General features: G+C 42.0%; 2 protein-coding genes across 2 annotated transcripts; both read right to left on the bottom strand.

The window, feature by feature from the left end:
* Positions 17,553-23,500, bottom strand: LOC8076795 (acetolactate synthase small subunit 2, chloroplastic). Its single transcript, XM_002449182.2, has 12 exons — positions 23,185-23,500; positions 20,932-21,148; positions 20,704-20,787; positions 20,436-20,504; positions 20,276-20,359; positions 20,049-20,201; positions 19,409-19,495; positions 19,018-19,122; positions 18,804-18,926; positions 18,585-18,737; positions 18,122-18,187; positions 17,553-17,940 (listed from the first exon to the last, which is right to left on the bottom strand). The coding sequence occupies exons 1-12, from the start codon at positions 23,388-23,390 to the stop codon at positions 17,857-17,859; spliced, it is 1,431 nt and encodes a 476-aa protein (XP_002449227.1). The 5' UTR covers positions 23,391-23,500; the 3' UTR covers positions 17,553-17,856.
* LOC8057118 (pectinesterase) lies at positions 43,799-46,773 on the bottom strand. Its single transcript, XM_002449181.2, has 2 exons — positions 45,467-46,773; positions 43,799-44,642 (listed from the first exon to the last, which is right to left on the bottom strand). Exons 1-2 carry the CDS (start codon positions 46,575-46,577, stop codon positions 43,957-43,959), a joined length of 1,797 nt encoding a protein of 598 aa, XP_002449226.2. The 5' UTR covers positions 46,578-46,773; the 3' UTR covers positions 43,799-43,956.

Genomic DNA, 72,089 nt, shown 5'->3' with positions numbered 1-72,089 from the left:
TCGATAAGTGTGTCGTGTCAAGACACATTACTTTTATTGGTAAAGGTTATGATGGCGGAGGTCTATGCCGCTTATCTTTGCTTGATGTGTGTAATAAAGTTGCAAACAATGTTGATTTTTTGAATGAATTGGATTTATGGCATTCACGCTTATGTCATGTTAATGCAGGCCGTCTCATGTAGATAGCAAAGATGAATTTAATCCTGAATTTTAGTATGGTCAAAGGTTCTAAGTGCCATGTGTGTGTGCAATTGAAGTAACCCTGCAAGCCTCACAAGGCTACTAAGGCGAGGAACTTGGCACCTCTGGAACTCGTTTATTTTGATTTATGCATGATGAATGGCGAATTGACTAAGGGTGGAAGACGATACTTCATGACTTTTATAGATGATTGCAGTACATTTTGCTATGTGTATTTATTAAAATTAAAGGATCAAGAGTTGAATTATTTTAAGACATAAAAAAGCTGAAGTAGAGAACCAATTAGGAAGAAAAATTGAGCGATTAAGGTCTGATCGAGGTAGAGAATATTTCTCTAATGATTTTTCTAAATTCTGGGTGGAACATGGTATTATTCATGAGAGGACACTGCCATACTCACCACAATCTAATGGAATTGCTGAGAGGAAGAAAATACACTCTAACAGAGTTGGTGAACGCCATGTTAGATACTGTAGGATTAGGACTGGTGGGGTGAGGTGATTTTGACAACATGTCATGTCCTAAATAGAATTCCCATAAAGAATAAAGAGATCACACCATTTGAGGAATAGAAGAGGAGATTGAATCTCTATTACATGCACACATGGGGTTGTTTGCCCAAGTAAATGTGTCAATCAATAAAAAGTGCAAGCTTGGGTCTAAAACTATTGACTGTGTGTTCCTTGATTATGCTATTCACAGTGTTGGGTATAGATACTTAATTATAAATTCTGAAATACCTGACATGCATGTTGGTACAATAATGGAATCTAGAGATGCTATATTTTTTTATAATGGAATTCCTATGAAAACTACATCTAGCACATCTAGTCATAAAATTATAATTCCCCATGAGCATCAACATGAGAATTTTACACCCATAGAACAAATTGAGGAATCCCGTGAGCAAAATTCTGAGGAGGATGATATTGTAGTCACTAAAAAGAGCAAGCGATAGAGAGTTGCTAAGTATTTTGGGAATGACTATATTGTGTACCTTGTGGATAACACACCAACAACCATTGAATAGGCATATTCCTCTCTTCATGTTGACTTGTGCAAGGAAGCAGTATAGAGTCAGATGGATTCTATCATTTCTAATGGAACTTCAAAGATTGTCGATCCTCTATATGGGTGCAATCCAATTGGCTGCAAATGGGTGTTTAAGAAAAAGCTTAGGCCTGATGGTATAATTGAGAGGGGGACAAAGCTTGTGGCTAAGGGTTATACCCAAAAAGAGGGTGAAGACTACTTTGATACTTATTCACCGTTGCTCGATTGATTACAATATGAGTGCTTATTTCCTTGGCAGCCTCTTATGGTCTTACATTCATCAAATGAATGTTAAGACAACTTTCCTAAATGGAGAGTTTGAGGAGATCCATTGTAGCACCCGGTTTTAAGAATAAAACCATATGCACAGTATATGTGAGCCCAGGAAGTCAAATCTCACATATAGCTACAAATAAGGGTAATATAAATAAACAATGCTTAATATATAACAAAATTAATATAAAAGATATAACCTTAGATAGAAAACAGCGAAAAGGCACTTTGTTCTTTAGGAAAAAGCTCTAAATCCACACGGACAACTGACTGGTTGGGCACAAGCCTAAACTCTCCTCCAAACTAGCAATCTGGTACCCATCCGAGATTTTTATCTAAATAAAATGTAAAGGCAAGTGTAAGTACATCTCGTACTCAGCAAGGATAACATGGGGTTAAGGAGGCTCAAAGGCTAGACTCTGGTTAACTGCATATAGCTTTTAGTTGTCACAATTTTAGCATGTGAGTAGTATCAAGTGGTCAAGTCCCAAAGTAAACTCATGATCAAGTAAAGTGAATAAGAAATAGCATAAACAACATATTATCAAAAATAACACTAATGATTTGCCATTGGTAATCATTGATTTTGTATTGGTTCCAAGGCCATTCGTGACCATCATCATGGCTGATATATCAGTTTTACATTTTGCAGAGGTTGTACACTTTCACTGTGAGTCATGATTTACCCTTTCGCCCGAGGTAGCAAAACTCTTGACCCCCTTCCTAGGGAGGCCGACAGGATTCACTATGAAGCCTTTCAAAGATTCGTCTAACAAGTTAGGGCCACTTGGTTTCATTAGTTAGTCTGTGTGATTCTACCGCGCAGGGAATCCACGATCCGCTGTCCCCCATTTGCACCGCATGGGTAACCTCTAACAAGCTAGAAAGGTCCTCATACTGAGCTAAGCTAGAGCCATGTAGCCCTCACAGTTGTACTGTATGTCCCAGATGATCACATACAAATAAGTCTTTATGGAGAGAAACTAGAGCACCATGAGATAGGCCAATGATCTAGCCCTCTTTACCAAAGTTGCTAAAACGTCCTCTTTTAATGTTTATTGCATATTCCATTAATCAAATTACAAAATCATGGTTTAGTGGAGCACTAGCATAAGCTACCCAATGCAAAACCATAGGTGACAAGGTATAAGATCAAAACTAGGAAATCCTTATCAAGGGGACACATGCAATATGAACTATATGTGATTTTAGTTATTAGGAAAACAAGGATGATCCCATGCTATAATTGCCTTAAAGCTCAGATCCTTCTTTTAGTTCCAAACCTTCAATGATCTGCTTCTTGATCACCATGTAAAGCTCACCGTCTATATTCAACCATCACATCAACAACAATCATCCAGAGACAATCATACAAAGCAAACAAATCCATAATTAGAACAGTACACCAACAATAGTAAATGAAGATGACAAGTTTGTAAAACAGATCTACGTTGCACTATGATCACACAGACATAGAGATCACAAAAATCGGAGCTAAAACAAATAAGATATGAATTTTCTAAGATTTTATTTAGAAAAATAATTAATTAAATAGGGCCACAAATTAAAAAGTTGCAAACTGATAAAATAGTGAGACTAACATGTAGATCTCGTGAATACAAATCTAACGCAATTTGAATGGGTCAAATCGGAGTTAAAACGAATATTTATGACAAAAACAAATTTAGTGGGAGTTTTGTAAATCTTGAAAACGTATTTTTGAATCTGAGTAACAATGCTTATGCTTTCAAAAACAGAAAACGTATTTCATGAACACACTTTCGACTGTGGGTTGATTTAGAAAAACTTCAGGGGCTCTTTAACAAAATCTACCCCGAAGGGGTATCTTCTAATCCTATGCGTTGATCTTGAATCTAACGGCTAAGAGAAGTTGGGGGAATTCGACCGCCAGAACAGGACTCTCGCCGGTGGTCCTCCATGGCTGGTGGCGAGCTTCTCGCCGTAGTTCGGCAATTAGGCGATTTAGCGCATGATTTGATGATTCAAAAACACGGGAAGTAAGAGAGACACAAGGGGAGCTCACCCAAAGGATTCTCAGTGGCAGAAAATGCTAGAAAAGAGCTAGTGTCATGCTTTAGTGGCCGGCGAGCTCCTGCACGAGTTTGGTGATGGTTAACGCGACATAGAATGTGATAGAGAATGAAAGGAGTAGCTCAGAAGCTTCGTTACCACGTCACAGTGCTCGGCACGCGGTTGTTGGTGCCCTAGATGCAGTAGGGAACCAAGGTCACGGCGGTGGGCGAGGTTTAATCGACGACGAGATCCAAACGTGGCGGCGGTAGCAACTAGGGCAGCAGATTGCGCTAGGGTTGGGATTAAGGAGTTGGCGAGGCTGCGACTGCTATTTAAGGGGTTCTCCGCGTGCGGAGCAAGCAAGTCACGAGGATTCACACGGCCGGTGTCCGACTCAGTGAGGAGTCTGGCTTGGACACGAGGTAGGGGAAGGACCTGACATGTGGGCCCCACCTGTCTGTGCCTCAAGGGCGCGGGGCCTGCTTGTCAGCAACTGCAGCCATGAGAGCGGCGTGCGTGGCTTCATGGGCCGGATGCTGGGCCGAACTGAGAAGAGGAGGGGCAGCCACGCGATGGTTTGGGCCTGGGTAGAGAGGAGAGGATCCAGGCCTTCAGGCCGAATTCTAGGGAGAGGGAGGAAGAGAAAATAAATGCCTTTATATTTTTATTTTCAAACATTTGCTCAATTAGATTTCAAGGGAATTTTGAAAACCTTTTTGAAATCCAAAACAACCATCCAAACAAAATAGATGCAGCAGCATGAATGGTCAACATGTAGCTAAACCTTAGGTTAAATTTTAATTTGATGAAAAATATTATTTCCCTATATTTCATGAGCACAAAAATAACAAAATTAAATCAAATTCTCCTATTTTGAAAACTTGCAAATTTTTAGGGTGTTACATCTATATAGATCAGTCTGATGGATTTATAGAAGATGGTCAAGAGGGCAAGGTGTGCAAACTATTAAAGTCATTGTACGGCCTCAAACAAGCCCCTAAGGAGTTGTACGAGAAGTTTGACAAAACATTGACATCTGCTAGCTTTGTTGTGAATGAAGCTGATAAATATGTGTACTATCGGTATGGTGGGGTGATGGAGTCATCTTGTGCCTATATGTTGATGACTTATATTTGGATAAAGCCTCAATGTGATCGAGGAAGTAAAGAAGTTTTTATCAAGTAATTTTTGAGATGAAAGATTTGGGAGAGGCTGATGTCATTCTCAACCTCAAACTCTTGAGAGAAGGTAATGGTGGGGTAACTTTGTTACTGTCACACCTGGTTTTAAAGAACAAAACCAGGCTAGCCATATGTGTGCCTAGGAAGTCCACACATACAACAACAGAAGCAATAATATCAGAAACAATGTTATATAGCGGAAATATACTTATAATTGACACTTACATCAGAGTATCGCGGAACGGTAACTAATCTTCAGGCTCAATCTTCACAGGGACGGTTGACTGGGGGTAACATATGCCTAGCACTTCTTGTATCCTGAGAACATCCTTCATGACTCCATCCTTCTAATCAACTCTTTCTAGTGGACTGGAGTGGTGGGAAATAGCAAGAGTGAGCACATATCGTACTCAACAAGTATAACCAGGGGTTCATGAGGCTCAAATAGCTGACACTGGTTTGACTGCATTTAGCTTTTAATAGTGGATAACATGTTCATAATTAATAGCAAATGTCAAGGTAGCATAAATAATTCAATAATCACATGATCAAGTGTAAACATAATTAACTCTTAGCATAAACGATAATCAAATGAACATAATAACATAATAAGCTCATTATCTTAATGTAGATGTCCCTAAGGCCGCTCCTGCGTGAGCTCGGCTAGTATACCAGTTTTACACTCTGCAGAGGTTGTACATCTTTATCCATGAGTCATGATTTACCCTTTCGCCCGAGGTAGCTAGTCTCTTAACCCCCTTCCTAGGGAGGTCGGCAGGGATCACTATGAAGCCTTTCAAAAGTTCGTCTAACATGTTAGGGCCGCAAGGTTTCCTTTGCGAGCAGATATAGATACCCCCTTCTGAATGGCACAATGACGCGCAGCCTATACATATAGGGACAGGGGCTCGCACTATACCCGTGTCGGTTCAGCCCCTCCGCCCTTTCGGGTAACCTCTAACAAGCTAGAAAAGGTCTCCATACTGAGCTAAAGCCAGAGCCATTATAGCCCTCATGGTTGCACTATTATCCCAGGTGATCACGTACAGACAAGATCTCATACAGTTATGTGTCATTCTTTTATGTTCATTGCATAGCTATTAATCATCTTACAAGATCTTGGATTATATCAAGCACTAGCACATCTACACCAAATGCATATCAAGTAGGTAGCAAGGAATCCAGGTAACAATCATCTATGATTTTGCTAAGGTCGACAAGGTAAAAGCATGCATATGATATATATGTGTATTTATAAGTGAATAGGTAACAAGGATGATCCCACGTTATACTTGCCTTGATCCAACTGCTCAATCCTTACACAATCAACTTTTGGTCATCACCTTCTTATCTTCAGCGCTCACAAGCAGTTCTTGTCTACTCGTAGCAAGCACCACACATAGGCAAACATACAAGCAACAAGTAGAAGCAACTAAGACAATACACCACACAAGAGAAAAGAGCGTACTAAAAGAGAATCAATGCTACGAGATCGCAAGAAGCACTGTAACGGAACCTATCGTTAAATTAAATAATTAACAATAGTTTTATATTATAAAAGAGAAGCCTATATATTTGATTTATTTAAGTAAGCAAAATAATATAAAATTTATTAATTAAAATTAAGGTTAACATATTTATTTTCAAAAGTTGAGTTAAAACTAATCATATTTTATTTATAAATATTTAGATACCATTTATGCCAATTCAACACTTATATGTAAATACAAACTAATATATAAGAGCATGTAAAATATAATCGAATTTAACATACATGTTTGGACTAAATAAATTATAATTTAAAAACATGATTATGTATAGCATTTAATCATGTTAACATGTATACATAAAAAATATATAAGCATAAAGTCTATATTGATTTTTAATCATGAAACTAAATGCAAGTATATTAATTAATTCAATAATTATCTATATGTAGAAAAACATGTGATAACTAATTTAAAGTACTTATGTTTCAAGGTTGAACTAAGCATAATATAATTTAAAAGGCATTAAGGTTGACATTAATTAGATTAATGTTAATTTCTAAAAGACCGAAGTACAAACCCGTGTTGCTTTTAATTTGAGACTTAATTGTATAAGCATAAATTAAATTAATAATTATAAAATTCGATAATGTGAGACATATTAAACGCTCCTACAAACATGTAGCTTGCGGTCGGTACAGTCATAATGCAACCAAAAAAAATGAGTTAACCTTATATTGCCTTTATTTGGAAAGCTAGTAAATAAATATTAATCTAGTTAATATTTAAACTAATAAATTTATAATTAAGTGCTATGATAAACTCTAGGACTACTATGTAGAGCATGTCGATACGAATCTAACGCAACTGGAATAACTCGAAACAAAGCTAAAAGAGTTAAACTATTACTATTTTCGCGTAGTGGCAAAATCGTAATTAAGAGCATCTTCTACCTTGGTTTGGTCGTGGTCTTCATCTGGACAGCAACCATGGCCGTGGAGGTTGTCTACTGCTGCCCACGTGAAGGGAGAGCAGGGGCTCAGCCAGGGCTTGGTCGGCTGCTGCTTATGGCGATGCGGTGCTCCAAGCTGCGGGGCTCGCATGACGAGGTCCACTGGCTCGCCTCGAGGAGGCACCGAGCGGCGGCGGCTGGTCTGCTCGCACAGGGACGCGAGGCAGGGCCTCCATGGATCTGCCCACATCCGCGCGGGATGGCTCCAAGGGCAGCAGCGGGAGTAGACCGGGATAACCGAAGAAGAGACCCCAAGCTACGAAGACTGCAGAGAATTGAAGTTAGCGTTGCCGGCAATGGAGTTTCGTCGCCGGAGAAGAGAGAGGAGATGGGGACCCAGATAAACAAGATATAGATTCGTAAAAGCAATAGCGTGCCGGTGTAGAGAACAGCGAGATGAACCTCGGGGTGGAAGCGGAATTCGCCGGAGACGAGAAACGTGACCGGAAAAGCTCGCCGAAGGTTCGCCGGAGCTCTAGATTTCGAAACTTCGGCTTTAGATCATACGAGTGGCGGCTCGCGAAACGGGCCGTACTTTAGGATTCAGCGTGTAGAGGGCTACGCCGGCATATATATAGTGTTAGGGTTTTGGGTTGATGGAAAAACGACATATTTTATTATTTTCGGAATTAATTAATTCCGAGATTAAAATAATCTTAGAAAAGTCCAGAATTGATTTTTAAGTCTCGAAAAATATTCAGAAGGCTCCAAAAATTATAAGAAAATTTTTAGAGATATTTTAGAACATGAGGAACCCAAATAAAGTATTCGAACCTCATGATAATTTAATATAGAACATCTAAAAATTAGATTATGCTGGTAGAAAATGAGAAGAATTCTAGAAAAAGATGGAAAATTTCCAAAGAAGGTTCAATAGGTCGGTTGATGGAAGATGAACTCAAAGGAATGATTAGGATCCGGAGCAACTCCATATGAAAAGATTAAGACTGGGAACGTAGGGATTTGATTGATGACAGACACGTCGTAAAAAGATAAACGACTTACTAAAGGCACTCTAAAACTTTACCCACTTAAAACACAGAGTCAAGCAACAAGTAAGCATCACATCACATCACAAAAACCTATCAAATAAAATTAGAAAAAAATTATAGATTCACATATTTCCTATAACTAATTGATGCTATTTTCAACTAACTTTGGAAATTTTATCCAATTATCAAAACATTTATTTAAATTAGTGTTTTCTATGCACAACCCAAAATTAAAATTTTGGGGTGTGACAGTTACAATCTCACTATGTGGTTTTGTGTCGCTTTGGGTTTAGTGACTGCAAGCCTGTTTCTACACCTTATGACCCTAGTGTGCTATTGAAGAAAAATAAGAGAATAGCAAGTGATCAATTGAGATTGTCCCATATCATTGGTTCGCTCATGTATCTTGCTAGTGCAACAAGGCCTGATATTTCATATGTTGTGTGCAAACTAAGCCAATTTGTGTCTAACCCGGGAGACGCACATTGGCAAGCACTTGAGAGTGTTGCGTTATCTCAAAGGTACTTCAAGCTTTGACATTCATTATACTAGGTGCCCTAGGGTACTATAGGGCTACATTGATGCTAATTGGATATCTAATGCTAATGAGTTAAAAGTCATGAGCGCTTATGTGTTCTTACTTGAAAGTGGTGCTATTTTCTAGAAGAATTGCAAGTAGACTATCTATACAAAGTCTATAATGGAAGTAGAACTCACGGCGTTAGATACCGCTAGTGCAAAGGTCGAGTGGCTTTATGAATTCTTGATAGATTTACCGGTGGTTGAAAAACATGTGCCGGTTAATTTCATGAATTGTGATAACCAAACAGTTATAATCAAGGTGAATAGTTCAAGGGATAACATGAAGTCCACTAGACATGTCAAAAAGCGGTTAAAGTCTAACAGAAGAACAAGAAACTCTGTAGTAATAGCGTTGAACTATGTTCATACATCTAACAATCTGGCAAATCAATTCAAAGAGCTTGTCACATAATGTGAGAGAGAGTGCATCGAGAGAAATGGGTATGAGACCCGGTTGAAATCTACTATAGTGGTAACCTATCCTATGTGATCGGAGTCCCGTGAAGTAGGATGGTGAAACAAACTAGTATTAGATTGTGAGGAAAGATCCCTTTTTATTAAAGGCTCATTTCTCATGCACATATTTCCTTCCGTAAGGCAGGTTGGTTTTTACCTTCATGTGTTTCAAGTGTCTTGATATAAGAAGAGATATCCTACGGAACATCTTTTGAGGAAACTATATGGGTTAGGCTACTAGTCATAGTCAATGAGATTTGGGTACTCTCTAAATACTCATGAAAGACAATAAAGTATGACTTATACACTTCAAACCAAGGGGATGCCTGTTGCAGCCTAGTATCAGTTATGGACCCTAGTGAATCTTGCCTCACACAAAACTGTCAATTTAAGGCATAGCCCATTATTCAGTTGTGACTGAGTGAAACTATTGTTCTAGATGGATGTTCAACTTAATAGTCTCTATCGAAACACTCGTATATCAAAGAGTTGTGGTTCTGGAAAACCTTTGTGTTACAAACCATAGAGTGTCGTGGGGATTGTTGGATTTTTTATGGGCTTAGCCCATATAAATTTAATAAATCAATAAATTGTATGGTCCATAACATAACGCGGTGTATAATTAATATTGTACGGGATTTTGATAAAGCATTAACTCGACTTATATGGCTGGATTTTATCCGTCTATATTAAAAAATTGAGAAAAATACAAAGGTTCAATTTTCAATTTTTAGTTAATATATTTATATAAAATTTGTTAAAAGTTTCTAACTTGTTAAAAGAATTACGCAAAGTGCTAAATAAAAAAAATTGTAGGAGCGGCTCACTCACCGGCCGCCCCTACAAATGCCTAGGTCGTATAAATTGGTCAGGGCCAGACAACCGGCTATGTCTGGGCATTTTTCTTCTAGTTCGACACCGGCAGGCTGCTGAATTTTTTTGGCACCAGCTCTTCGCCGGACCCCGTCGCGTCCTCTGCGCCTCCTCCATGGCTCCTCCTCTGCGCCACCTCCAACCGCGCATCCTCCTCTGCACTCCGGCCCCGACCGACCATGCCCTCAATCTAGGGTTTCGGGATGGTCAAACCATCGCTGCCTCCTCAACGCGTCCACCACGGCGCCTCCTCCTCCGCCTCCTTTGCGCCACCTCCAACCGCGCCTCCTCCACCATGCCCCGGCCTCGGCCAGCCGTGCCCTCAATCTAGGGTTTCAGCGTGGTCAGACCACTGCCGCCTCTTCTGTGGTGCCTCCTCTACCTCCTCTGCGCGTTGTTGTCATCAGGTTCGACCCGCCGAGCTGGTGAACTAGGGCGTGAGCCGCCTATGTGCACTTGCTCAAGGAGGAGACCATCCCCATCCCTCACCAGAATGCCATCACCAAGGTAATAGTATCTGCATCCCCTAGTTCGGCTTTGCCTATGCGGTCTCCATACATATATAATTTTCTATATGGGTTTCAGGATTTCCAGTTTGCTGATTTGGTTAGTGTAGTAGATAGAATCGAACTGTGAAGCCTAAATACTAAAATTTCAGTTTCCAATCTTATTTTACAGGCATTAGTTGACACTGTAGGTCTCTCTTCAATACCTGACTTATCTCTGCAACATATGATGCTGCCATTTTATAAATCCCTGGACAATAATAGTTAGGTTATATGACCATTTGCAAAGCAAAGCTCAAGCTCTTTTCACATGATGATTCAATGTCGACTTGAATCTAGAAATTCATTATAATGTCTTGGACAATAGATGAAGATTGACACTGTTCTATTTCTTTTGTGTTGCTTCTGTGCTGAGAATCCTAGGGAAGTCAGGGTACCAAAAGAATCCTAGTACATAAACTTAAAAAAGAATCCTAGTACAAGACAATGGCCAAAGCATTCCCAGTGCTTTGTTTCCAAACATTAGAAAAACTATGCACTATAATTTTCTTAGATGGAGTAATTTGGTTCCACCTTCCATGAGGTTGTACAGTTGATATTGTCAACACACATATAGTGTCCCCTTGTATCACAAATTGACAATGTAAGGCATAGAATTCCTGCTCCAAAATATATGATTAACTTGAGATTGTTCAATATAAGCTTGACCCTATACTTACATATTGTTCAATATATCTTTGATTCATGCAAAACAGCTATATGTTTAGTTCTATGATTAAATTTATGCAGCAACCATTGGATTGTTTTAGGCGTCAATGTCAACAGGAGCATGGCATGGGTCTATGATTCTCCAGATTTTGACCTACACACATACAAAGACTTCATAGAGATTCTCAAGATGTATACATATCATCAATCATCATTAGCTTATATGTTTGTATATATACTTTAACGTTCATTTTTGCATACTAACAAGTTGCATTTGCTAAAATCAATCGAACAGGGCATTCAGGCACTATGTCAAGGAACATCACAAAAGGCATTGTCCAAAAAGGAAGCACGATTTAGGTATTAAAACACTATGTTAGGTAAGTGTAACTTACTTTGGCACTATATTATGTGGTTGTCAATAGCATTAACATTTCCATGTGCAAAACACACACAGGTCTAGGAGTCAACATTGTGGATATTACATATGTGGTATGATGAGTAACACCAGTACCTACAGGAGACACCCGAATTTGGTAAGTTTAAATTTCTTTGCTCATAGTATAAAAACTTAGTTTAAGTTATGAAAGCTTAGACCTAAACTTGTTATCTTGCAGTGAATGGAAGAGAACAATTAGAAAAGGTATAGTACAAGGATGATCAACTGAGCTCGTCGTGACCTTTGCGGCTTCATATTGGATGAGATTATGTAGGTCAAAGGCTCTTACCATGACCGAGACTCCGACTTAGGTAGCAATCCTAGATACCAACACCTTCGTGAGCTTGAAAGGCTATCTCTAGGTTGTTGATAACAATTTGATGGACCTTTGGACTTGGACTTGTATAATTTGGCTTGTGATTTGTGGATATATATATATATATATATATATATATATATATATATATATATATATATATATATATATATGGAGAGTATATTCAGTAGCTAACTACAAAATAATTTATTCTGTAGCCACCTCTATTTACGATAATTTTATATACTAATTTACGATAATATGTATACATATTTACGATAGTTTGATACTATAACACATGAGGATATTTACCATAATGTTATAGTAAACCACTTAGTAAAGAGTTACTATAATCTTATAAATTAATATAATAATTATCGTAACTCAAAGTGGCTACAAAATAAGTTATTTTGTAGCTACAGAGTAATAGTTATATAGTTAGTGTGTGTGGGGTGGGTTCAGATTTTATATGCATATAATTATTTTTTCTAAAAATTCATTGTAGGGGTGGCTGGTACTAGAACCGCCCCTACAAATAACATTTGTAAGGGTGGCCGGTGTTAAATCCACCCCAATAAATAGCATTTACAAGAGCAGCTGGTGTTTCTAGGCACCCCTAGAAATGTATTTGTAGGGGCGGCTTGAAAAACCAGCCGCTGAGCGCTTGGACAAGGGCAGGTGGCCTAGTCGCCCTTACAGAGGGTTTTGACCCGCCCTTAAAAATGCTGAGCGAGTAGTGAAGGCTGCAGGCTTTGTCAGTTAAAGCTGCATGTTAGATATATCTGGTAGTCTTGAGTTGAAACGAAGGAGCCTATCTGGTAGTCTTGAGTTGAAACGAAGGAGCCTCAGCTTCTCTTACCAGGTATTGATCCAGTACACGGATGCAGCCAATGCTTCAGCTGCCGTCGAAGCTTAGATGGAAGGAGCATCTCCCAGTGTCATGTTCCGTTTTTAAATTACTTTCATGTTTTCTCGGCATTTCAAAAGGCTGCGAGCTCTTAGGTCGGTTCAAGTTGCATGTTTCATATGATCTGGTACTTTTGAGATGAGAGTGAAGAGCCTCATGCATCTTATTCTCTTGGCAGGCATTGATCCATCAGTACACTCATGCAGCCACTGCCAGCTGCCAGAGAAGCTGACGTGGAAGCAGCGCATCCCAGTGTGACGTTCAGTGTTCTTTCCTGGAGTTATCCATTTTTTTTTTCTGTTTGTTGTACTTTCTCATGCTTCTTATAAACTGAATTTCCCTATGTTGGAGGTTTATCCTAATTTGCCTGATACTGATCCTATTCATTTGTGCAGCTCTGTGCAATTGGATTTTGGTTGCGGGATAAGGTGAGTGAGATACTAATTTGCCTGATACTGATTTGGTATAGTTTTGGATTTATGGTAAATTTTGGGTTCATTTTCAGCCAGTCCTCTCATTCTCTGCTACTGTGCAGCTTTTCTCACATGCTTCTTCGCCATTTGCTTTATTCTTGCTGAGGAGGTTGGCCTCATACCTTGTTGCCTTTTATGTTTCTCTATGCAAGCTGTGCTCAACAGTGAAATGATAGAGTGTTGTGCCATTCCTGGTTATACACCATGAATCAGTGGCCAGCAAAGATTTACAGATTGCTAGATGGAAATATTCATTCTTTCATTTAATTGAAAAGCAAAAAATATAGGTAGGGGATTCCCCTACTGATTCAGTCAAAAAAAAAAAAGATGGAAGTGCTCTTTTGTGTTACCTGAATGTTAGCTAATGAAGATTTATTCCACTGCTTTCCTGCTGGCCTCAGCGGTTTTCTGCTATGAATAAATGTGATTTGCTAACTTATTCTAGATATGTATAACGAAAAACAACAACCTCTGCGTGCGCAACACCGGGTTCCATCGCCAGTTAGGTCTCCTAATTTTACTTTTGATGTCAAGCTACAATTGCCTTTCATGCTTAGATTTATTTATTTATTTTCCCATTTTTTGCATCTGTTTAGATGTGATCCAATCCTCTTATTAGCGCTGTAATCTCATATGTGTAAGCTGTAATTTCAACAACATAGCTCTGCTGTTCATTTTATATCAGGTTCATTTTTTTTAGTTTTCACTGTACCCTCCTGTTATCCCCTTGATCTGGCAGTTATTTAAGAGATCTTGCGATTTCACCTTTCTTGGCTCACTGTTGATTTTATAGTATTAAACCTTCCCGCGTTTCTATTCTATACAGATTATATTACCCTGTTCGTTCGAAGCATGGTTCATTTTTTTAGTATAAAGAAACGTTCTCTTATATTCAAATCTATTATTTCCAAATTGCAACAGAGAAATGTTATGTATGCTGAAATTCCTAAAACAGCTCGAGGCACAGGACAAAGCCCGCTCTTAAACGCTGAGAAAGTCTATACTGTCACTAGGTTCAAAGTTAGAAGTGCTCAATCCTCTTACCTGCCTGTTACTGGACGACACATAATTGAATTCACCTGCTACACAAGAATAGTGTTCACAAAGAATCCACAAGATACATTCCCAGCATATATGTACATGGTTGTCCCTTTTGATAGGATACGAAGTAAGAAAAAGGAAAAGGAAGACCGAGACTTTATCGGTAAGATTCTTACAGATCAGGTAAATTTCGCTGATCATATGCCATGTTCACTTGCACCATATGGATATAGTGTGAGTTCTATGTTTTTAAGAATTTTTAGACACGAGGTCGAGAAGGAAATAAATGGTGTTCAATGGCACTTCACAGAAAGAAGCAAGTGAGAGAAACATATAAGCAAGGGCAGATTTCTTGAGTTTGCCCGTGTTCATGGAAATGTATATGGCACAGGTAATGAAGGAGTCGAATCTGTTATTGATGAGGGAAATGTAAGACTACTACAACTTTTAATATAAATTTCTGAAAGGTGAGCTACTTCATCTTTTCATTGTTTTTTCGTTCGAGAGGTGTATTCTCGACATTAATGCACAACGAACTCGATCCGTGAGGGCTTCTTCTCTTCAAGCAATATTCATCTTTGTACCCTCTGCCCCTCTATCATTCGAGGAAGTAGAGAAGCGCCTTTGGCCACGGTATATTTGTGGTTCATGAAATATAAGTCTTTGGATAACCTCATGTGATGGGTTATCTCATTCTTAATCATAAACTACATCACATGCTTGATTTATTCTCTGCTCAATTGGATATACAGAGTTACTGAAACACAAAAGCACAACCAGAAACGACTCAGAAATGCTCGAGCTGAACTTCATCAGTCCAATGAACCAGATCTCTTCAATAATCTTTTGGTCAATGGTGACTTTGAGACATGCTATATATGAGAATTTGAAGGTAATTCACCTAGAACATTGGCTACCTTGCCTGGAATTTTGTTTTCGATGCAAGACTCCAATTATGACATTAATCTTTTCTAAGTAATTGTTATTGTAACCCGCAGAGGTTGCTATCTCTGGATGATACCAAGAAGATTCAGATGATTTATCTAACTTTGATGAAGTACTTTTTCTTTCCACTGTGCACTGATGCTTCAGTGTGTATTTTTGATGGCCAATCCCATTATCCTTTAGTTATCAAGGAGGGTAAAGAAACTGCAAGTTACTCTATCATGTCGAAAACCAGATGTAATATATACCTATGCACCAATATATATGTGTAATATACACGTTTTGAACGTATGTTTTAACTCTTATTACTCATCATTCTATCTATATATCCAACATGTTTTGCCCATCTTCAAAAACTTCCCTGTGCCCATAGACGCATGCGAGGGCACGCGCCTCGTACTAATATCTTGAAATATATGCACATTGAGACTCATCAGATATGTCGCATTCCAATAAAAAAATGCACCAACGCTATAGGTTCATTACGTATGGATGGGCATGGGCATGTTTGTTAGATCAAATTGTAAGTTATAATTTCTAGTTTTGCTATTGTATAAACTCCTCTTGCCTCGAACGAGATGAGATAATGTTTGCTCATATCCGTCTCCATGTGTTCCACTCTCCTAAATATTGGCATTTCTTTTTTAAAAAGAAACAAAAGTAGGAGCTCTACCGCTAAATTACGACGAAAAAATAATAAAATATAGGCAACCGAGTTATCAAAATGGCACCCGAGGGGCTAACAACCCCACGCAACACAGTTGAGCACAAACATGATACATTACTGTAGGTCAGCGTTGCGGAGCATGGAAGCCAAGGTAACAGCAGCACTGACTTTCAATGGCAGCACACTAGTCACCCTGACGGGGTAGGTAATGGCCGCCACAGGTCATCGTTGTAAGCTCAAACACCAAAGCACAGCTCCAACTTCCAATCACAAACCCACACCTCACATTGAAGCTATGGCGATAAACTTGATGTGACGTCTTTAGGAAGGGAGCAATGCCGGTGGCGCCACCGTCAGGTCTAAAGTGGACCGGGTTTTCACCCTTGGATGAGAGGAGAAACACGACGCCAAGGCTTTCGCCCAAAAACCCTCTAGCATGAAATAAAATAGACAGTGTGTCAAGGGGTTCACAGCGCAATGGCAAAAGCCATTGGTTGGGGGGCTCCCACCCAGAGTTCAAATTCTGGGTGCGGCACTTTATTCTAGATTTATTCCGACTTCGTGAACTTTAAGATCTGCCGGCTTAGTCCTTCGAAAGTGCTCATAGAAGTAGGATTTGCGTACGTGTGTTCATAGGGGTGATTGTGCGTACATGTTGACTGTCTGCGTTGTACGGTGTAATCTCAACAAAAAAAAAAAACCTAGACAGTGTAACAAAAGCTAGAAAAGCCAAAACGCTATTGACATGGATGGGACGTCCCCAAGGCCCAGGGAGTCGCGGCTGTTCAAGGGCAGCGGTCTGTGCACTCTGCGAGGAATTGGACCTGACATCGTCGAGTGAGGGAGTGGTATTCAAGATTAAATGGGCCAGTATCCATTCACGGTAATCATCGACTGCAGACCAGCCCAACTAAGGCCTTGTTTAGTTGCAAAATATAAATAGTACCAACTTCGTTTGTATTTGACAAATATTGTCCAACCATAGACTAACTAGGCTTAAAAAATATGTATATTTAATACTTAATACATACGTCTAAAGATTCGATGTGACGGAAAATCTGAAAAATTTTGCAAATTTTTTTTAAAACTAAACAAGGCCTAAACCCAAGCAAGGGAATCTAGGCCTTGTTTAGTTCCAAAATTTTTTCACAAAATAAACACTATAGCACTTTTATTTATATTTGACAAATATTGTCAAATCATGGATTAAGTACGCTCAAAAGATTCGTCTCGTAAATTACAGTATAATTAATTATTTCTTTTATCCGTATTTAATGCTCCATGCATGTGCTGCAAAATTTGATGTGATGGGCTGAAAAAGTTTGCAAATTTTTTTAGGAACTAAACAAGTCCCTATTCATGGTGCCAACTGATCGCGGCCCAGAAACCCCAAACCAATCAGCACATTAGTTTGAGCAATATGGTTTTTCTGAATATATACTGCCTTTAAGTTCAAAAAGAATATATACTGCCTTTCCTTCAACTAGGATACTATACTACCTGTGCAATGAAAATATTGGACCGAATATGGTTTCTGCCCAGGTGCTGCGTGATATATACTTGCATACTCAAGAAACTTAATAACATAGAACGTAGCAACCCCCACAATATATTGTGTCTACAGTTCTCACCCTAGGATGTTTGAATGATTCCTCAAAATGGCCGTGCGACCTGAATCGGGGAGTGCTATCTCGATCTGCAGATGGTGAATTACAGAGGGAGGGAAAACCCACGGAGGTATTTGGAGTCAACTCCAGACTCACGGAGCAGAGCAACCCGTCCTGTTCGTGCAACCTGCACAAGGGACGGGCAAAGAGTACGGGTAGTTATTGCAATATATTTTCAAGCATCAAATCACATCACACTTTAGCATAGGATAAACTCCTCCAGACATAGAAAACTTGGACAAATTTGCTCATGGATCATGCATGTAATGGGCTAATGGTAGACATAAATGTGAGTTAGAAATACAAACCTCACAGATACCATATTGCTCCAGCATCTTTTGCAATCTAACCATTCTGTCAATGTCTCCGGTGAGCTGCATATGCCAACAAGGTTATTGCTCACTAATCATGGCACCAAGGAAATATTTTTTTATTAAAGAAATTAGTACAAGTATGAATGCATACTATTAATCAAAAACAAAGGGGAAAATCATTGGCCAAGCCAAAGAAAAAAACTATAAATTTTGAAGCAGTCTTCTACAATGGAAATTTACTAAAAATTTTAGAAGATAACCTTATTTTACTTTTTAACATCAATATACTATGTTACTTAATGGTAGGATCATAACGGCATGATGAAGTCAATGGTGAACGTGTTTCTACTGTCCCAAGGATTTTATACAAGTAGATGAAATTATCATAATTTTAGAAGAATATTAGAGTGCTACATGAGGTAAGTGCTCAAGTAAACATTCTTTCAATGATAGTTACCAGTAGTGTAATTGTGTGATCAGATATGTCAACTTTCTGTGCCTCAAAAATCTGAGCAATATCTAAGACATCCCTTCGGGCTGTAGCATTTGCAGCAACCTTTATGATCATTAACTCTCTACCAACAAATGGTAAGTGAGTAAAATCCTGGACCTGAGAAAACCAAAATGACTTTCAGCACTTCTATAACAATCATGCAAACTGCATGTTAATTTTTACCTCATGAACATCAATGAGCTTGTACAGTTGATGTACTAGCTTGGCAATGGATTCATCATTTCCAGGAACAACAGTAGTGATGCGAGAAGTTCCTTCTTTTGCAGCTGGACCAACAGCAAGACTCTGCAAAAGTGATGGTTACTGTTTAGCAAGGATTGGATTATGCAATTACCGAAATAAAGGGAGCATAAAATACAAAATTGGTTTGAACAACCTGAATATTGTAGCCCCTTCTGGAGAAAACACCTGTTACAACATTGAGAACTCCAGGGACATCATTCACAAGAATTGATAGAGTATGTGAACAAAACCCTGTTGGCTGAAGCAACAAGAAATTGCTAGTTTAGTTTATAAATAGGTACATTTAGTTGCAGTCATGTCTCGAATTTAGTTATGTCTTATAAATAGGTACAAAACCCTCTTCACTATGAACCACAATTTAGTTATATATAATCTAGTCTCGAATTTGGATTCTGGCTACTCATGCGGTCATGTCTTTTAACTTCTAACAACACAATAGCTTCTAGTGAAATGAGTACAACTAGATGTGGTTCATCTCTAGCTAGCACCAAACAGTTCAAAGTCATTAGAACACAAGACCGTACATCACCATCAGTCATAACACCCCAATGAGCATCCAGAATTTGACTTGATGAGAAGCTTTCATAAGATTCCACTGGATAAACATCACCCTGGGTAGAAGCAGAGAAACACATATAAATAAACTCATTCAAACTCAAACTAACAGTGTGAGGATGATAAAAGGTATTTTCAGAAAACATTACACCAATAAGAAAAAGAATGTGCGAGTATTTTCTTACTTTAGTAATTAATGATACTGCCAAAATACTTAAAAGAGTCCAAAAAACAAATTAAGTAATGCATTCATGCTATTTGACTGCAATGTCAGATATGTGCAAATAGGAAAATATATAAATGACAACATGTGCATGTACACACATACAGGGTTCACATTGGAAGGACTAATGTAACTAAACTATCAATAGCAGTAAGAAGTATCCTCAGAAAGACAAATGGAGTTGTACTTACTACTTAGTACCCAATTCAACAGAATGAGCACCAACTAAAACCAATTCAAGGAGATGAACCAATTGACCACATGAAGCTAATCAATAGGAAGCATAGAACTAGGGAAATATCAGTTGAAAAACATCGTAACAGTGAGAGAAGCTAAAGCAAACATCATTCATAAATCATTGTCAGATCACAATTGTGGTTGCTTACCCCTGAAGATCCTTCTGTATTCTGATCGATTGCCCTCGCACCAGTGTTTTGCTGGAAATTTGAAGGTATTGCCATTTCGAGATCAGGATAAGAAGCTGCAGAGAACCTCCAAAATGGAGCAGTTTCTCCCATTCTTTCACGGCGTAAAGCTATCTATAAGACAAATGTTAGGTCTAGTAAAGAACAAGATCAGGATATATTTTCACTATTTTCTGAACAAGAATGACCTTGCCAGTTCTAGCAATTTCTCTGATCCCATATTTGCTCAGAGTCTTCTGTATTGCAACCATCTTTCCAGGATCTCCAGTTACCTTTAACATAACCACAAAGAACCATAAGAAAGACAACATCAGTAATCTTCGAGCGAAGACACACCACAGATATTACCTCAATAGTTAGTGTATGGTCTGAAAGATCAACCACTTCTGCTTTGAAAATGCGAACCAAACCCATTATCTGTATTCACAACTAGAGATGTCAGCCAAGCAACAAAGTTTAGTAGTGCCAGGTCCACAGACCTGATCTGTAATGTCCCTGTTGTTAATTTCCATATTTCCTATGGCTCTATACAAAAAAATGATCCACATTTAATGTTCATTTTGAGTTACAGGCCAAGAAGGTGCAGATACATTTTGAAAGATGAGTATGTCTGTACCTCAGGTAGCTTTTCCCGCTCTGCATTTACTTTTATAAGCATAAGTTCTCTTTCAACTTGTGGTTCCATTGATAAGTCATCAACCTGTTTATTAATCGAAATATTAAGCTATGAGTACAAGATACACCATTGAACAGAATAATAAGAACAAAACAACAAGCAATGAGTTTCACAGCATATTAGTTATCAATCATTCTATAAGTCAAATGGCACAGGAAAATGACTAACCTTTATTACATTAACAAGTTTGTTTAGTTGCTCTACAACCTGGTTCAATATTTTGTCTGTTCCTGACACAACTATTGTAAATAATGCTTTATCCTTGTTCAACCCAACAGCCAATGACTCGATGTTATATCCTCTTCTAGCAAAAACCCCAGCAATTCGATTGATCATCCCACTTTCATCACCAACAAAAACTGATAGTGTGTGACGCTTTATGACCCTACAAATTAAGGAAAATTCATGAGGCACATCAGTGAGAAAGTGCAGTAAACGCTGTTAATAACAAATAATTAGTTGCATATGCTTAATAGCATAGCATTTTGCCTTTGCCACAGGATCGAACTATTTACAACACTTATAAGCATGCAACTTCGCTGTTTTTCATGGACATGCATTAGTTATTCCCTAGGTTCCTGGAAGGAAAGGACTAAAATAGCATATAACAGAGAATAGTTTTTTCAATTGATATTGATAGAACTGAACTTGAGAAGAAAAATAAAGGTTTAAGTTGTATTAAAGTTTACATCACTTTAGTAAAAATTCAATAGACATGGAAGATTACTCTTTGTTTATTTGAGTGAAAATAAACATGTTTTATCTGTTGACTATTGATCCTGAAAGCTTCTCCATTTGTATGAGTGAAAATATTACACTTTTAGCATGTTTTTCCAATAGGACCATTTTTGGTGCCAATTGGTAAAACATATCAACAATAAAGGGTAGAAAGTATAAGAATTAGTTATTTTAGCAGATTATCCATATTTTTTCCTAAGGTATAAAAATGTGCCATGCCATAATGTATCTTACCAACCATTTGAATTAGCATTTTTGTATTATACATGCCTTTACTTTGCACTATTGATCCTGCTACAACATTCTAGAGTTTCACATCACAATTGAGTTTTTTTTCACAATCAGTGAGGAGGTAAACTATATCAACAATAAAGGGTAGAAAGTACAAGCATTCGTTATTTTGGCAGATTATCCATATTTTTTCCTAAGGTATAAAAATGTGCCACGCCATAATGTATCTTACCAACCATTTGAATTAGCATTTTTGCCTTTACTTTGCACTATTGATCCCACTACAACATCCTAGAGTTTTACATCAACAATTGAGTTTTTTTTTTCAGTCAGTGAGGAGAGATGCGGGGCATTTCATTAAAGAACAGTGATAAGTTAAAAAAAATAGAAAACAAAAGAAACAATCATGACTCAAACCCATATTTACAATATAACTAAGAATGTGGAAAGAGAATAAAAAAACATACATCCCACAGCATAAGCTCATGCTTTACTCTCACAAAATGCAATCATCCATCTATTCCATTTTTCATGTGAATAAAAATCTAGCTTTTCCTGGGTTATATTATCTAAAACCTGATGCATTTCTTTAGTGTTTCAACATACTCTGTTAAAAAAAAAGACTTACCCTGTGAATCCAAATCATATACTAGTAGCAAGACCATTAAATCACATTACATGCCATATGGCGCAAAAACGAAATTGGTAGCATATTAATTGTTTAGTTTCTTAAACAATACCATAGCAAAGGTACAATGATTTTTAATTTTCACATTAATATGATCACAATAATGCAACCGATAACTTTGATACCCCCACTGCACTAATGATCAACATCAAAATGTGTAGCTACTTCCAGAATTACTAAAAGATTATGTTCTCTGAAACTATTGTCCTTTACAATTCATGCGCCCTGTATATAATCATGTAAAGCACTACCAATACCAAATTTCCATTTTTGTTAGGGTCGGCAATGCAAGATTTCGACATGACAACCTGGTCAGCATCAGCACAATCCAACTAGCAAATCTCGCCCAGATCCACAATAATTTGGCTTCTGCCAGTTCGAGACAGTCCCATCCGCGCAGCACTACGACACATAATAACAACTGAAAGGCCCCAGTCGGAGAGGGCACCGGCGTCCTACCTTTAGGCCTTGTTTAGTTCCCAAAAAATTTTGCAAAATTTTTCAGATTCCCCGTCACATCGAATCTTTAGACGTATGCATGAAGTAATAAATATAGACGAAAATAAAAACTAATTACACAGTTTGGTCGGAATTGACGAGACGAATCTTTTGAGCCTAGTTAGTCTATGATTGGACAATATTTGTCAAATACAAACGAAATTGGTACTATTCACATTTTGCAAAATATTTTGGAACTAAACAAGGCCTTAGTCCCGCGAACAAGATCCCACAGGAAGTCCAAAGAGATAATATGGAGATCTTACGAGTGATTGGAGCGGGGTGGCACCGGCGCCACGCCACCGGTCGCCGGAGAAGAGGAGGAGGCGGCGGCGACGACGGCAACTGGGCGCGCTCTCGGCCCCGCCGTGAAACCCACCGCCGGCGTCGGCGGCCGGCAGTCCGCGTGGGACCCGGCCCCAGACCCTGAGGTGGCGAGGCCAAGTCGGGAGATGATTGCAGCAGCGTTCATGGCGAGCGGATGGATACCGGAGATGCCGAGGGGGAATGGAACGCCGCGGCGAGGGTTTTCGGAGGGAGAGAGGGACTTTTGTGTCAACGCGACAACGCGCACGCGCGGACGGATGAGGTGGTTGATTTCCCAATCTAGGACTGGCGGCTCCGCAAACCAAAAACTTTTTTAACCGTCACAAAACTTTTTAAGATTCTTCGTCACATCAAATCTTAGAGCATATGCATAAAACATTAGATATAGACGAAAATAAAAACTAATTGCACAGTTTGTCCGTAAATCACGAGATGAATCTTTTAAACCTAATTAGTCCATGATCGATAATATTTGTCAAATAAAAATAAAAATGCTACAGTGCCGAAATCCGAAAGAATTTCAGACCTTGGTTTTTTTATTACTAGCAAAACATGTCTATATGCGTTGTAATAGAAGAAATAAGTTATAAGAAAATATGTATATTAATAGGATTTTATTTTATTTTATATAAACTAATATTTGCGAATAATATGTCAATGCTCTATTAAATTCATATAAAAATAAAATAATAAAATTAGATTTGTATTATGGAAAGAACCAAAGTTTAGTAAAATAGCATCCAGAAGATTCAACTTTAGAAATTTGCCATTAAAATATTTCTCTCATGTTGCCTTCTACCATTTCCATTAATTTGACGTTAACTTGAATGTTGTCTGTTATGTAACTGTTGGTGCAAAAGCTGGTCTGCAAACACAAAGGGCTAATATCCGATTTCAAACGTTAAGGCGTGCCAGCCGATTTGACCTTACTATCGGCAAAGGTGATAACTCGAATACTTTAGTCCTGACAACAGCGATGCGTCCGGATGTCACGGCTAAGAGGTACTCACGCGGAACTCGAGAACACGCCGAGCTTAAGTCGACGAATTCCTAAGAACTCGTAATAAAAGGAAAAAAGTATGACGAAGTCGTCGAAAAGTAGATGCTGAAATATGAGTAAAAACGTGTGTTTGATTGATTGATAGATAGATCATTACAAGGTCCTAGGGTCTATATTTATACCCTGCTCAAAGAGCTACAGCCAGACACGATTAGAATTCGAATTCCAAATTACACGGAATCCGTATACAAAACGATTTAAATAATTAAGGAAATAACAAAACTATCCCCCGTGACAAACTGAAACTCTTCCTTCGTATTATCGGCAGACTCCCTTGCCATAGTCATCGGCAGACTTCCTCATCATAGCCATCGGCACAGATACATCACCGTCTACAAGCCTATAGACTTAGTCACGTTCAACCTCTCCTTCATCGGCAACCATCCTCATCGGCAACTCATCCTGTAAACAAAACACTGTCGTCTTATCCTGCCGGCCTGGACACGTGCCCAAAAACGGTGTCAACACATGCCCCCCAATTTCGGAGTATGAAATCATCAATGCTCCGAAATTCTCTGCAGTAATGATGCCTTTTCCCGCAATTAATGCTCCTAATCTCGTAACCGACAACCTCAATCTGAACAACTCTGATCCTATTCTTCTGCATATTCCTCGAAATCCTCAACTTCCTAAACGGGCATTTCCTTCTCAACCGTACATCGGCAATATTACCGTTATAAAAACCTGCCGATGGACTGACCAGGACGTTCGTACAAACGGCTATCTCCACTTTATTCGCTTATCGGCAATATAACCGTTACAGGACGCTGCCGATGGACCGACCAGGAGATCCCGCACAGTAGAATATCTCCGGATAATGACCGCTTCCCGTCAAATCACCTACACAATCTCTTGATTATCGTGCGAACAGTTACCATATCTACCTGAGCACCCTCGGATTTCTCGGATGCGGCAAGGAGATAAGTCAGATTTGCCCTTGCCCGTTTTGTCCTATAAATAGTTCCTTCTCGGGTACTCCTTCTCCATTACATCATTCCACCATCCCAACTTTACTTTCCTAGCGGCGGCGCCATTCAAAATCTCTAAGACCTCCGACAAAGACTCTTCCTCACCAACCCCGGAGCCCTCAGAGACCCTCCTCATCGCAAGATGGCCATTAGCTTCATCGTCCCTGAGGTCAGTTCTTCATTCCATCTCCTGTACTTTTCCTCACATCCCCGTTCATCCGCAATCCATTTTACTGAATTTTTTTTTCTTTGTGTTCTTTTTCTTTATTTCCAAAACCACCAGGAATTGTCCAACAAAATTGTCATCCCTACCGATCAACCACACCTCCAATGCCTCGGCCCTCTAGGGGATCCAGATCCAACCGATCTTATTAACGCAGAAACCAACAGGATTCCTTTCAGAACCGAAAATTTTTCTTTAGATCTGTGGAAAGACACCTTCCGTTCTTGGCCCAGCCCTACTGTAGGGTGGAAAGACTGGTTCTTGAGGGTCAGCAACTCCAATGAAGTCCAGTGGGGTGAGAGAAAGCTAGATCAATGCATTAGATTGTCCATTGCCGATATGCACAGGAATGAGTCACTGTTGATAGCTGCATCTTACTTTTGGTCAGACACTCTCAACGCTTTTGTCTTTGGCCACGGCCCTGCTTCTCCTACTCTTGCCGACGTAGCCATGCTCACCGGTCTAGATATATCTTCTGCCGATAGCACCCACTTTTTTGACACCGCTCCTAGTGCCAAAGTGGAAACTCGCTCCATCGGCGGCTGGTCGGGGTACATTCAGAAGTATCGTGGGACGGGGCCTGTCAGCATAAAGGAACAAACCACCTTTCTGAACATGTGGCTGGACAAGTTTGTGTTCTGTGGTCGATCGGCAGGACCGACTTCCGTCTATCTATCGGCAGCAGAGAGACTGGCTAACGGTGGCCGATTCCCTCTCGGCCGATACTTGCTTGGCGCTGCTTACCATCTCCTCCATCAGGTGGCCAAGAAACTCCTGCTCGGCCAGTCTACTGGCAACTTAGGCGGCCCCTGGTGGTTTATCAATATGTGGCTTAATCTGCATCTTCCAGTCAAAGGCAAGAAATAGCCTTGAAGCAAGTAAGTCGCTCAGCCTTCATCAGTATTATTTGCCGATTCTCTGAGCATGAACTAACTTACTTTGTTTTTCCTTCCCAGGAACAAGATTCTCCCGATAGCCTTTTCTCCTTCGCCATCGACATCTCTGAAGAAGAAGGTGAAGAAGCAAGCTCTTCCCAGACAGTTGGCATCACATCGGTAGAGATCAGGGCCAAGCTGGAAGAACTGTCGGCCCTCCTTCATCAGGACACGGCACAACTGGTCGATGACTCCGACCCAGCCAAGGTTCTGTTCAGGACTCTCAGAGGCCAGATCCCAGCCGATGTTGAAGAAATCCTCTTCCAAGCCGCACATTTGGAGAGTCGTCAGCTGCAGTACCAGAGGGCTTCTCGGCGTCTTGCCGATAGAGCTGCTCAGACTCAGCTCTCTGAAGAGATGAGGAAAGAGAAACTCCTGACCGATGAGAAGCACAAGAACATCGGCATCTTGTGGAATCCCTGTTGGCAGAACTCAAACAAGTGGAGGACGCCTTGTCCCAAGCCCAACAGGAAGAGAGTCAACTGCCAGAGACCATCAAGCTTCTTGAGCATGAGCGGAACGTCCACGGTCGCAAGGCACTACAATTGAAGAAGAAGCTGAAACCGATAGAAGGCTCTGCCGATGACGATATCAAGGAGATAGAAGCAGCCAACCAAATCCGGCTACGCGCCATATCGGCGATCCAGGCGCTGCTGAACACATGAAGCTTTCATCGGCGACACATCTGTGTTTTCCTGCTCTTTTAGCTTTTAGTCTAGCCGATAGAACTGTTATCGGCATCTTTTGAAACATTAAGTCCTGCCCCCAAACATTTAAATCCAGCCGATAGGAGTGTTATCGGCACTTAAACTTTTATGCATCGACCCATATGCTGGGGTAGTACTTCTTTAAATATTTGCCATTTAATGCTCTGGGAAATTCCACTCCTTCGAGGGTTTCTAGAATATAGGCATTTCCAGGAGCCGATCGACTTATCCGATAAGGACCTTCCCAATTAGGAGACCACTTTCCAAACTTCGAACTTTTAGTCCCGATTGGTAAAATTAATTTCCATACCAAGTCCCCATCGGCAAACTCCTTAGCCTTTACTTTCTTGTCATACCATCTAGCAACTCTCTTCTTATTTTCTTCTATACTCATTAAAGCCTTTAACCGATGTCCCGCTAGATCATCTAACTCATCGGTCATCAAACTGGCATAATCATCGGCAGCTAATTGATCTTGAAAAGATAATCGCCTAGATCCAGCCTTAATCTCCCAAGGTAACACTGCATCATGTCCATATACCAATTGATAGGGTGACACCTTGGTTGATCCATGACAAGCCATCCGATAGGACCACAACGCTTCATTTAATAATGTATGCCACCGCCTAGGATTTTCTTCAATCTTTCGTTTGATAAGCTTGATAATTCCTTTGTTAGACGCCTCGGCCTGCCCATTGGCTTGAGCATAATAAGGAGAAGAATTCAACACTTTAATCCCCATACCGATCGCAAATTCGTCAAATTCCCCCGATGTAAACATAGTGCCCTGATCGGTAGTAATTGTTCGAGGAATCCCAAATCGGTAAATAATATGCTCCTTCACAAAATCAATCATATTGGCCGATGTGACTTTCTTCAAAGGAATAGCTTCGACCCACTTAGTGAAATAATCAGTGGCAACTAGAATAAACTTATGCCCTTTGCTAGATGGTGGATAAATCTGGCCGATCAGATCAATAGCCCATCCTCGGAACGGCCAAGGCTTTATGATAGGATTCATAGCCGATGCAGGTGCCCTTTGAATGTTACCAAACTTCTGACACCCTTGACACCCTTTGAAATACTTAAAGCAATCCTCAAGTATAGTCGGCCAATAATATCCATTCCTCCTAATCATCCACTTCATCTTAAAAGTTGACTGATGCGCTCCACACACCTCTTCATGAATTTCTCCCACCAAACTCCTAGCTTCATCATCACCTAAGCATCGGAGAAGAATTCCATCAATAGTTCAATAGTATAATTCATTGTCGAGGAGCACATACTTGGTCGCTTGAAATCGAACTCGTCTTTCAACTTTCTTAGATGGATCTTCCAAATAATCAATAATTCCCTTCCTCCAATCATCGGCATCGATTGCCGATACTGTATTAATTATAGGCTGATATCCTGAGGCATGCTGAGCTAACCAATTGGCCTCTTCATTATGCAATCGGGGAACATGCTCTAAACGGAAATCTTTGAATTCCTTTAACAGTTGCATACTCCTCTCGTAATAAGTTATGAGAACTTCACTTCGGCATTCATAGCTCCCGGCCAATTGATTTATAACTAGCATAGAATCCCCGAAGACTTCGACAGCGTCAACACGAACTTCCCTTAACAACTCCAATCCTTTTATCAAAGCCTGATACTCAGCCTGATTATTTGTTGATGTAGCAACAATCGGCAAGGAAAATTCATACTTCTTCCCTTTAGGGGAAACTAACACTATGCCGATTCCTGCCCCCCGGTCACATGTAGATCCATCAAAGAAAAGCGTCCAGGACACAATTTCCAAGGTCTCCACTACACCGCAATGTTGAGTCACAAAATCGGCCATAATCTGCCCTTTAACTGCTTTAGCCGATTCATAACGCAGATCGAATTCCGACAGCGCCAAAATCCATTTACCGATCCTGCCACTCATAATCGGCATAGATAGCATGTACCGGATCACATCATCTTTGCAAACAACAGTGCATTCGGCCGATAACAAGTAGTGCCTTAACTTAATACACGAAAAATATAAGCATAGGCATAGTTTTTCAATGGCCGAATACCTGGTCTCAGCATCAATCAACCTCCTGCTTAAGTAATAAATTACACGCTCTTTCCCTTCAAATTCTTGAATCAAAGCTGAACCGATAACCATCCCATCGGTAGACAAATACAATCTGAAGGGCTTTCCTTGCTGAGGTGGAATTAGAACTGGAGGATTTACTAGATACTCCTTGATTTCGTCTAGAGCTAACTGCTGTTCTTTCCCCCAAATAAATTCTTGATCGGCTTTTAGCTTAAGAAGAGGACTGAAAGCACGAATTTTACTAGACAAATTAGATATAAATCTCCTGATAAAATTTACCTTGCCGATCAAGGATTGGAGCTCGGTCTTGTTGGTAGGGGCTACTATCTTATTGATGGCATCAATAGATCTTCGACTAATTTCAATCCCCCTTTGATGCACCATGAAACCGAGAAACTGCCCTGCAGATACACCAAATGCACACTTATTGGGATTCATCTTCAATCCGTGCTTCCTTGTGCACTCCAATACCTTTCGTAGATCGGCAAGATGCTCTGAGAAGTCCCCGGACTTGACCACCACATCATCAATATAAATTTCTACCAGTTTGCCGATAAACTCATGAAATATAAAATTCATGGCCCTCTGATAAGTAGCACCAGCATTCTTGAGGCCAAAAGTCATAACTATCCACTCGAACAATCCAACATGACCAGGGCATCTGAACACAGTCTTTGGAATATCTTCTTCAGCCATGAATATTTGGTTGTACCCTGCATTACCATCCATAAAGCTAATAATTCGATGCCCAGCTGCAGCGTCAACCAACAGATTGGCAACTGGCATTGGGTATCCATCCATCAGCGTAGCTTTGTTAAGGTTCCTGAAATCAATGCAGACCCAAAGTTTCCCATTCTTCTTGTAGACCGGAACAACATTGGAAATCCATTCGGCATACCGACACTGCCGAATAAATTTAGCTTCAATAAGTTTGGTTATTTTGGCCTTGATGTCAGGAAGGATATTAGGATTACATCGGCGAGCTGGCTGCTGATGTGGCCGAAATCCAGACTTGATAGGCAACCGATGTTCAACAATTGATCGGTCTAAACCAGGCATCTCGGTATAATCCCAAGCAAAGCAATATTTGTATTCCTTTAACAAATTGGTTAATTGCTGCTTACACTCAGGATTTAACTTAGCACTAATAAAAGTAGGTCTAGGCTTATCACCACTACCGATATCTACTTCTACCAAATCATCGGCCGATGTGAATCCCTGGCCTAACTTTCCATCATCGGCGAACCTATCCATTAAAAACCTTCGTCATAACCGACTGCTTGGATCGGTGGAATCTCGTAATCGGCAACCTTGAGAAAATCTTTCTCCCAAACTTCTCCTGAAATGCACCTGGTCCTCTCATAGGTATCCGCCTCTGCCGACGCAATAACATAAGAAGAATCCCCTGGGACAATCTCAATTTTGTCACCTACCCACTGAACCAAGCATTGGTGCATTGTAGATGGGATGCAACAATTGGCATGAATCCAATCTCTCCCCAACAATAAGTTGTAAGCCCCCTTTCCACTGATCACAAAGAAAGTTGTCGGCAAGGTTTTGCTGCCGATGGTCAGCTCTACACATGTTGCCCCTTTGACCGGAGACACATTCCCTTCAAAGTCTTTGAGCATCATATCGGTCTTGGTTAAATCTTGATCTCCTTTTCCAAGCTTCCGATACACCGTATATGGCATGATATTGATAGCAGCTCCTCCATCAATTAAGATCTTAGTCATCGGCTGCCCATCAACCCTTCCTTTGACAAACAGAGCCTTGAGATGCTGTCTTTCATCATCCGCAGGCTTCTCGAAGATAGCGGTCATCGGATCTAGAGCCAACTGAGCTATTTGATCGGAAAACTCCACCTCATCATCACTGGATGGCGCAAGGAATTCCATCGGCAACATAAAGACCATGTTGACACCCGCCGATGGAGCTTCCCCCTTAGGATCTGGTTGTTGTCGATCCTCAGGTTTTCCAGAGCTTTCGCCCTTGCTTAGCCCTTCTTGCCTTTCACGCTGCAACCACCTCTTCTGTGTCTTGGTCAGCCCTTCTGGACACCATGGAGGAAGTGGCTTCTGCCTTGCTGCTGGGCGTCGATTCTCTCTCGACTCCATCCGATACGTATTAGCATCCCTGCAAAATATGAACTCATCGGGAACTCGTGCATTAGCCATCTCCTCGAACTCTTCCTGGTTCCTCAGAAAATATTGGACACGATCACCAAGCCTATCGTGCACATTGAGCCTGCCCCCCAGCCGATCATGAACTGATGCTCTTCCTCTGATCGGCCCATTAAATCGCCGATTGTCATCATGATAACGCCGATCGGTCCTATCATACCGATCATAACCATTGCACTCAGAGCAGTCTCTGACAGTGGGAAGCTTAATATTTTCCTCCCAACAATGGATGAAGAACGGACAGTTCCAGTGATCTCTATGCCGATCCCACTCCTGTCGGCGTCTCTCTTCCTCCCGACGATAATCTTCTTGCTGGCGCCGATACCGATCTTCCCGTTGCTGCCAGTTATCTCGAGGCCTTCTATGAGTTATAACGATGCCAGACCGGGGAGGCCTACCTGAGCTGGTTCCTTCCTAAACCAAGCCCCTACCTCTTGCATCGGCAGTAGTAACTTGATGCTGAGGATCTACCGATGCACTCCTCTCGGCTGCTTCTGATGTTAAGACCTTAGCCTTTCCCTTAGCATCCAACATGTTTGTTGGGAAAGGATGTTGGTCTATCTTCATCGGCTTCTGAGTCTTGGAACTGTCAAACTTGATTCTCCCAGACTCTATAGCCGATTGCAGCTGCTGTCTGAAAACCTTGCACTCATTGGTGTCATGAGAAGTTGCATTATGCCACTTGCAATATTTCATCCTCTTTAACTCCTCAGCCGATGGGATCACATGATTAGGAGACAGCTTGATCTGACCTTCCTGAAGTAGAAAATCAAATATCCTATCGGCCTTAGCGGTGTCAAAAGCGAACTTCTCTGGTTCCTTCTGCCCAAAAGGGCAAGACATCGGCTTCTTGTTCTTTACCCACTCTGCCAAGCCGATGACTGGTTCCTCATCAGAATCTGAGCTCGTTGCCTCATCAACAAATGATACCTTCTTGTTCCATGCTCTTTTGGGCTCGAAAGGCTTGATGTCTTGATCAGAAATCCTCTGCACCAAATGACTTAAGCTTTCAAACTCCTGAGAAGCATACTTATCCCTGATGTGTGGCAATAAACCCTGGAAAGCCAAATCGGCTAGCTGCCGATCATCTAGGACCAGACTATAACATTTATTTTTGACTTCCCGTATCCTCTGCACAAAACCCTCAACCGATTCATCATTACGCTGCCTTAATTTGACAAATCGGTGATCTTCTTCTCATGGACCCCAGAAAAGAAGTATTTGTGGAATTGTTTTTCCAGATCGGCCCAAGTAATCACTGAGTTGGGAGGTAGTGATATGAACCAAGTAAAAGCCGACCCAGACAATGATGATGAAAATAAACGAACCCTCAATTCGTCCCTGTTACCAGCTTCACCGCACTGAATAATGAATCTGTTGACGTGCTCCATGGTTGACGTATCATCCTGCCCAGAAAACTTAGTGAAATCCGGTACCTTGTACCAGTGTGGAAGCGGGATCAAGTTGTATGCAGGAGGATACGGTGTCCGATAAGAGTAAGTATTGACTTTGGGTTTTATCCCGAATTGGTCTCTCATTACTTCAGCAATCTTATCGGCCCAGTATGCATCGGCATCTTGCCGATGGGGCGGTTGCGGATCAGGTGCCTGCTGGTAGGCCTCCACGTGTCTGTTCGGTGCACGATCTGCACGGAACATTGGGTTGATCATCTGGTCTCCAACCTGTGGACCACCACGCTGTTGCCCGCCAATCTGCTGTCCGACGAACTGCTGCCCGGGATTCACTGGCTGGTTAGGGATCCCCTGATTCAGAAACCCGAGATAGATCTGTCCTTGCTGGAACCCTGTAGCCTGGTGACTCTGTTGGGGTGTTTGCGGAAAGACTTGCTGCCCAAGCCATCCATTATTAGCGTTCATCGGCATAGGCCCTGCCGATGACTGGTAATTGGGCATCATCATTGAATTGACATACCCTGACTGAGCCATAGACCTCTGTTGCATCAGCATCGAGTCTGCTGATGCGTTAGGCATCTGGAACATTGGAGCTTGAGAATTCCCAGTGTAAGGTCTTGCAGTAGTAGTTGTTGTAGTATACTGGGGACTCTGGTTCATCGGCATATCGGGAGGTGCCGATGCCATAGGGGTCTTGCCTCTCATGTCAGTCGTCCGCGATGTACCCGGCGTTAACTCTGGAGGCATGCCATAACCCCACCAGTTGGGAGGGGGAGTTAACCCTGTCATTGCCGATGCTAACAGATCTGTGGCAAGTTTAATCTGCCCATCTGAAGTCTGTGGATTAGTTGTCATCGGCATAGATTGTCCATTGGTGATTCCCAACGTACTTGGCGGAACAGGAATTTCCATACCCGCAGCGGCCGTAGCAGCCGATGGAGCTGTGACCACTGGTGACTTTGGCTGGTGATAAGTGGGGCCCACATAATCTGGTGGCAATTGTCCCTCCTTGAAAGTTCTTGCCACGACAATGAAAACCGTATTAGACAGTACACCAGCTTGATTGATCAAAGCGCGGTTGATCGCACTGTCAACCATCTCTTGAAGCTTGCCAGGATTGGACTCAAAAGTAACCTGCTGAGGAGCCGGTAGTGCATCCTTCTGAATTACCTCACCGCTCCTGTTCATGCTGAAGGACCTCAGGCATTGCTGCTTGTAATCCTCCATGACTTTAGCAATAGCTTGCTTCTGCTCATCCTTGAGATTGGCTTCTGTCACGGGGATGACGTTCTCTTGATCAAACTCAGAAGTCGACATGTTGATCTTGATCTTGGATCTGTCCCACCGAGCGTGCCAAAAGATGTGTTGGTGCAAAAGCTGGTCTGCAAACACAAAGGGCTAATACCCGATTTCAAACGTTAAGGCGTGCCAGCCGATTTGACCTTACTATCGGCAAAGGTGATAACTCGAATACTTTAGTCCTGACAACAGTGATGCGCCCGGATATCATGGCTAAGAGGTACGCACGCGGAACTCGAGAACACGCCGAGCTTAAGTCGACGAATTCCTAAGAACTCGTAATAAAAGAAAAAAAGTATGACGAAGTCGTCGAAAAGTAGATGCTGGAATATGAGTAAAAACGTGTGTTTGATTGATTGATAGATAGATCATTACAAGGTCCTAGGGTTTATATTTATACCCAGCTCAAAGAGCTACAGCCAGACACGATTAGAATTCGAATTCCAAATTACACGGAATCCGTATACAAAACGATTTAAATAATTAAGGAAATAACAAAACTATCCCCCGTGATAAACTGAAACTCTTCCTTCGTATCATCGGCAGACTCCCTTGCCATAGTCATCGGCAGACTTCCTCATCATAGCCATCGGCACAAACACATCACCGCCTGTAGACTTAGTCACGTTCAACCTCTCCTTCATCGGCAACCATCCTCATCGGCAACTCATCCTGTAAACAAAACACTGTCGTCTTATCCTGCCGGCCTGGACACGTGCCCAAAAACGGTGTCAACAGTAACCACCACCGCCCCTATAATGGTGGTATGAACGATAGACGTTCCCACAAAATCCCTTGATGCATGAACCCATGGGGCCTCAGCCTGGCGTAGTTAGACACTCTATCATCATTGAACGTATGTTGTTCTAACTTACATGAGCGTGGGTTGTAAGCATAGGTCACATGTGGGACATATAGATTACGCATCGTTCTTAGACAGGTGTTATTCTAACTTATATGGGCGTAAATTCCAATCGCGAAAAGGGCAGAGACAAGTGCAATGATATTGTGATAAGTAAAAAAAGACAATCGGAAAAATCATTTTGCTCTTTAATATCAAGTACTGTATGTGGACCTAGAAATATAGATATTAATTAGACTGGACAACAAACTGCTTAAGACTTAAGTTTATGATTACATTACTAACCATTGATTTATCCAAGCTATAATAAAAAATTTATTCCTTATAAAACTATATCAAGAATCAAATGATAAGAATATTTTATTAATTAATGATAGAGAAGAGGTAAGGATTTAAAGACTAATAATATTATATTTTATTATTGCAGATAATCAGAAGAAATGATAGAAAAAATTCACGAAAAAGACATGGAACAAACGAACTCAAAATACTTCTTCAGAAAATAAGGAAAATAAATGAGAAAAGAAAACAGGATAAAATTGAACGGGGTGGAAAAAAAAGAGAGAAACGAGCATGGAAATCAAACCTAAATGGGCACATGAAGAAACAATGAATAGAAAAGTTAATTGTAGCTAAAATAGAAAAGAAATAAAACTCTGAACGGACATGGAAAAAAACAGGGCACATAAAAATTTCATCGTGGTTGCTGAAAAAATTCATCGCAGGTTTCAGAGTATTGAAGAGTTGGACAAAAAAATATTGGTAGAAATTTTACCTCTCTAGTATTTGGTAAAGATATATATAAATAACAATTAGGGATAAAATTTCATTGCCCCCTTGCTCTTGAGCTCTCAATACTTATAAATATATATAGAAAGGTTCGTCATGTAGCACTTGAGATGAAGTGGTGCGGTGGTAGATATTTATGAGTCCAACCTCGGTGACCAAGTGAAAGGTCCTTGTTTGGTTTTGGTAATTGAGTGACAACTTAGGTGGACTAATAGTGTTTATGTAAGATACACAGGAGATTAGTCCACAGGTGATGATGTGATGATGAAGGAGCTCATTGCTTATGAGACATGACATGGAGTCATGTTGACCAAGGTGGAGAAGATCAAGATGAGGCTTGGCTTGATGGACCGGTTGCAAGAGTGAAGGACAAATCGGAGGCTTTGAAGCGAGGGACCGCATGTGACAGTGAAGCTTGAGCAAGACTTGACGCCGATGGACCGAGGCAACGGTGAAGAGCAAGTGAGGTCAAGATCGATGAACCAATACGGTCACGTGATGATATGAAGTGGATCATATCATTTGGTGATTGGTTGGTGCATGTGTTGCATCAACATTGGAGGAGATGGAATGGAAAGCGCAAGGCAAAGGTATAACCTAGGGCATTTCCATTTTACCGGTCATAGGTGTGTAGAGAAGTTTATGACCGGATTTAGGATAGATGGCCGTACTATCAAGAGGGGCAAACTTGTTTGCATATCGGTCATCTAAGTGCCACTTGAGCGATCTAACTTTGCATACGTGTTAGGATCGAGTGGCGTGGCAAGTTTGAGAGGCTAACTCCTTTGGGAAAATGTTTGTGAAAATGCTAACACACTTGCACATGGTGGTGTACACTTGGTGGTGTTGGCACATTTGCAAAGAAGGTGGAGTTCCTAGGGTTGAGAGGCGTGAGGGTTCCTCTCTCCCTCCTGCCGAGCTTGCTCGGCGGGATTCGGCGCTTTTGAGAAAATTAAGTGAATATTTTCTATTGCGCCGGTGGGAAGTTTGGAGAAGTCGCGGGAGTATTTCTCGCTGAGAAACACTCACCGGACGCTAGTGTTGGCAGCACCGGACGCTGGTCCAGAGCGTCCGGTGTGGTGTCTGTGGCGCAGGTGTGCACCGGACGCACCGGAGTGAGTGCGGTGCTCAGCGTCCGGTGTGCAGGCGGTTTGGCGACCCTCTCTGCGCTTGAGTCCGGTGAGCACCGGACGCTCAGGGCGCGTCCGGTGACCGTGCGAGTTTGCGAAGCTCTATGCGCACGGGTCTGGTGTGCACCAGACGCGTCCGGTGTGACGCAGTAGAGCGTCCGGTGGTGCTGTGCAGGCACGCGTGCGCAGTAGCCGTTGGCGGCAACGGTCGAGTTCAAACAGCTAGTGACACGTGGCCGATGCCTGAGCACCGGACGCTGGGGGTTGAGCGTCCGGTGGCTTCCTGTTAGCGTTCGGTGCCCACGTGTTTTGCCCAGTGAAGGGACAACAGCTAGTTTAGCCCTTGGGGCTATAAATAGAAGTTGTGCCGACCTTGGCTGGGGCTGAGCACCCTTAGGACTTAGTGTCCATGCTTAGGGAGTGCTAGTGAATCCTCTAACTCACATATACTTGATAGTGATCATCCGATTGTGTGAGTGAGCGATTCTAGTGCGTTGCATTGAGAGATTGCATCGAGTGGCACTAGGTGTTCGTGTTGCAAGCCGGTGGTGCTTGTTACTCTTGGAGGTTGCCACCTCCTAGATGGCTTGGTGGCTTGTGACTCCGTCGAAGCACGCAAGGAGATTGTGCGGTGCTCCGGAGAAGAGATTGTGAGGGGTACGGTGCTCACCCCGCGGGGATCGCGAAGAGCAACTCTAGTTGAGCGAGACGTGAAGAGCGACAAGTGGTCCGGTCGGGTCAAGTGCTAGAGCTTGTGGTAAGAACTCCACATGGGAGAGTGTGACTTGCGGGTCACCACTAGCAAGAGGACCGGCGGCAACCTTGGAGCTTGTCTCAACGGGGACGTAGCTTGGTGGCAACCAAGTGAACCTCGGGAGAAAATCATCGTGTCAACATTGTTCTTCCCGTTTTTTTGCAAGTCCCTAACACAATCTTGTATTTACATTCATATATTTGTGCTTGTGTAGTTGCTCTTGTAATTAGTTAGCTTGTGTAGCTTGCTAGTTACCTTCTTGCTTGTGTGGCTAGAAGTAGTTCCCCTTGCGTGACTAATTTGGTTTGTGTAACCTTGTTAGTCACATTGCTTAGTTTGTGTAGCTAAGTAAGTTGCGCTCTCTAATTTGGCATTAGTTGCCTTGTTATTGAGCTTGCTAGTGAGCTTAGGCTTTGTGCGCTTTGCCTCACTAGTTTGTGTAGGAGCTCCCTCGGTTTGTAAAGTACTAGTTGCATAGGTTTGTGTGACCTTGCTCCTAGAATTGATTAGGTGAGCTCTTGCTAAGGTAGCACCTTGCTTGCTTGTTTAGGATCTTTTCAAGGTGCTAGAGAACTTAGATAGATGGGTGTAGTCTTGGCTAGACCGATAGTTTTAATTCCGTATTTGCTTCGGTTAGCCGGTGCAATAAGTTTTAGAAAGGACTATTCACCCCCCCTCTAGTCCGCCATCTCGACTCTTCACAAAGGTTCAATCCCTATGAATAGGTTATTTTTTCCAAACACTAATGTATTCACGGATGTATTTCCACTTTCGTGAAATGGGTCGAACGTATTACCATTTCGGTGAAATGGGCCGAACACTGGCCTGTTAGGCCAGACAGCTCGAACGTATTACCATTTCGGTGAAATGGGCCGAACACTGGCCCGTTAGCAGGTCGGACAAGTCAGCAACGTAAGTGACTAAGTGAAATAGATTGAGTGGGCCGAACAATTTGGTTTAACAAATGGGCCAGGCTAGACAAAAAATAGGTTGTACGGGGAGAAATGGCAAACAAAAAATAGGCTGGCGTGGGTGGCGGATAGACTATGGGTGAACTAAAATTTTCACAATCATATATTAGTAATAGATTGAAAAGGACGGCCGCACAACTTTGGTTTTTTTATGTATGCATAACTTTTGTATTAAAGCCAGGCTATACAAGTACTTGATCGATATCTTCAAGGATCTTTCTATGATCTCTTATTAAAAAAAGATCTTTCAAATATCCACAAATTCATTTTATGTTAACCTTTGTGTCTTGCATTTTTTGCTAGATTTGGTTGTGTTGGTGTGCTTATAACTTGTTCTATTTCTTCAAGTTAAAGTTACACATGGACTCATCTTAAGTCTAAACCCGAGATAAGAATGCAATGGTCACTAATGTGCATGGTCAACAATCTGAGAAACAAAAAGGATCTAACAAACAATGGGCTGCAATCAACTCGACCCAAACCAATTGGGCTTTATGTGGTCTAAGTCCAAATAAGTAGGGTGAAAAAAATCACATGTCATATGGCCCAATCGGGCAAGATAACTTATGATAATCGATTTTGTTACGACATACGTGCCACCTCATCTAACAAGTCACTTGTCATGTCATCTATATGCCACATTATCATCTATGTGTCAAAGCCTTATGCATTATGATATCTTCTATGAAGATTGCGAGCGTCATAACTGTTTTAGAAACACATCTTGTACGTAAGCAATAGTTTTTCTTCACAAGGATGTCATGTCATGGATTAGGTATTGTGAGGGAAATAACCCTATATATTCATGTGAATATAAGGTCATCACATCAGGCCACATATATGTTGTAATGGCTATACAGTTAGACCATCTTTGTTGCATTTCCTTCAAGTAAATGGGCCACATTATATACAAGAGCAAGTTAGCCAAATACATCTTTATTTATTGATACTATTGTAACAAGAAAACAATAATGGGGGAAGTATTATTATTTAAGTATAACCCCTAGGCTTCTAGGTTCTTGGACTTAGAAGTTTGGTGGTGGAGCACTCATTTAGCAGCAACACTGGTCAGGAAAAGGAGGAGTCCTCTTGCAAAAGGCAGATTTGAATTGGTATTCTCCATACCACACTCGACATAGTTGGATATTACAATTTATAGGAACACACCGTTGTCGCAGCACATCACAACGCACATCATCTGCAAATTGTTGGTTAGTGTATTTTGTCAACTCAATACATTGCGTATCAAAAAGTGTGTATGTACCTGTTGTGGGAAATGATGTTGATTGTATAATCATGACAAAAACAAGAGCAACTATAAGGCACACATTCCCCATTGTGCCATCTTCGGAGGCTGCCATGATTTGAGGAAAGAACTACTTGCAAATGTACTTCTACTTCAATGTGGTCCTTGGCAGGCTCATTAGATGATATTTATATAGAGGCTTGAACAACTAAAATTATAAATGTCCCATTTGTCCTTATCTATATTAATGTCTACATATCTTAGTGGCATGTATTGTAATCTTGATAGGTTCAAATAAATACGACCATATCCAGGTTACATATGAGTAGTCCCCTTTATTATCACCTTGAATCACATTTCTTTCAGTGTCATTAATTGCTTTTGAATTAGTTCAACATGGTCTAGCACTAATTCGGAACGAATCATTTGTGTTGGCCTTAACTCATGTTTCATGGATGATTATATTTTCTCCATCCCGCAATGTAGAAATATGTTCTTGCTAATTTAGTAGTACTTTTTTTTTGCAATCATCACTCTAAGAAAAAAGGAATTAGTTGTGAATCATTTAGGGAGGAAATTGGTGTGTGTTAGCATCAGTTATGCTAACCTTCTTATACTACAACTACATAGTAATGTTGTAACACTTCTTACTTAAGTGTATTCCAAGGTTTATGTTGACCATACGAAAACAACAAAAGAGAATTTTGTGTATATAAGGTTAAACATGGTGCTTCCACTGTCAACTAGAGTAGGAGAGCACTGTGAAGAGATTGAACACATGAAGGCTTGATAAAAAAGGCTTCAAAATGAATCAAACTGTATGTCATCAAGAGAGATGTAGCTCACATATTGTAGCTTAGGTCTTCCTAATATTTTTTACATCACAAAAGGGAAAAATACCCTTTTAAGAAGGGTTGACTGGGCACTTCCAAAGGGATCGTGCACCGAAGAGGGGAGATGAATTAGGCTTCCTAAAAACTAATTTATACTACTTATCAAAACTATTGCAACATATTATCCAATTGTGCACTATGATTTTACTAAGTCTATTACTATATCTCTACCGCAAAAGATTTATGCAACCTCGGTTCCAATCATATTAACTAGCCTAGCAAGCTAAAGTAGAAAGATAAGTAGACAATCTAGATACACAATATAATATGAAAACTTAAATGTAAAGAATGCAAACTCTCATTGACGATAGTAATTTTTCTGAGGTATCAAGAAGCTCATGCTTCCCCTTATTCCTTGTTGAATCCCCTCGCAAGGGCCAAGCTCTCAATCAAGTAACTCTATGGAGCCTGTGGTCCTTCCCCACATGCAAGTGTGTTTCTGCTAGGCCTTCTCTTCGACCGCTTGATGTCTTCACTATCATGTTTCTAGACAAAACATCGTGGGTCACATGTTCCCGAAGTACAAGCTAGGAGACCACACCACAAACACAGTTAATGTGATCTTGCAAGATTACAAAGCCTATAGTGTAAAAGTATATATGGTGCGTGAAAGCACCCAGTGGCAAGAGGTATGCAAACCTCAATAAATACTAAGTCTAGGCCTCGAGGAAAGCATAAATACGGTGGTCTAACTAGTCTAAGCACTTCACAAAGCACAACACTAATCACCTAATATTTCCTTAAGCACTTTTAGTGGCTAGACCACTTAGATGAGTGCCTCAACACTCCTACAACTTGAGCATACTCAACACACACCAAGCGATGAGCTACACCTTTCTGCAGGGCATCAAAAAGTCCTGATACACACCCACCACATCTGGTGGTGCCACTGTACAAGCCATTTGAATATAGTTGTGCTGATCGTTGGAGCTCCTTTTGTCCCGTGTTACTTCTCTTGTGATCACTAGATATTCCTGTGGCTCAAATTTCTTTTTGTTCAACCTCGAGTTGCCACGTACTACTTTCTCTCTGGTGCTCCCCATCTTGAGGTCACCGGAGAATTCCAGTGATACTTTATTGATACACTGTGCTCTCTACCCATGTGGTAACAACTGCTAGAAAATTCCAATGGGTCTTCGAGACCCTATGCAAAAATTCCCTCGTGCCACTTTAATTTCTTCAATGCCTTGAAGGGCAAACACTAAGATTTCCTATATTGATGTGCAACGTTTGTTTCACTTTGTTTCTTCACATCTTCTCGTTTAGGCTTCTTCTACTTGATTGTTGACACTTCTAACATTACTAGATACTGATCATCTCTAGCATATGAGAAATGTGGTTGTATTTATGATAATAACACTTACTCAAAAGTATAAAATAAAGGATATCCGCAAGCACACCGAGAAAAAATAAACCCGTTGTAGCATTTCACCCACATATGTTTTAGGTATCATTATTTATATTTTACCACTGAGAAGGTCTGTGACACTAATTTTTATGATATGTAAACCAACCTCTCTTATGTTTTAGCGGGGAAAAGTTATATATATATATAAGTGTTGTTCTACATTCTAGGTGTAGAATTAATATTATTCTATACTGAACTGTTATACTGAGCAAAATTCAGTATCGTTCAGTATTTGTGTTTCAGTATTGTTTAGTATTTCGTGGTCCTCGGTGTTGAACAAGATGATACTGAACACTCTCCAGCACTGCTCAGTATTTTTTCTACTCATTTTTGACTTGCGGTGTAGAATACTGAACACTCTCCAGTGTAGAATAGCGCTGCCGTGTGTGTGTGTGTGTGTGTGTGTATATATATATATATATATATATATATATATAACTATTATCCTATTGCTGACTACAAAATAAGATATTCTGTAGCCACTTTGAGTTACTATAATTACTATGTTAATTTACGAGATTATAATAACTTCTTACTAAGTGGTTTACTATAATATTACGATAAATATCCCCATGTGTTATAGTAACCCAACTATCGTAAATATGTATAGTGTTACTATATATATATTGTGTGTGTATGATGTGACAAATGCATCATGATAATGATATTCCAGAGATAGAAAGTAAAGACTCATTTAAATATAGTAAGGCTAATAAGCTCAAGATTCAGTTAGAGTGAAGGATTCCTACGTCATTCCTAAATACTAAGTCTTAGGCACACTCAAGATTATATACTCTTGTTTATAGCATAGCCAACTTTGAATAAAGCATAACATCAACTAGGGAGGATTGAAAATAGAATCCGCTCCTCCTTCACGCCCCGGTTCTACTTGTTCTACATATGGGGAAAGTGGACTACAGAGGATTCAACAGGTCTATCACACCCGCAATCTACCATGTGGCCCGACATATAGAGTGCATTTGCAGATAAATAATATCTAAGTACCACGCTTACATAATACATATCACTTAACCTACTCGAGTACTAGATTAATTAAGCTCTCTACGAACATATGCATATACTCATCATCAATTATAATTATATCAAATATATAACAAGAGCAAACTAATAACATAATAAGTAGCACATAATATTGAAATAGAGAAAAGTCTTAAATATATACAATACTAAAAATTACCAGTCTCCAGGATGAACAGATCCGGAATCCCGAGCAACTTGCCCAACTCTACTTGAACCTTGCTAGAACGCCTTTACTAATAAGAAGTTGAAGAACTAGAGCTCTCTCTAGCAATCTCTGCAAACCCTAATTTCTACACTGCTTTGATCTAATGCATCTATTCAATCTATCATGCTGCTCTAATGTCAATGCCATGTCATCATTTTTCTTAGTCGGCACACTAATTAATTATTATCATGGAAAATTAGAAACCATCCTTCTCCTACTTTACACAAGCACGGGGCCAAAATTCTGGTACACGTAGCCAATCTTTCGGTTACATACAAAACATTGGCCAAATTACTCTGGCAGTGCCAAAGTTTTTATTTGAGTGAGCAACCGCACAGACCGATCTCTTTAATTCAAACGCTCAAGAGGTCCCTCAAAGTTGGCTTCCACGACGTGACAGTTGTGTTTCAACTTTTTTTCATCATCATTTATTTATTCATTAAAATTTTTGGTTCATCCGAGACCTAAGTTAATCGGTCCCCGAACACCGAATACGTTATACGTACGTACACACGCATATATGCGTACGGACACTCAGCTCACAGTCCTGAAATGTAGTTCACTCCAGTGCCACCCAACCACGCGTCTCCAACGATGAACTCCGCCACGGTAAACCTCACGGCATCCGACCTGGACAGTGACGTGTGCACTCCAGGCCACGTCACACGCCGGCTGGTCCCGGCGCCAGGCCCGGTGTTGCCGTACTCCCCATAGTACAGCGTGCTGAGAGCGAACTGCCCGGACCACTCCAGCCACCCCGCCGGCGAGACCGACCGGTCGAGGAAGCTCTCCATGACGACGGTCCGGGAGTACCTCCGCCACGGCCGGCCGAGGTAGACCGGCGTCGCCGTCCCGGCGAGGTCCGGCGCGGCGGTGACCCTGCACCGGTGGATGGAGATGCCGGTGTTCTGGTTCGGGTCCGTCCGGCCCTGCGCCGTCACCGTGTCCTCCTGCCCCGGGCTCGGCCTCCGCGCCTGGATGTCGCAGCTCTGCAGCACCACGGCGGCGTTGCCGAAGATGAAGTCCACGGTGCCGGCGATGTCGGTGCCGGCGTAGAACTGCCGGCCCGAGTGGACGTAGAGCGTGTCCTGGTACGCCTGGATGCCGCACTGGTACACCACCGAGAGGTCGCCGCCGACGCGCAGCGCCACCGCCTGACCCTTCCCTGCTCCGGCGGTGTTGAGGATGGTGAGCCCCTTGGCGATGAAGCCCGACCCCATCGCAGCTGTACCATACGCGTAAAGGTCACCAAAAGGTGTTAGTATTAGTGTTAGTGTTAGTGTTGCTACTACAAGTAGAATGTGTAGAAGACAACAATGGGAGTGTACTGTCAAGCACAAATAACAAAAGGATCGGAGAAAAAGGGTGAAGACGAGTGGGCGACATGGCAAGTGAGACGTCGCTGTCGACGCTGCATTTGACGGTGCCCCATGCATGCATGGTGGTGCAACCACATGAGCCATGCATGCATTGATGCTTCGTACAGATGGTGTGTGCTACAGGTGTAGATGAGATGTCAACAGAACACAGAGCATGGAAATGCGTAGGCAACAAACGATCGATCAAATCGAACCAATGCAACGCATCTTTCGCTTTGCATGCTTTGCCCATTTGCATCTAGCTGTAGCCTGTAGTACGTGCAAAGGTAGCTGTAAACCCTACCAAATTTTAGCTAGGAGCTCAAGCTTTTTACATTTGCAGACTGAAGAGGTTTCCAACTTTGCAACCACTAAGGCCTTGTTTAGTTCACCCCCAAAACAAAATTTTTTTCAAGATTCCTCGTCATATCGAATCTTACGACACATGCATAGAGCACAAAATATAGACGAAAATAAAAACTAATAATTGCACAGTTTACCTATAAATCACGAGATGAATCTTTTAAATCTACTCCATGATTGGACAATATTTTTTAAATAAAAACAAAAGTGCTACGGTCCCGAAAACCAAAAAGTTTTCGGAACTAAACAAGGCCTAAGCGTGTAACCTTTTGTGCTCCAGAGAGAAGATGAATAATGCAGACGCGTAGAGCATCACGTAGGTACGTACCGACGGTGGCGGAGGCATAGGTGGTGTAGCCTTCGCCGGCGCTCTTGTGGCCGACGATGACGCTCTTCCCCTTTCCGTCGCCCATCAGCATCACGTTCTTCTGCTTGCTCGAGATGCTCACGCTCTCCTCGTACCTCCCGGCCTTCACGTGTATCACCTTCCTCCCGCTGCTGCCACCGCCGCCGCCGGTGACGGCCGCGATCGCCTCGTTGATGCTCCGGTGCGTCCCGCTGCCGTCCAGCGCCACCACTGCGTCCGCCACGATGGCGCCACCACTCGCTCCCGCGGAGAACTCCAGGAGGTTCCGGTCCTGTTGGGTCACCCAGGACGGGAACGCCGTCGTCGTCGCTGCTGGCGTCGACGGCGACGAGGAGCCGGACGGTGAGCTTCTGCTGCTGCTGCTGCTCTCGTGACCCTTGATCTTGTTGACGTGCAGAGCCAGCGCGGTGGCGATGAACTGGGAGAGCGCGGAGACGCGCGCGCGCACGGCGTCGCGCCCCGCGGTGTCCGCGTCGGCCGCGAGGCTGTCGCCGCACGTGGCCTGGTTCGTCAGCGCGGCGCTGAGCCACGTGGTGACCCCGTCCGCGTCGCCGCCGCCGCCCCCCGCGCCCGCGGCGGCGAGCGCGTCGCCCAGCTGGTCCAGGCTGATGTCGAGCAGCTCGGCGCAGTCCTGCACGCCCGGCGGCGGACGATGCGCGGCGCCGCGGGGAGGAGGACGACGACGATGCGCCGCCGAGACGTTCCGCGCCACCGCGCGCGCCGACAAGGCCCGAGCCATCGCGTACTGCACGGACGCCGCGAAAGGGTCGGCGGCGCTGCTGCTGGATGATGATGATGAGCCGCCTGGTGGCGGCGCCGGCGACGACGACGACGAGAGCGCCGTCTCGCACGCGCTCGGGTACGGCGTCGTCTGGCAGATCGCGGTGACGTTCATGGCGGTCGACGACGGTGATGCGGTGGTGCCGATCGTCGACGAAACGACGACGACGGCACCGTCGTCATGCTTTGGTTCGGTGGCCGCAGGCGCGACTCCCGTCGCGAGAGCTAGCAGCACCACCACTGTGGCCATGGCGCAAGGCCATGCGGCAAGGACCGCCTCTAGCCTTCGCATCTCGCCCCGGCCTCTCTTGAGTGTGTGCTCTTGTTAGTTGCACAAATGCAAGTCTCATACGTATAGCTGCACACTTCTGCTTGGGTCTTCTTGGCTGCTGATATATAGGCTAGAGGCGTAATAGGTATCGGAAAGTTATTGGCACCAAACCATGCATTGCTCGTTGTGTGTGGACAAATGCCGTTTTCACCAATGTGGTAGAAAGCTAAGGGGATGCATGAGAGAAACCTAGCAATGTGTGTTGTTGTGTCATATACCTCACGTTAAGGCCTGAGTACGTGGGGTTTAGCTAGGGTTTATTACGACATGCATATGCTTGGTAATTAATTAATATTGACTACAGTAAACAATCCTCCTCCATGCACATGCATACATATGGAGATATGGAGTACTGTTACATGCATGCATGGTGTGGGATATGGGCATTGGGCAAGCTCAGCTCTTGCTGTGATAGGAGGAGCCATGCCATGTGGAGACGTGGAGCAAGAAATGGTCCATGTGTACATGCATGGATGGATCAAAGGCGAGGAAACGTTCCCGCAACATGGCGCACGCCGGACAAAGGTGAAAGTAGCAACGAAAAGCCACAACACAGGTTTTGTTGCTGCTCTCTTGGCTTATCTAGCTCGTACGTCCATGGACACTTTCGTTCCGTTAGTAACATATGCCTTCATTCCCCAGATGATGGAAGTTGAAACAACTTTTGACATGGTTGATGCGTGCGATGTCGGAGCTAATAACCTGACGACTTTGATTGAACGATCTTGACGTACGATCTCGATTAGTGCTAATCTAAATGACCTACTTGTATATGTATGCTGGCCTATATATAGGTCAAGTGTGGTTATCACACGTACAGCTTTGTGTCGCTATTATCTATCTAATTCCGCGCACACAATCACAAGTATATACTAAAGCAGATTGAGCCGTCATCCAATCTTGAGTTTACGATCGATAAGATACCTCAAGGATAGGAGGTGGACATAACAGTCCAAACAAGCAAAGCATTGACTGATCTTGACGTGTGATCTTGATCAGTGCCAATCAGGTGACCTGATTAGTTGCTGATAAAAAAAAGATTGTTAGTTATACTTTGATTTTTATCATGAGTAGGTTTCAACTCGTCTCTGTAAATTGACTCTGACTGCTTTGTGAAAATTATCTGCATAGTAGCGTAATAATAAGTTATGATTCAAGCTCGATACTAAGACAGGGAGAGTGGTTAGGGAAAGGCCATCTCTGAGACCCACTTGCACGTAGAAAAGGCTTGGCGGCTTTCCACGAAGTTGCCTGACCGACAGGGAGATTGGCCCAGTGAGGGCATTCTTGCGAGAGGCTCCAACAAGGACAAGGGGGAAGCTTGCATGCTTCATGCCTCAATAAAATTATTGGCATCATCGAATGGGAGTTTGCATCTCTATTGCCCTTTACCTTCCATACTTTTGTACCTTAGTTGTGTGCTTACATTCATAGCTTAGTGTGATAGGATTTGAACAATATAGGATGCATATAGCTGTTTTTTGCGGTAGAGATAGCAACACACCTAACAAACATTAGTTGCACATATAGAAAATTTATTTATTGTAAAGGTTTTGACTAGGTTGTTTTAGAGGCCATAGTTCAGAAATAGTTTTTAAGTTCCATAATTCAATCCATTCTCTTAGGTGTCATGGTCCCTTCAACGCACTAGCGAAACCGTATTTGTTTCTATGAAAACACTAGGCCTATTTGGATTAGCTAAACTTTTTATAAGTTGCAATAGCTGGTGGGAGCCAACTAATAGCTATTTATAATAAGTTGGGTGATCGAATAGTTAAAATTAAGTTATAAGCTAGACTATAACGTAACTTGTTCATATTAGCTAGAACTTTTCTAGAGTTAGCAAATTATTTCCGTTAATCCAAACATATATATCCTTAGTTAGAGCATTGATCTTCTATTGTTCCAAAAAATAAAGAATTGGTGAATCACTGAGCTTTCCATGTTGCTAAAAAACGTTGGGAGCACATTTGGTTCCTCTAACCATTTCCAAAATCTCGCTCCTAGAGAAAAGATCAATCCCAAATGAAGGGTTGTTGGTGGCAGCTTGGTTTTCTTCACATGCATGTAGATCACGCCCGCCACCTGTAGTCACACCGTCGCCGCCCCCAGCCACACTCAAGCTTGCCCCAGCCGGCCACAGCCGGCCGACACCCATCCCCACCAGCCACAGTCGCTCCTAGCTAGCCACGGCCAGCACCACCAGTGGCAGCTAGGCAGCAGTGCCGATCCTACGATTTTACGGCCCTCCAGCAAACTTGTCATAATGATCCCCTCTATACCATATACTGATATACATATAAAATCTTATAATATATAGGTACTAATTTTATTTACAAAGCGAAAGCGAATCCAACAATATATTTCCTTCATACCTATATATAATTAAAGAAAGTCATTTTGGACAAAATTTGAGTTAAATATTAGGAATATAAATAATAATAGCTTTTACGTTGTTGAGTTTGAAAATATAAAAAACATATAAATAAATATATTCCCTCCATGGTCACCGCTGCCATGCGCTGTTTCCCGACGTCCAACTCTCCGCGGCGGCACGGCTCGGTTCCGCATGTGTGCGTTGGCGCGTCACGAACTCGCTAGTCACGATTAGAGTGCGGCGTGGCTCCTCGCCTCCTTCTCTATCTTAAGACCGGGAGAAAAAGAAGACTGGAAAAAAAAGACTGATGTTGTCTTCTTGAGCCGATTGATCAGTTCTATGTCTCTCTCTTCTCATTAGTTTGTTGATGCTTAATAGGCTATATAGACCTGGGGATTTGTATACCTGGGCTTAAACTCCTCTTTTGTCTAGGCCCTTGGGCGTCGCACTTGATGGCCTACCCTAGGGCCGGCACTGCTATGCAGGGCCAAGCCAACGATGGCCATATCTTGAAGAAACAACGGGAGAACTCACCACCTCATGTATCTTTCTGCTTATATCAATTATTTTTCCAAAGTTTGGAAATTACATTCTTCAAGAGTTTGCCAAAACCACTTGCTATTCTTGATTTTTTTGGCAAAACTAGAAAAATCAAACTCCAACAGTTTGGCATATGGCTTGGCAAATTTTCCCAACTTGCCATCCACCAGTGGTTCACGCGCATATTTGCGCGCGGCAGGGGACTTGCCATCGCGTGAATATTTGACGCGACTCGAAGAGCCAGCTGCGCCTGCGTCTTCCTCGCGAGGACTAGATCCAGATCCCATCGTGAATTGCCTCCTGGACTCGAACAGACACAGTGGCTGCAGGGGAAGCCAGATGCGCAGGTGCAGGAGATGCTGCAGGTGTTCTCGGTCGCCATGCTCTGCATCGCCCACCGTGCGGAGGACCGGCCGGCGATGAAGGACGTCGTGGCGCTGCTCAAGGAGATCAGGCAGCCGGCCGAGAGGACCGAGGAGAGGAAGGAGCAGCCTGCGTGCAACGCCGCGGCTGCGGCCGCCGCCACTGCAGCTCAAGCTCCATTGGACGGGCAGGCGCAGCGGTCGCCGCCCCGGAGCCCGATGCGCAAGGGCGGCTCGTCGAGCTGCTTGTTCGCCATGTCCGACTACTCTAGCTGATGAATCATGCTCGCTGAAGTGATGCTCGCTGATAGATACCGATTAGCAAGGCACTGCAACGGTGAATTTTGGAGGTATAATAAGTGTGATTAGTGTATCAGTAAGTAGTTAAATTGTTAATTAATTCAGATTACAGCGCCGGGGAGGAGTGTCGCGGGCGGCCAGGTGAAGCGTCGAACAAAATTAGTTTACTTTTTAAGTTTTACCAAACTCATATGGCAAACTATTGGAGAGACTACAAAATTTCACTTGTCATATGTTTTAGCAACTTGTCAAATCATAAGATTTAGCAAGTGAGTTTTGGCAAACTCTTGGAGATGGTTGGGATAAGGAATTGTTGGTGACAGCTTCTTAATTTTCAATCCTGCCAAAAAAATGAATCAAAATTGTGTTGTATTAATTTTAGCGAAGTACTACCTATATGAATTTATAGTTTTGAATGGCACGCTTGTTTCTTACCCTTATGCGCATCCAGCCTCCAAGTGAACTTTGGAAAACCGGCCTCCTCTACATACGTCCTCTACGTTGGTTTGGAAGGAATTCGTTTTTGGAACAATTTGGAAGGGAATTAGATTGGAATAAAATATAGGAAACGATTAAACTTCCATAATGTAGTAAATAATAATTTGCAGAATTTGGACAATGTAGAATCAAAGGCATGCAGTCTCCGGGTATAAATAGCCGTAGGCATCGAAAGACGAACCACAACATCATCGATCGAGATCGAAATATATTCTGCTAGCTCGTAAAGAAATTCTTATTCTTTTACAGAGGAGAAGAGGATCATGGAGCGTAAAGGTGCAGTAGTTGTGCTCATCATGCTCGCCTTTCTTGTTGCCTTGGCAGGTAATTTGACTATGACAATGACACATATCTTATGTTCTCAGCAGCTGCAGCTCGATCTATATAATGCCATCGTTTGTCTGTTTTGTTTGTTTAGCGCTAACGAGTGCATGCTTTGTATCTTGTCCATGTGATATCCGTGTGTTGCCGCAGCCTCGTCCAAGTGCTGCTATGACCATCATTCATGGGGCTCGGATAACCAGATCACCGGGTGCTCTTCGGATCAGAGTGATGACTGCAACTCGTGGTGCCAGAACTCCTGCCGCGGCGGCGAGTGCAAGTTCCGCAGTGGCCAGCACAAGTGCCATTGTTACTGCTGATCTCGCGTCCGTTGCTGGGTTATATTATACGGAGATTCAGCAAGCTATGGCAGTATATAAGTACTAATAATACCACTATCTATTGGACTATTGGAGATAGCCGCAGTGAGTTTTTCTTTGGCACTAATTTGTTCGATCATGCACTGATCATCTGGCTGAATTTTTTTTGAAGACCACGCCCAATGCGAGTATTTCATTAAGAAGGAGTAGAGTTTACAGTAAGAACAGGTTACAGGAACAGCAGGTTACACGGTAACCATTAACTGAAACCAAACACCAGAGGCAAGCTAAGACAGCAGACAACAAAAGGTTAGACAGTAGCCAAGACGGCTAGCAGAGGCGATTACAAGGAGGGCAACACACTTAGAAGCGCCAGAATCGGTTTAAAGCCCGCCAAACCCCAGACAGCAGCCTCATCGAAGATTTTTGTCACCAGCTGAGATGGCGATGAGGTCACTGCATCAAAAGTTCTCGCATTTCTCTCCTTCCAAAGCGCCCAACCCACTAGGAAGAACATTGAGTCAAAGCCACGGCGATGAAGTTTTGGGACTCCCTTTCTGCTGTGAACCCACCAGCACATAGCAGGCTCTTCATTGACTGAGACGAACTCCTGCAGGTGCAGCCTGCTGAGGCACATATGCCAAACTTCCTTACTAAAACAGCATCCCAGGAGAATGTGATCGATCGTCTCAGGTAACTGGTCACACAAGACACAAGTAGCCGAACTTTGCAAGCCGTGTCTGAAACGTCGTTCGGCAGTCCAGCATCGCCGATGTAGCACAAGCCAGAAAAAGAAGCGCACGCGCGGTGGGGCTGCAGTCTTCCAAATTTGCTTGGCGCCAACTGGCGTCGAGGAGCCAATGAACATGGCCCCATATGCTGAGGCGGCCGAGTAGTTGGCATCGGCAGATAGCCGCCAGGTGAAAGTGTCTGGAGTGTCCGAAAGCCGGACATGCTGTAGCAAGTCACAGATTTTGTTGAAATCGATCAACAGCTGCAAGGTTACCGGTCCAGAGATGTGCCGAACCCAAGCATCACCCGGAAGACCATCTGCAACCAGACACCGCCTCTTGCGTGCCCGAACGGCAGAGAAAACGTTGGTGCAATCGTCTTCATGCTGCATCCCTGAATCCAGCGATCTGTCCAGAAGTAGGTTGATTTGCCGTCGCCCAGCTGGAACACGGTTGCTGCATCAAAGAGTGCAAGAACCACTCTGTCATTAGTCCTTGGCGCTGAACCTGCCTGACGGTCCTTCCTGACCCATCGAAAACGCAGCGCCACCCCGGCCCGCCTTAGATCAGAGATGCTGAGGCCGCCTAAATCCTTTGGTCGGCAGACTAGGGGCCAAGCCAACTTGCATTTCCCCCAGCGACGTTATTTGTACCCGCCCAGAAGAAAGATCGTCGCAGTCTGTCGATGGCGTCGACAGCCCACGGCGATAGGCATAGGGCAATTGATGTGTGAATCGGGATTGCCGACATAGTCGCCTTAACGAGCGCAGTGCGGCCAGCAACATTCAATAGGTTGCCCTTCCAACCAGGAATTTTGGCTGCAACCTTATCGATCAAAGGTTGCTCTTCAGAACGTCTCAGCCTGTAGACAGAGAGTGGTACGCCCAGATAGCGGCAGGGGAAACCTTCAATCGAGCAGTACGCCCAGATAGCGGCAGGGGAAACCTTCAATCGAGCAGGCCAGCACCTGACGGACCCGATTGAGGTCAATCTCGGTGCAATGCAGCAGCGTCGCCACGCTTTTTTCCATGTTGGCAAAGAGGCCTGAGGCACGTCCAAAGATGGATAGCGAGGCTTTGACTGCTTGCAAATCATATTCTAGCGGCTTGATGAACAGCACCAGTCAACATATAGGTTTACCCTTGATCCCACAAGACCTTGGATCGGTGTGAGGTGCCCAGTCTGTTCAACTTCAACCCAACGCAGGAAGTTGTTAAATACCTCCATCGCAAGCACGAATAGCATAGGTGACAGGGGACCACCCTGGCGAAGACCTCTCGCATGGCATATCTAGTGCCCAGGCCGGCCATTGAGCATAATTTTAGTGCTTGCAGACGATAGGCTGAATAAGATTACATCATGTTAATTTAGAGTGAGTTGGAATTACCTATCTGTTAATTTCTTTCGTCAAATCGAATGGACGTCATCATTGCAGATTTTCTGTGGACATTGAACAAATAAAGATATACTCATGACTTTTGAACAATTCTGGGACCATGTACCCCTTAGAAACCTAGATGGTTGTCGATTTGAGAAAAAGATCAACGGTCGGAGAGAGATCTGCATGTTTAGCTGTGTGTAGAATTGAGTTAGCATGTCTGTTGGATTTCATTAAAAAAAGTGATTGTGGTGACTATATGGTTCCTTCTGCTTGTTCACCTTCGCCCACAGCTAAAGCGCATTATGAACATCACCTATTCATATGTGGAGGATAGATAGAGGGCATAGTAGGCATTGGCGCATTATGAGCACTTCTTCAGACGTGGAGGCTAGATATGGAGAGCTTTCCTCCAAACACCATAATAAAAGGAAATATTCTTTGGGAAAAGTAACTGCTATTAACATGTTTTAGCAGGATATATCTTTCTAAGTTCGTTATGACTCTAGGAATTCTGACGTGCTTATTAGAGCTAGCTTTCTCCAACCATGCAGCATGCTTAGTTTCCTTTTATTGCTGTATGTACAATAAATATCCTATATGTCAGCCGCGTAGCATCTTCAGAGTCCAGGGAAGCCGCCACACAATAAGGATTTAAGACCTTCTCTACAGTAAGGAACAGAACCCGTCCTATACCCTTACCCTAAGTGCCTAACGCACCAGAAATCAGTTAAAGGCGACACACACCAAGCTAGGAAACTTCAACAGCTCATCATGGCCAGATATGTCCACCTTTACTTATGATTTGAAATAAAGGTTTGTATGAGCCGAAGTGCATGCAAGTAAGATGCCACGATGCGATGAGCAGTTGAGCACTGATACTTTACCTAAGAAGCGAATCACAAGAGTTGAAAGTATCCTACTCTTGGTGGCCGGAGATGTCGTGTATTCAAGATGAATCAAATGAGTTTGATTTAATGATGGCTAAAATGCGACAATTTCTATCCTATAAACATCCCAAAACTGATTCTAAAAATTGTGAGAAATTTCAATATCATCATTTACTCGAACTCGAATTGGATTTAGAGAATTTTGACCAACTTTCGCACGGATAGTCGGCTTAGCCGACTTAAGGGGTTAGCTAAGACGACCTAGGTATAGGCCATTACTCGAAACACAGTTAAAGTCGTCTCTGCTGACTTTTATGGGTTCCATGTTGATTTTAGGAAATTATATTGAGTGGAATTTGATGCATATTCAGTTTCTTGCATGATAAGACCAGCCCTCTATGAGAGAACCATGGCCGATTGAAGTATCAAACTGACCAAAAAATCAATCTAGATACCATACTTTTGCACTTTCTAAACCTTAATCTTTTCCATCCTCAATTGTTTCCACACCTCTCTCGATGAGATTTATGAATGTCCTAGATGACCTTGCCGACCCAAAGTACAATGTGTTCCTCTCATATGTGCCTTGCTCACTATGTGGATTTGCGTCAACACCGATGAATTTGTTTCTCAAGTATAGGTGTGGATGTCTCTAGATTCTTTTTTTTTCAGAAAAAGGTATCGATATGTAAAATACTTTTGTTCAAATATAACCTTGCTTATATTAAAAAATATTGTTATAATATTTAATTTATTCTCTCATTATTAATTCTTATGACCTTAGAGCATCTCCGGTAGGCTACTTAAACCCACAACCTACCCTATATTTAGGTAGTGGAGGCCAGAAAAAGCACTTCAACAGGCTATCTACCAGAGTACCTACTTTTGTTGGCCTAACAAATTCCTCCTCTCACTACCTACATCTATTGGCCGAACAAATCTACCTACCTATTTTTCTTGCGTTGTTTTCCTCTCTCCCGCAACACGTCGCTCTCTCTCCTGCAGCGCATCTTGTCCTGACATCGGCCGCACGCCTCCTCCATGCCGGTGGTGCCCCTCCCCGCGGGCTTCCTTCGCCCGCGATGGCCCTCCCCGACGCCGGCGCACCTCCTCCCTAGTGGTGGTGGTGCCCCTCCCCCACGAGCCTTCCTCGCCGTGGAGCCCCTCCCCCGTGAGCCTCCCTTGCCGTGGAGCCCCTCCCAAACGCTGGTGCCACCCGTCCCCGACGCTGGCACACCTCTTCCCCGCTGATAGCACCCCTCCCCGCTGATAGGACCTACTTCCGGCAACTCCCGTCTTGACAACAAGCTGTGATGGCCAAGTTCGTCGATGGCAACAAGAAAGAGGATGACACATGGTCCCACATGTCATGCACTGGTGGAATAAATTTAGGAGCTAAAACTAGGTAGTACTGTTGGAGTTGGGAGTAAAATATAGGTAGTATGAAAATTCGTGACTACCTAAATAAAGAAGTAGGTAGTGTATTTTAGGTAGTACTGCTGGAGATGCTTAGGCTATTACTTTTTGTTTGGAAATGTACAACACATAGGCTGTAGGGATTAATTTGAGCCTTTCATCGATCACCCAATGCCCCAAAATCTGATAGTCATTGTATTTGTAGCAAAAGTGCTTCTCCACTACTCGTATTAGGGAGATAGTCATCCACTAGAAAGAAGAGATTCCTTATTTTGAATTTACATTCTTACTGCAAATAAGAATGTTTGTTTGCTTCCCCATTTATCATTAAAGTACTACATATTCAGACACATTCCAATTCGAATGCCCGGTTCATATTTGTATTTGAGAGTATTAAAAACTGTGTTTGTACTGCATATAGACATCAATATGAAGGATGGACTATTCGATTCCACTGCTTTATGTAGGGGATCTCCTCTGTGTTTCATGGAAACTCTCAGCAACATTGCATCTTACTAGAACATTAGGCGCCCTTCGGGCGCCCTACCTCAACCATTTTGACAATAATTTTCTTGTCTTATAAAAAACTAAACTAAGAAAATACTTTTATATGTAAACACTAAGATGCACAATCAAAATGTAGCACCCGGTTTTAAGAACAAAACCAGATACACACCATATGTGAGCCCAGGAAGTCAAATCTCACATATAGCCACAAATAGGGGTAATATCAATAGACAATGCTTATATGTAACGAACTTAGTATAAAAGATATAACCTTAGATAGCAAACAGCGGAAAGACACTCCGTTCTTCAGGCGAAAGCTCCAAATCCACAGGGACAACTGACTGGTTGAGCACAAGCCTAAACTCTTTTCCAAGCTTGCAATCTGGTACCCATCCGGGATTTTTATCCAAATAAAATATAAAGGCAAGCGTAAGTACATCTCGTACTCAGCAAGAATAACATGGGGTTCATGAGGCTCAAAGGCTAGACACTGGTTGAACTGCATGTAGTTTTTAGTTGTCACAATTTTAACATTTGAGTAGCATCAAGTTGTCAAGTCCCAAAGCAAACTCATGATCAAGTAAAGTGAATAAAGAATAGCATAAACATCATATTAACAATAATAACATTAATGATTTGCCATTAGTGATCATTTATTCTGTATTGGTCCAAGGCCGCTCGTGACCGTGAGCACGGCTGATATATCAGTTTTACACTCTGCAGAGGTTGTACACTTTCACTGTGAGTCGTGATTTACCCTTTCGCCCGAGGTCGCGAGTCTCTTAACCCCCTTCCTAGGGAGGTCGGCAGGGTTCACTATGAAGCCTTTCAAAGGTTCGTCTAACAAGTTAGGGCCGCTTGGTTTCGTTAGTCAGTCCGTGTGACTCACCCGCAGGAATCCACGGTCTGCTATCCCCCACTTGCGCCACAAGGGTAACCACTAACAAGCTAGAAAAGGTCCTCATACTGAGCTAAAGCCAGAGCCATGTAGCCCTCACAGTTGTACTGTATGTCCCGGATGGTCAGATACAGATAAGTCCTTATGGAGAGAAACTAGAGCACCATAAGATAGCCCAATGCTCCAGCCCTCTTTTCCAAAGTTGCCAAAAAAGTCATCTTTTAATGTTCATTGCATATTCCTTTAATCAAATTACAAGATCATGGTTTAGTGGAGCACTAGCATAAGCTACCCAATGCAAAACCGTAGGTGACAAGGTATAAGATCAATACTAGGAAATCCTTATCAAGGAGACACATGCAATATGAATTGTGTGATTAAAGTTAATAGGAAACAAGGATGATCCCATGCTATACTTGCCTTAAACTCAGATCCTTCTTTTAGTTCCAAACCTTCCACAAACTGCTTCTTGATCACCACGTAAAAGCTCACCGACTAAACTCAGTCATCACATCAACAACAATCATCCAGAGGCAATCATACAAAGCAAAACAAACCTATAATTAGAACAATACACCAACAGTAGCAAATAAAGATAAAAAGTTTATAAAACAAATCTACATCGCTCTACGATCACACAGACGTAAAGATCACGAAAATCGGAGCTATAACGAATAAGTTATGATTTTCCTAAGATTTCCTTTAATAAAATAATAGATTAAATCTAAGCTCAGATTTAAAAAGTTGGAAACATGTATAACAGTGCTACTAATCTATGGATTACGCAAAAACGAACCTAACGCAATTTGAATGGGTCAAATCGGAGTTAAAACAAATATTTTATGGCTAAAACAAATTCACAAGAAATGCCGACAACGAAGACGACTACCGTAAAATTTATATTATAAAAGAAAAGAAAAGCCTACATACTTGATTTGTTTTATTTAAGCAAAACCATGTAAAAAAACATTAAGATTAGATTAATCAAAACATAATTTAATCCAAAAGTCGGGTTAAAGCTATTTATGTTTTATTTACAATTATTGTCGTGTAGATTAAAATAAATTAATCATATGAGAATATACATATATATACACGAATTCTTAAACTGAATTAATTAAATTAATAATTAATCTATGAACGCTAGTCTGTAACACGTCAACGTTGTTAGCACATAGAAATAAACAAGGAAGAACACGAACAGAATGCTCACGCTAGATACAGAAAGTGAAGATTTGTTCTGTAGAAATTCTGTACCATGATCCGCATCGCTGGCTGGTTGTTTACGGTGGTTACAGCTGGTTGATGATTATTGTTCAGTAGGCGTGAATTTCCTGTAGTTGCTAGCGCTGAAGGATGAGACGATGAAGGCAGCAGGGAGCAAAGGGTGCTAGTGGACTGCAACGCCTGACCAATGGATACATATGCTGATAGCTAATTATTTGAAGATCATATAGTAGATAGAATGGATTATAGGCAAAACGTATCATACTTGGCATGCATGGTGTTTGTTGACTGGTTGAAGGAAGCTCGGCAAAGGAGTGAGGAATAGGCCGGGGTGACTCGCCGTCCGGAGGCAGCTTGTACGGAGTCATGCAGTCAAGCAACAGATGACTGATGATGATCGGAGCAATCGTACGGTGGCAAGACCGTGTCCATCTTGGAGACTGATGACAGCTTGGACGAAGCACGGGCGGCGGTAGGAGAGGTAGCTGCAGCAAGGAGATGTCGGGATCACCGACAAAAACATAGAAGATGGAAAATAAATATTCAAACGATGATAGATCGATGCAAAGAAAGACTATGGGGTAGAGAACGGTGAGACAAACCTCGTGGTAGTGATCCTCATCAAAGACACTCGAGATGACCGGAAAAGCTCGCCGAAGAAATCGTCAGAGCTAACCGACGGTGTCAAGAAGAAAGAAAATTTTAATTTACTACACGAAGGATTTGCCAAACCAGGGACTCCCCCTACGGTAGATATTGGTGTGCTTTGTTTAAGGGGTTAGTACATATATATATATAGGGGGAAAACTCCCCACCTTCACATTAACGGGCGATATGGTACTAATCAATGTTGCAACCTCCAACTTTACTAATTGGCCTGATTAATTATTTAAGCCCACTAGTAAAAAGATATATTGGCCTTTGAGATCATGGGCTGAGCGTTGAGATAAAATGAAGGATTTATTATTTTCGGAATTAATTATTTTTTGTCGATAAAATAATTCTTGAAAAGTCTAGAATTACTATTTACGCCTGCGAAAATACTCCGAAAGCTCTGAAAATTCGGACAAAATTCTCGGAGACATTATGGAACATGAAGAACCCAAATAAAGTATTTGAAGTTCATGATGAGATAAATTGGAGCATCTAAAAATTAGATTATGCTCACAGACAAGTGGAAACAAATTTCAGAAAAAGCTAGAAAAATTCCTAATAAGATTGTAGATATTGTTTGATGAACGAGGAACTGAAATGAGTGAGTTGGATGACAAAGAAAAGATTTTAGGAAGCTCCTAATAAAAACTTGAGCTGAGGAATAAGGAATTTGGTTGTAGATAAAGATAAAGATGTACCGACCAAGGAAGATCGTTCTACTTAACGCAATTTTAAAAACTTTGCTTACTCTCAACACACAAAGGAGCAACAATCAAACATTACATCAAACATATGTACCAGCATGTATGCACAACAACGTTGCTAAACCTTATGATGAATTTTAATTTAAGGAAAAATTTCATTTTACTATATTTTCATGAGCACAGAAATACAAAATAAATTATTTTAGCTCTATTTTCAAAGAAACAAAATTTAGGGTGTTACAATTCTACCCCCCTTAAGATGAATCTCGTCCTCGAGATTCGGAAGATGGTTTCCAAAACGATGTGGATACTCTTAACATTGAATATTCTTCTCTTCGGTTGTCAGCATATCTCTTTTGTTGGGACTGTGCCACCCTTAAGTTATCCCTGAACACTCTCGCTTGTTGTTCTGCATCTCTTAGAACATCTGGCCCAAACACTTGTGTTTACCTATTTGATTTCAAAACAACGGGGTTCTACACTTACATCCATACAAGCTTTCAAAAGGCTCCCACTGAAGGCTCCTCTACTAACTGTTGTTCTAAGAAACTTCGCATACGGTAACCTCTTTGTACCATACTGCAATACACAAGCTCAGAACATATCTTCTAAGTAATCTTTGCAATTCATGTGGTTCCCAAAATGAGTAATTAATAGAGCTCCTTTTGCAGTACTAGTATCATCACCCAGTTCAACACTCAACCTTTCAAATTTATGTGTCATTTGAACTCCTCTAGCACACTCTTTATGCTCTGAGCATTCGCAAAGGCTTTTTCTCCTTCAAGTGATAGCATTTTCCCAGTCATAACTCTTGATTCACTCGAATCCATCGACAATGTGACCATCTCAAATCCAACTTCCTAAAGATGCCCTTTAGTTTCTTACGTTCTACACAGATATCACTCCTTAGACCCAAGAAGACAGTACCTCCATGCTCCACTATGGATACCTCCACATCACATGTCAGTTAATCCAACCCACTTAGTTGACTTATGCACCAGCCACTACTTTCCTTGTATGGAGCACATCTAAGGTCTTGATGGAGTAGAGGAACCCTATATGTTGATCTTTATAACACCTTTAGTGAACCACTGATAGAATCTTATCATTCCAAGTCAATCTGTTATTTACTCTTATGTCAAGATCACATTGGCCCCAGCAAACCTATGATAGCCTCTTGCGATATTTATGAAAATCTAAGTCTCATTCACTTTCCTTTGGTGGTTTCCGACTCTTGTATCTTTAACTTTCTTAAGTCCATCATTAAAGATGACATCTCCTAGACGAGAACTTCCATCAACTAGAACATACTGGTCATGCTCTCTTTAGCAGTGAAGTCTTTTGAGTCTCCGTAGAGTCATCAGTACATGTAGCATATCCACTTCCTAAGTTGTCAAGTGACCAATTTCACTATCTTGAGCTAGGATAGATGATTATATTCATGGGATATCTCCAGAGACAACTTCTCACTTCATGATAAATTGAAAGGGCCTTAACCAATAATGTCAAGGCACTACCCCCCTTAAAAGGAGATAGGTAGGGGGACAGTATGGACTATCTCTTCATATACTGTCTAGATGATTCACATCATATGGTCTTTTAAAATCACTGTACCAAGTCTCATGATCTAGAGTTGGTTTCATCACTACGTTCCAACTATTGGTACCTCTAACAGAGTTGAATTGCTTTGCTCTCACATCCCATGTATAACTTTGTAGACTTTGGTTTCACCTGATTCTCATAAGCACCACTTCCAAGCTATGAGTACCAGCAATGACCTATATCTCCATCCTTATTATCACACTTCAATGGAACAATTTCCTGTATCAAAACCAAAATTTCCAAACACTTGAGGTCCTTATCGATGATCCAATGTTAACCATTACTTCTCCCTGTAACTCCTTTGATAAGACTACCCCCCTTAAGAAAGGTCAACTAGGGGACACAAGGAAGGTAGCTTGCACTTTTTCCAGTCAAGTTGACTAGCATTAAGACCGTCTGACATCCCAAAGAACTTATGTGCAAGAGAACAAACAGGTATCCTGAAATTTTCTTGTGATATGAAAACACCAGTGTAGTAAAACAGACATAACCCTTATTCTGTGAATCCAATAGAGTTGTAGCTTATATCGTTAGAAAACTTATGAAATTCACCACAACTTTCATATAGAAGACTTCCTTAGGTTCTGTCTTGAAACTTAGGTAAAACAGCCATACATAATATTCCTCCTGACAGTGTCTCAGCACCTATGCAGTAACTTGCAGCTGTCATATCTCGAGCTACATAAATCATATGGAGACGATCCTTATATTGTTGAAAATCTTATGAAATCCTCTACAACTTTAGTATATAACGTTTTCCCAGATTCTGCATTTAACTTGGCTGAAAATAGGGAATACCAAAACTGTCCAGACTTTGATACAGAACAGAAACATCCAATTGTAAATATCATATCTCAGGTTCTACTTATCCAAATAAGTTCCAGCTTATACCTTTAGAAATCTTAGAAAATTGTCTATAACTTTTCTATAGAACACTTTTCCAAATTCTATAGTTATATTTGTCTCAAACAGCAGTTCCCAAAACTGGTCCAGATTCTGGACAGCGCAACTGCATCAACTTGTGATTTTCATAACTCCAATTCCAAAATAGATAAGGGGGTGATTATTGGGGTCAAAGAAAGATCTTGGAGTCTAGTTGTTCCCAGAAAAAGTGGACAAACTTTGCACGATGACAACTTGAGATATACCAATATTATTGCAAACTGCTCCAGAAATCAGCAAGGAACAGAAACAGGATATAACCAAACCCAACTACTTATTTCACTACACCTTATGCCTTAGGCCTATAAACTAAATGATATTATGGAGAAATCCCACAAAATCATTGCACACATTACAAAGATCCAAATCAAGCATAAACATAATAACAACCAATTAAGCATTAGAGGTTCACACTTCACGCAACTTGCGATACTATCGTTCTCTTCATAGTAAGGGCAAAGATCCTAAAAGTTCTATTTCGAAGACACAAGAAGAGATAAGAGAAGGTTCTAAAAGCATACCAAATCAAGGAGTAAAGATTAGAACAAAGATTTTTAAAATAAGCAACAAAGTAGGAAGGAATAGCAAGGGTAGAGATATAGTATAGAAGAAAATACCAAGGTTCATAGAGCAAGGCTGTTATAACAATTTCAAAACCTTAAGATGACTCATTTCTAACTAGGCTTGCGTCCTACAGTCAGCATTGCTCTGATACCACTTTGTAGCACCCGGTTTTAAGAACAAAACCAGATACACACCATATGTGAGCCCAGGAAGTCAAATCTCACATATAGCCACAAATAGGGGTAATATCAATAGACAATGCTTATATGTAACGAACTTAGTATAAAAGATATAACCTTAGATAGCAAACAGCGGAAAGACACTCCGTTCTTCAGGCGAAAGCTCCAAATCCACAGGGACAACTGACTGGTTGAGCACAAGCCTAAACTCTTTTCCAAGCTTGCAATCTGGTACCCATCCGGGATTTTTATCCAAATAAAATATAAAGGCAAGCGTAAGTACATCTCGTACTCAGCAAGAATAACATGGGGTTCATGAGGCTCAAAGGCTAGACACTGGTTGAACTGCATGTAGTTTTTAGTTGTCACAATTTTAACATTTGAGTAGCATCAAGTTGTCAAGTCCCAAAGCAAACTCATGATCAAGTAAAGTGAATAAAGAATAGCATAAACATCATATTAACAATAATAACATTAATGATTTGCCATTAGTGATCATTTATTCTGTATTGGTCCAAGGCCGCTCGTGACCGTGAGCACGGCTGATATATCAGTTTTACACTCTGCAGAGGTTGTACACTTTCACTGTGAGTCGTGATTTACCCTTTCGCCCGAGGTCGCGAGTCTCTTAACCCCCTTCCTAGGGAGGTCGGCAGGGTTCACTATGAAGCCTTTTAAAGGTTCGTCTAACAAGTTAGGGCCGCTTGGTTTCGTTAGTCAGTCCGTGTGACTCACCTGCAGGAATCCACGGTCTGCTATCCCCCACTTGCGCCACAAGGGTAACCACTAACAAGCTAGAAAAGGTCCTCATACTGAGCTAAAGCCAGAGCCATGTAGCCCTCACAGTTGTACTGTATGTCCCGGATGGTCAGATACAGATAAGTCCTTATGGAGAGAAACTAGAGCACCATAAGATAGCCCAATGCTCCAGCCCTCTTTTCCAAATTTGCCAAAAAAGTCATCTTTTAATGTTCATTGCATATTCCTTTAATCAAATTACAAGATCATGGTTTAGTGGAGCACTAGCATAAGCTACCCAATGCAAAACCGTAGGTGACAAGGTATAAGATCAATACTAGGAAATCCTTATCAAGGAGACACATGCAATATGAATTGTGTGATTAAAGTTAATAGGAAACAAGGATGATCCCATGCTATACTTGCCTTAAACTCAGATCCTTCTTTTAGTTCCAAACCTTCCACAAACTGCTTCTTGATCACCACGTAAAAGCTCACCGACTAAACTCAGTCATCACATCAACAACAATCATCCAGAGGCAATCATACAAAGCAAAACAAACCTATAATTAGAACAATACACCAACAGTAGCAAATAAAGATAAAAAGTTTATAAAACAAATCTACATCGCTCTACGATCACACAGACGTAAAGATCACGAAAATCGGAGCTATAACGAATAAGTTATGATTTTCCTAAGATTTCCTTTAATAAAATAATAGATTAAATCTAAGCTCAGATTTAAAAAGTTGGAAACATGTATAACAGTGCTACTAATCTATGGATTACGCAAAAACGAACCTAACGCAATTTGAATGGGTCAAATCGGAGTTAAAACAAATATTTTATGGCTAAAACAAATTCACAAGAAATGCCGACAACGAAGACGACTACCGTAAAATTTATATTATAAAAGAAAAGAAAAGCCTACATACTTGATTTGTTTTATTTAAGCAAAACCATGTAAAAAAACATTAAGATTAGATTAATCAAAACATAATTTAATCCAAAAGTCGGGTTAAAGCTATTTATGTTTTATTTACAATTATTGTCGTGTAGATTAAAATAAATTAATCATATGAGAATATACATATATATACACGAATTCTTAAACTGAATTAATTAAATTAATAATTAATCTATGAACGCTAGTCTGTAACACGTCAACGTTGTTAGCACATAGAAATAAACAAGGAAGAACACGAACAGAATGCTCACGCTAGATACAGAAAGTGAAGATTTGTTCTGTAGAAATTCTGTACCATGATCCGCATCGCTGGCTGGTTGTTTACGGTGGTTACAGCTGGTTGATGATTATTGTTCAGTAGGCGTGAATTTCCTGTAGTTGCTAGCGCTGAAGGATGAGACGATGAAGGCAGCAGGGAGCAAAGGGTGCTAGTGGACTGCAACGCCTGACCAATGGATACATATGCTGATAGCTAATTATTTGAAGATCATATAGTAGATAGAATGGATTATAGGCAAAACGTATCATACTTGGCATGCATGGTGTTTGTTGACTGGTTGAAGGAAGCTCGGCAAAGGAGTGAGGAATAGGCCGGGGTGACTCGCCGTCCGGAGGCAGCTTGTACGGAGTCATGCAGTCAAGCAACAGATGACTGATGATGATCGGAGCAATCGTACGGTGGCAAGACCGTGTCCATCTTGGAGACTGATGACAGCTTGGACGAAGCACGGGCGGCGGTAGGAGAGGTAGCTGCAGCAAGGAGATGTCGGGATCACCGACAAAAACATAGAAGATGGAAAATAAATATTCAAACGATGATAGATCGATGCAAAGAAAGACTATGGGGTAGAGAACGGTGAGACAAACCTCGTGGTAGTGATCCTCATCAAAGACACTCGAGATGACCGGAAAAGCTCGCCGAAGAAATCGTCAGAGCTAACCGACGGTGTCAAGAAGAAAGAAAATTTTAATTTACTACACGAAGGATTTGCCAAACCAGGGACTCCCCCTACGGTAGATATTGGTGTGCTTTGTTTAAGGGGTTAGTACATATATATATATATAGGGGGAAAACTCCCCACCTTCACATTAACGGGCGATATGGTACTAATCAATGTTGCAACCTCCAACTTTACTAATTGGCCTGATTAATTATTTAAGCCCACTAGTAAAAAGATATATTGGCCTTTGAGATCATGGGCTGAGCGTTGAGATAAAATGAAGGATTTATTATTTTCGGAATTAATTATTTTTTGTCGATAAAATAATTCTTGAAAAGTCTAGAATTACTATTTACGCCTGCGAAAATACTCCGAAAGCTCTGAAAATTCGGACAAAATTCTCGGAGACATTATGGAACATGAAGAACCCAAATAAAGTATTTGAAGTTCATGATGAGATAAATTGGAGCATCTAAAAATTAGATTATGCTCACAGACAAGTGGAAACAAATTTCAGAAAAAGCTAGAAAAATTCCTAATAAGATTGTAGATATTGTTTGATGAACGAGGAACTGAAATGAGTGAGTTGGATGACAAAGAAAAGATTTTAGGAAGCTCCTAATAAAAACTTGAGCTGAGGAATAAGGAATTTGGTTGTAGATAAAGATAAAGATGTACCGACCAAGGAAGATCGTTCTACTTAACGCAATTTTAAAAACTTTGCTTACTCTCAACACACAAAGGAGCAACAATCAAACATTACATCAAACATATGTACCAGCATGTATGCACAACAACGTTGCTAAACCTTATGATGAATTTTAATTTAAGGAAAAATTTCATTTTACTATATTTTCATGAGCACAGAAATACAAAATAAATTATTTTAGCTCTATTTTCAAAGAAACAAAATTTAGGGTGTTACACAAAAGTAAATTAAAGCACAAATGTCATCAAATATCTTTGAAGAATTTTCATCAGGCATCGCTTGAAAAGGTCATTGTACAGTCTTAAAGGTCAATATAGGGGTGAGATTTAAAGAAAAAACATGTCTACATATCTCTTAGATCGAGGTGCACTTTACATCAATTTATACTCCTATAAACCCCTCAACACCGGCTGGGTCGAGAAGTCATTGACAGCGATGAAGCAGGGATCCACACATTTCCCGTGAACTTATCTTTATGTACCTGCAGAGAATGCACCAAATCAGTATAGCAATCTTAATCTACGGTGAATGAGAGCAGATGCAGCAACCACACGTATCTTGGATAGGATCACAAATTTCCAACTCAAGAGCAAGACTATTATAGAAAATTTAATCTTATAGCTAACCTTAAAAGAGACATCTTACAAGCTGTCTGCAAATTAGCTTTTCTACAAGCTACTCCAACAAGGCCCATGCATTAAGCAAACGATGCAAAAAAGTAGAGGAAAATATCAAAGAATTACCCAAGTGATACCACTTCTGACATATCTAGGGAAAATGGAAAAGTATTGGACTATTCGTTCACATGGCCACAAGGAACAAAACGTAAAACAAAAACCTAGAACCTAATATCAGTGCACCAGATACAAACTATGAGAACACAATTTTTTTTTAATTAGAAGGGCACAAGTTAAGCATAATCCACCAAATTGTATGGTACACAGATCTCCATTGTTTGAAAATACCTAACCCATCTCAACTGCATGTGCTGCTCCACAATGATTTATCTCAACTCAGCATGTGCAGCCTGAGTCAGTAACCAGACTGGAGCACTACACCTGAGTCTTAAGTCTTAACTGATCGGGAGTACAACAACATGGTTCCAAATTAGCATACCTATGTGTTTGCTATGTGGTGCCAGAATAAAATTAAATATGTAGATTGAATTGTCATATATACCTCAAGCATAGTCCAAATTAATCCCTTTCTTAAAATTAAATATGTAGATTGAATTGTCATATATATATATATACCTCAAGCATAGTCCAAATTAATCCCTTTCTTTTGGATAGGTCATAGGCTCTTGATAGAAATCAGAAGTTACCTGGTTACCAAAACAATTACATTATCTGAGAAGTGGATCTGAATCTCCATGATGAAAATAGTAATATGATATACTAAAACAGCCCATATATAAAGGAAATTAATCTCATAAGTGTATCTTAAACCTTAGCCCCCTTATTATCAAACTGAGTCAAAATTTGTATCTATAGCAGATTTATTTAGAAACGCAGCAATAACCAAAAGACGATCCTAGCAGCAGCAGACAAATGCCATCCGAAATCTAGGAAGCTCAGAGCAGTGGGCAAAGACACCAATTCGACCTTGCAGTGTCCTTCACTAATGAGTAATGACCTAAGAGAGCAGGAAATCAAAACAGAAACTAATTATTAGGTACATATAGGTAAAAATCATAGATCCACTTACAAACTCACTATGTAGTGATCCTTTGCAGCCTCTTAGTCATGTGGAGTATGATCATTCAGAGTAGGCATACTCTTGATTGGAGATGGATTGATGGGGGCACAGATCACACACCAGAAAGGAGATGGCTTTGGTGGAGAGGTTGTGGAGCCAGACAATGGAGCCATTGGGAGGTGTAGAGGAGCGGAAGTAGATGTTGTCCAGTGCGGTGCAGTCAGGCTTCTACCGTGTGCTACTTGCCAGCACAGGCGCACCTCGCTCCCAACCTCACTGTAGCTCTCCGCCACCATAGCACCGCTCCTCATCCTCAGGCATGGATCTGGTGGTGCTCGTCGAGGATCTAACAGCCATCGCGAGATCTATGCGGAGGACCTCCCTTTACATGGCACACAAAACTTGAGGAAAGGAGAAGCGAAAGAAGCTAAGCCTAATAAGGTATAGAATAAGCTTCCTGGTCGTACCCTGGTTCGCGTCGTCGCCTCCGGTCTTCCGCTCCGAGCACGCGAGCACTGCTGCAGCGACCGCTTTGTCTCCATGGCCACATGTCGTCGCCTCCGTAGATCTGGGCGCACTCCTCTGTATATGGGACCCGTGCTCCTCCGCACTTTCTCTCCCTGAGATCTAGCAATGGCGTTGAGATGGTAGGGACTCGAGCTCTATCGACGGAGATGAGCAGGGAGGCGCATGCGGCGAGCTCTGTGGTGCGGCGGCGGCGGGGGAAAGAGAGATGAGACAGGGCATTGCGGGTTGGGGACTTGGGGTATGCCTCTGCGGGAGGGGTTCTTCGCAAAATTTCAAAGGTATTTCTGCAAAGTTATGCTATTAAATTTTGCCTTCTTCGTGTTGAAATAAAATTTATATGAGGGTTCTGGTCAAAATATATCCAAACGCGATCGCTGCTTATTGACGACATGTTGGATGGCGGGATGATTATCTAAAAACAAAAGGTCTTTTTGCAAAAGTTACAAAGAAGTGCAGGATGCGGGACGCGTGACAGAGACGCACTGAGGGCAAGGATGATGAGACAGGTGTCAAGCCTAGGAAGAGCCACCAAGGCTTTGAACTCTCTGGTTGCAGCAAAATGGAGTGACTTTTAATAACTCCTGACTCCCTTCATTCTCAAATAGAGTGCATTGTATTTGTATTGAAATACAATGCATTCTACCTAATGACTATGTTTTGATTTGGCAAAGTTTGTTAAAAAGGAAGCCATGATTTGAGAAGAAACTCTATAATTAGAATAATTTGTGGGTACATGCGTCATTTGAGTGCTCCCTTAAGTTCTCTTAAAATTTTTAGAATGCCCTGTATTACATGACAGAAGGAGTATATATATGAGAGCATCCGTCCCTTTTTTTACCTTATCTCATTTATTAATGAAAACCAATTATAGCATCTCCAATAGTTCAAAAAAAAAGTGGAAAATCAATGAGTTTTTTCAAGTGGCTAAATAACATAGGAGCACAGACGTTTCCAAAATCTTGATCCTAAAATAAAGTAAATTTTGCACCTGGAATTCTGGACTATTTCTAAATCATTATAACCACTTTTATACTTTCTTTATCTTTTGTACATTTGTATTAGGAACCTTGTCTCACTCCTTTGTCGGTACGGGACCCTCGGAATTCCTCACCCGTAGGTTACTGGAAGATGGGCTTAGGCCTGACCCACGATTCTAGAAGGAAACTTATTGAAGTGCGTCTTTGACTCCGAGTAGAATAAAGCTAGACTAGCCAGATTCTTATAGAAAGTGCATTTTGTATTAGACACGGAACACTATCTATGAATCCATCTAGGAGAACAAACTCACATCCGTCTCTACTGATATAAAGATATAAAGAGAGGCTAAGAGCACCCCTTGTAACAATGAACAATACATACAATCAATACAACGCAAAGGCTAACAACGACTTTGGACGTAAAGGCTATTAATCGAGATCGAACTCGAGGGCCCGAACCAGGGTAAATCGACTGTCTCTTGCATTAACTATCGAGTTCTAAAGTACGTCGAAGCCCGAACAATTGTCGCGGATACCCCTTAACAGGCTATCAGTGGTAAAATATCGACATCCTTATTCTTTCCTATACCTTCCAGCTCCATATTAGCCCTTATTCTTTCTCATACCTTTCACCTCCATATTAGCCCATCGATGCACGATTGAGTGGTTTTTTCCAAGCACAGAAAAGCTTGAGAGTTGAGATAGGGAATTGTTGGAGAGCAGTTTTTTCAATGTTTTAAAAAAAATCAAGATTGGGAGTGTCATGTCGGGACGCACATACACCCGCCGCCAAAGGGCCTGGAACGTGGCTAGAGTCCCTGGATGTTATGTTAAGTTTTGGATAGTTATTTCCCTTTATTAGTTACCAAGTTGGTTATTTCCCTTTTAGTATTTATCAAGTTTGTTAGGCCTACAGGCTACATATATCCTATAATCGTGAGATTAAGAAAGATATTACCCTAAACTCTATCTTCCTCTCCCGTTCACTTAAGCCTGCGGCGGAGGGGCAAACCTCGCAAGAGAAGACAGATTGCGACTACGAACTCCGTAGTCGAGGTCGTGGTATCCTTGGGTTCGACGCCCTTGACAACCTGGTATCACGGTCATCTGGATCCTCTACTCCATCCGCTACACATGCGCCTTCCACCAGCAACCCTAGCCCAGCCGCCTCGGTCACGTCCACCACTGCACCCGCGCTCTCCACCGCGACATCGCGCGCCGCCACCATGGGGGACAACAGTGACCTCAAGCCCACCTTGGATGCCTTGGCCACGGCTCTGGCCGCCCTCCAGGCCTCCTCCGAGGCTACTACGAAGGCGTTCGAGGCCAACACGCAGGCCATTATGGCCCTTGCGATGGATCGATCTTCCACGTCTTCAAGCAAGGAGCTGTCGGGTGATCATCATCAGGACAGGCCCCCAAGCATTGGCGCCTGGAGTTTCCGCGGTACGACAGCAAGTCGGACCCGCTCGTCTTCATCAACAAGTGCGAGTCCTTCTTCATCTAGCAACACGTCATGGCGGCGGAACGCACGTGGATGGCTTCCTACAACCTGCAAGACGGGGCTCAGCTTTGGTTCATCCAGGAACAGGAGACGGAGGGCACGCCGACATGGGAGCGCTTCAAGGAGCTCCTCAACTTGCGCTATGGGCCTCCGCCCCGATCGGCCCCCCTGTTCGAGCTTTTGTCGTGCCGCCGCACCGGGACGGTGGAGGACTACCAGGAAAGGGTTCCAGGCCCTGCTCCCTCGCGCCAGCCGTCTTGATGAGGCCCAGCGTGTGCAACTCTTCATGGGAGGACTCCTACCGCCGCTCAGCCTCCAAGTCGAGCAGCAGAAACCGCCGAGTCTCGCGGCCGCCATGAGTCTAGCCCGACAGTTCGAGCTCATGGATCTGTTTCCGGCTAAGGCATCCACGCAGGGCGTCCTTTCTGCACCAGGGCAGCGGCTGGCCCATACCTAGGTCCCGACGTTCAAAGCACCCGCAACACCGGCTTCTCCTTCTGTAGAAGGCCATCCGGTCAAGCGCTTGAACCAAGCAGAGCAAGATGAGCGACGTCGCCTTAGCCTATGTTTCAATTGTGACGAGAAGTACAGTCGAGGTCACAACAAGTTCTGCAAAAGGTTGTTTGTCCTAGACAGCCTCTATGAGGAGGATGATGAAGATGGCGACGAGGACACGCCTGCCACGGAGACACCCATGTTCTCTCTCCACGCGGTTGCGAGGGTCCACATCAACACCTAATGAGGACATCACCACGCTGGATTCGTTGACACCATCATCTTTTCCAAGTTACAATTCATCTCTAACTCAGCTACCACGTCACTCTCAGATTCAGCAAACACGTCGTCAGTGTTTTGATCATAAGTTCTTCATACGACATCAAAACAGGGTGATCTTGGACTCGTCGTCATTTTGGATCTGGTCCCAGCTGTAGATCCTTCGTGGATTAATCGTTATGTCCACGACAAGGTGTTGTGTCACCTATTTTGGGCCAACTTGGTC

This window comes from Sorghum bicolor, chromosome 5 (assembly GCF_000003195.3).
Source record: "Sorghum bicolor cultivar BTx623 chromosome 5, Sorghum_bicolor_NCBIv3, whole genome shotgun sequence".
Taxonomy (NCBI): domain Eukaryota; kingdom Viridiplantae; phylum Streptophyta; class Magnoliopsida; order Poales; family Poaceae; genus Sorghum; species Sorghum bicolor.
This window is presented reverse-complemented; position numbering and strand designations above follow the sequence as displayed.

Bases quoted from the DNA above. Each gene is read 5' to 3' on its own strand.
- LOC8076795 (XM_002449182.2), bottom strand. From the start codon at position 23,390: ATGAACGCTGCTGCAATCATCTCCCGACTTGGCCTCGCCACCTCAGGG. The intron at 19,123-19,408 runs GTACGGTCTTGT...TTGTTGCTTCAG, and splicing joins GTGTTATGACTGATGGTGAT to CCAACAGGGTTTTGTTCACA. The intron at 18,738-18,803 runs GTAAAAATTAAC...TGGTTTTCTCAG, and splicing joins AGCTCATTGATGTTCATGAG to GTCCAGGATTTTACTCACTT.
- LOC8057118 (XM_002449181.2), bottom strand. From the start codon at position 46,577: ATGCGAAGGCTAGAGGCGGTCCTTGCCGCATGGCCTTGCGCCATGGCC. The intron at 44,643-45,466 runs GTACGTACCTAC...CGTATGGTACAG, and splicing joins CTATGCCTCCGCCACCGTCG to CTGCGATGGGGTCGGGCTTC.